This window comes from Pinus tabuliformis, chromosome J, assembly GCF_031772625.1.
Source record: "Pinus tabuliformis cultivar Carrire ecotype Pingquan chromosome J, CPIR1, whole genome shotgun sequence".
NCBI lineage: Eukaryota > Viridiplantae > Streptophyta > Pinopsida > Pinales > Pinaceae > Pinus > Pinus tabuliformis.
The window spans coordinates 1072801064-1072873152 of record NC_142295.1 but is presented as its reverse complement, the minus strand read 5'-3'; the positions used below and the strand labels follow the sequence as shown (position 1 = coordinate 1072873152).

At 35.4% G+C, this 72089-nt stretch overlaps 1 protein-coding gene across 3 annotated transcripts; it reads left to right on the top strand.

Annotated features, from left to right (window-relative positions):
- Window positions 1-31004: 31004 nt before the first annotated feature.
- On the top strand, window positions 31005-38425 carry LOC149230663 (oligopeptide transporter 7-like). 3 transcript variants are annotated; one of them, XR_016248017.1, is made up of 5 exons: window positions 31005-31228; window positions 36586-37360; window positions 37615-37770; window positions 37860-38016; window positions 38146-38425. XR_016248017.1 is itself a non-coding variant. In XM_089379037.1 (4 exons), exons 2-4 carry the CDS (start codon window positions 37335-37337, stop codon window positions 38149-38151), a joined length of 387 nt encoding a protein of 128 aa, XP_089235163.1. In that variant the 5' UTR covers window positions 31005-31228; window positions 36586-37334; the 3' UTR covers window positions 38152-38425. The 3 variants fall into 3 exon arrangements, 2 of the variants coding, with proteins under 2 accessions (XP_089235163.1, XP_089235162.1); XM_089379037.1 differs by having other exon boundaries at window positions 37615-37969; XM_089379036.1 differs by having other exon boundaries at window positions 37615-38016.
- Window positions 38426-72089: the final 33664 nt, after the last annotated feature.

Here is a 72089-nt window from a genome sequence, read left to right as displayed (position 1 = left end):
AGATCCTTAGAATCATTCTCCCCCTTTGTCATCAAGGGCAAAGGGCTGTGCTCCCCCTGAGAATATGCTGATATCTCTGCTCTGCTGTGCTGAACATGCTCCCCCTGACTGTAGGCAAGATCTGCAAAAGATGATCTTCAAAAAGAACCAAGACTTATACATCATAAAGGACCTTCCTATCACCAAAAGACTCAATAGATACATCCATACCCCCAACCAAGAGGGGATACATCAGAAATTTACATATAACAACCAATTACATTACATCATTCATCCCAGGCATAGTGGGGAAACCAACAAAGGCCGTTACATGACCTTGACATCATAGAAGAGATATCACAAAAGAGATACATGACATAGAGACGAAAACTCTAGACCAAGACTTATGAAAGTCACCAGCAGCATCTGATAATCATCTTTTAGATCAGCAACCAAGATTTCCTTCTCCTGAAACTAGCAACAGTTGTGAACTAGAACCAAAAGCATCTAAATGCCAACAATGCTTTAAGCTGCTCCCCCTGAAACTGTGCCTGCTGCTCCCCCTGAAACTGTGCCTGAAGGACTCTGGCATACCCATCTCCGACCTTCTCCAACCAGAATCTGCCCTTGCTGTTCAGAACTCCATATACGCGACTTCACCTGCATAAATCGGCGTATGTACGCGGATATCCCTTACACAACCCGCGTATACCAACTTTTCCTTAGAACAGACAGGCTTCAACAGCAGGATGAAGCATCAACTACTCCCAGCTTTTGTCTGAGATATTCAAAAGTCTCCCTGGGCAGTGGTTTTGTGAAAATATCAGCAACTTGTTCTTTAGAAGAAACATACTCCAACTTGACCTTTTGTTCAAGCACTTGTTCCCGGAGGAAGTGATACTTGATTGGTATGTGCTTGGTCTTTGAATGCATGACTGGATTCTTTGAAATGCTGATTGCACTTGTATTATCACATAAGATAGAGACTGGTGGAGTGCAAGTGATTTGAAAATCCTGCAAGGTCTGCATCATCCAAAGAAGTTGTGTGCAACAAGATGCCGCAGCCACATATTCTGCTTCAGCTGTAGATAAGGCAATCGAACTCTGTTTCTTGCTGAACCAAGATACCAATCTGGAACCCATGAAGAAAGCACCACCACTTGTGCTTTTCCTGTCATCCACACTTCCGGCCCAATCTGCATCTGTGTAAGCATGAAGAGTGAGATCTGTATCTCTAGGATACCATAAGCCATAGTTTTGAGTCCCTTGAAGATACTTGAAGATTCTTTTGACTGCCTGAAGATGAGTTTCCTTTGGGTTGGCTTGAAATCTTCCAACAATTCCTACTGCATGCATAATATCTGGTCGGGTACCTGTCAAATAAAGCAAACTCCCAATCATGGATCTATAAGTTGGTTGGTGAACTGCTGCTGATTCATCATTTGCACTGAGGCTGCATCCTGTAACCATGGGGGTACAAACTGGCTTTGAATCTTCCATGCCATACTTCTTCAAGATCTGCTTGAGGTACTTGGTTTGAGACAAGAAAATACCTCCTTCATTTTGTTGGATTTGCAATCCAAGAAAGTATGTCAATTCTCCAAGTAATGACATTTCAAATTCTTTCTGCATAACCAAGGCAAAGTTTTGACTCATAGCCTCTTCATTGCTGCCAAAGATAATATCATCTACATACACAACAAGTATTAGCAATTTGTTATTTTCAACTTTCATATAGAGATTGCTATCTGCTGATCCTTTTGAAAAACCTTGTTGGTGAAGATATTTGTCCAAACGATAGTACCAAGCCCTTGGAGCTTGTTTGAGACCATAGAGAGCCTTTTTCAATCTGCATACAAGGTTTGGATCATTCCCAAGAATGAAACCATCTGGCTGCTCAATATATACTTCTTCTTCTAAGTCTCCATTCAGAAAGGCTGATTTCACGTCCATTTGAAATACCTTGAAGTTTTGAAAGCTTGAGAGAGCAAGGAACATTCGGATGGCCTCAAGTCTTGCAACAGGAGCAAAGGTCTCTTCAAAATCTATTCCTTCTTGTTGCGCATACCCTTTACAAACAAGTCTGGCCTTGTTTCTAATTACTTCTCCATTTTCATTCAATTTATTTTTGAAGACCCATTTTGTCCCTATGACATTCTTATCTTTTGGTCTAGGAACCAATTCCCAAGTGTTGTTCTTTTCGATCTGCTCAAGTTCTTCATCCATTGCTTTGACCCAACATTCATCTTTGCATGCCTCTTTCACATTTTGTGGTTCAGTGGAAGAGAGTAATGCCAAATAGCTTGAAGCTTCTGCAATTGTTCTTCTTGTTTGTACTCCTGCTTCTTTCTGCCCCACAATCTGAGATTCTGGATGATTCTTCTGAACATATATGGATGGAGTCTTTTCTTCTATTCTTGTCTGCTCCTCTGGTTCTTCTTGAGGTTCTTCTTCATCATTCTGTCTTTGAGGGTAGCCTTCATCTTCTTCGATGTCTTCATGATGAACTTGCCTAGGAATGTATCCCTTCTCATCAACCACAACATCAATGCTGTCAACAATTCTGCCAAGTCTTTTATTGTAGCACTTGTATGCTTTGCTATGTGGAGAATAACCAAGAAGAATGCCTTCATCTGCTCTTGGTTCAAGTTTGCCAAGTTGCTCATCAGTATTCTTAATATAACATTTGCTCCCAAAGATTTTGAAGTGCTTCACCGAAGGAGTCTTACCACACCAGAGCTCATGAGGAGTTTGAGTGCTGTTTACTCGGACATTTGTTTTGTTGAGAATAATAACCGCAGCATGTGCAGCTTCACCCCAGAAAGTTGCGGGAGTACCTGATTCATCAAGCATAGCACGAGCCATTTGTTGGACTGTTCTGTTCATTCTTTCCACAACTCCATTTTGCTGAGGAGTTCTAGCTGTAGAGAATTCTCTTCTTATCCCATGTTCTTCACAGAAATCGAAAAATTCATTCGAGGTAAACTCCCCACCTCTGTCAGATCTGAGGCACTTAATTTTGTGTCCTGATTCATTTTCAGCCAAGGCTTTGAAGGATTTGAATTTTTCGAATGCTTCATCTTTGTGCTTCATAAGTCCTAACCAGACAAACCTGGAGAAATCGTCAATGAATAATATCAAATATTCTTCTCCTCGAGGTGTTCTTTTTCTGAATGGACCACATGTATCTGTATGTACTAGCTCAAGAGGCATGCTTGCTGATCCTTCCTTCTCAGGAAAATTAGTTCTGGTTTGCTTTCCAAACTGACATGATTTGCATATGGTGTTGTCTGGAATTTTGATATCTGGAAGGTCACGAACTGCCTGATATTTGCATGCTTTCCTTATTTGTGGAAAGCTTAGATGCCCCAATCTTCGATGCCATAGCCAGTGTTCATCATTCTTGCTCAAATAGCATTGTTGTTGTCTTTCTTCAAATATGTATAGATTATTTGGAGTCCTCTTTCCTTTGATCACTGTTTCACCTGTATCAAGATCACGAACACAACATCCATTTGATCTAAATATTACCTCTGTTCCTTGATCGCACATCTGACTGACACTCAGAAGATTATGCTTCAATCCATCAACATACAAAACATTTCCAGCTTTGACCTTCTCTTTCAACGGAGCGACGCCTTTTCCTTTTATGGCTGCAGAGATATCGTTTCCAAAGGAAACTTTCTTTCCCTTTTCTAATGCGGTATATGATTCAAGTTTTTCTTTGTCCCCTGTCATATGCTTCGAACATCCGCTGTCAATGTACCATAGACTTTCTTGACCTTCTGCATAAAAGGCTATCCCACATCTTTCTGGTTGTGGTTCCTTTATTCTCCATGTTCTGACATTTGAGGTTTGTTCCTTCTGAGTTGTCTTCCAAAACCTGCTCCTGCATTCAGAGTTTTCATGACCAAAGTTATTACAAATAGAGCATTCAACTTCATTTTCAAGAACCGAAAAGTTGTTATAAGTCCTTTTCATGGTTCCAGTCATACTTCTTTGCTTTTGAGCTTCTCTAGTCATGATTGTCTTGTAGGCAACACATTGAGCTGCTTTGTGACCGAAGTTATGGCAAGAAAAACATTGGCCATTAAAGAAATTTCTGCGATAATCAGATCTATCATCCAACCGATTGTAGCTTCTATTGACATCCATTCTTGGGGCAAATTGGGTAGATTTTACCTGTGGCTGATTGTAGCTTCTGTTTGTCCTTAAGGCAGCTTGTCCCCGAATTTCTTGATAGTCTTTATTTGTTCTTGAGGTAAAATGTCCCTGATTCACCTGATGACTTTTATTTGGTCTTTGCTCGCTCCTCCTTGCTGCATCAAGATAACTTTTAGAGGTAGAAGCTTGAGATGTTTCTCCATTATATCCCAGACCTGTCTTGATCAGAGGAGAACGCTGCACATTGATAATCTCATCCAAGGTTTCAGATCCTTTAACAAATTTAAGATTAATCGCTTTTGTTTTCTCAATCTCCTTTCTAAGACAAACAATCTCACATTCCAATTTTTCAAGATGTTTTTCCTTTTCTGCCAGTTGACATTGTAGAGAATCAATAATAACACTTTTCTCTTCTAAGCAAACTTTGAGATTATTCATTTCTTCATAAAAGCCTTCTACATCTATAGCATCCATGTAGTCATCATCTTCAAAAGCCATTAAAAGTTTATATCTATAACCCTGTTCATCTTCGTCACTATTTGAAAGACCATCACTATCTTCATGAGTGTAATAGATTTTCTTCTTTTCGTTTTGTTTCTTGTTCCATTTAACAGGTTCCTTTCCCTTGTCATTCTTATCTTTGTGAGGAAATTTGGCAGCATAATGACCTACTCTTCCACAAGCAAAGCATTTAAAAGGTAACTTACCTCTGAACCTTCCAGAACCCCTTTGAAGATTTCTGACAAAATTTGATTCTTCTTCTTCTTCTTCTGGCACGTGACTTGCTTCATAATAATCTTCTTTGCCTGAAGCCTTGAAAGCAACTTCTCTTCTGTCTGATGGACCTCCTTTTCTCATTTCATAAGCAGTTAGAATTCCGTGAAGCTGAGACATAGTAAGAATTCGTAGATTTTCTTTTTCTTCTATTGCAGACACTTTAGATTCAAATTTGGGAGACAATGATCTTAGAACCTTTTCAACCACAATAGCCTCTTTTATTTCTTCACCCAAGTTTTTCATGCAATTAACAATCTCATCTACCCTAAGGAAATAGTTAGCCACACTTTCATCATTATACATTCTGAGAGTCTCATACTTAATCCTGAGAGTTTGAAGTTTAGCACGCTTTACTTGTTTGTCTCCTTCATAGCTCGTGACAATTTTGTCCCATATTTCTTTTGCAGATTTATAGTGCATTACCTTCATGAATTCCAATTGGGATATACATCCTAATAGAGTACTGACTGCTTTCGCATTTGTTTCATACTTCTTTTTCTCGGCTGGATCTGTAGGAGTAGCTGAAGGAAAAGTGTAGCCTGTCTCTACGATGTCCCAAACTTCTGTACCAAGAGATTGAAGATAGGCAGTAACTCTTACCTTCCAATAATTGAAGTTTGTCCCATCAAAAACCGGTGGCCTGATTGATGCTTCTCTCTCGTAGTTGCTCATGATGAACGATCTACCTTCAAGCGATCAAGCTTCTCTGAAGGACCTGCTCTGATACCAATTGTTGGAAATAATACTGAGAGGGGGGGTGAATCAGTATTATCAGATCAATAAAACTTTTTCAATACTCAGAAACATATACGCTACTTTAGTTAAGTGAACCAGCGTGTACACGCTACTGTGTCTAAAGCAACCAGCGTATAACCAGAAATCTTATGATTCATTAGTTTATCTTCAGTAAATGCATCAGGACATTATTAACCATATTAAAGGTAAACAGATGCAGTATAACAGAATAGATCATCACACAAAAGCCACACACATGAACACCATGATATAAGGTGGAAACCCAATGTGGGTGAAAACCACCTGCTGCAAGTCGTCTCTATCTTTCTTTAATAAGAAACTTCAGTTTACAATCTTTTGTACTGGTGCAGCCTTATACCAGTACGCAGGCTACAACCTGCAGAAGGCTACAACCTTCTCTCGTTTTCCAAACTCTCTTGGAAGGGAGCTCCAACCCCCTTTGCTCTTGTACTAGCTAAGATACTAGTACGTAGGTGCAGTCCTACAATCTTCTTTCCTTCAGGTACCACTTTTCATCAATTTTCAGACTGGATACTCCTGAAGCACAACATTACAATCTGAAGACCACGATTCATTCACAAATCATTGAAGCACAAAACAACCAATACTAGCATCATCAATCTTTGAATCACTGAAACACTGAAACCCTGTCAACACCCAGTCACAGAACACAGAGCAGACTACAGAACCTCTGCAATAACAGTCAGACCCAACTGCAGCCCCAAAATTAAGCTTCAAAAGATATACGCTACTTCAATGAAACCAACCCGCGTATACACGCGCTTTTACCAAAGACAACATGCGTACAGATCTAAAAATAATTTCTCATAACTTGCAGCTGTACCAGACATCAGTCATACTTCAGAACATAACATTGCGTCAGTATGCAGATCTAAAAAATGCGTAATCAACCATATACCGATAGTTAATTTCAAACCATTTGATCCCGATCTATCCTTAGATCTAGTCTTCCATCAACTGATGTGATCTCTCCTTAGCTTAGATCAAGCAACCCAGAACCTGCATACGAGATCTCTTTCTTTATCAGATATTCAAGACTTTTTCAATTGCACTCTCCTAATGATCTTTCTTCTCCTTATATAGCCTTAGGCCCTTCACAATACCACGGTCCAAAACCATAGTAACACAATACCATCAACTTCAAAACTCGGGATCAACACGACTGTCGAGATACCTTGGTCCAAAAACATAGGCTCAAGTACCAAGGACTAACTACCACGGACCAAAGGGAAGCTTCTCGACATGTACGCTCTTTTCTGTTCATGAAACTGCGTGTATACGCGACTTCGTATATAGCGAGCCTGCGTATCCGCGACTTAGTATATACCGTGCCTGCGTGTATACGCAACTTGGGCTTAATGAACCTGCGTATATGAAATTTCTCTTCATTCTTGTAGTCTGGACTGATATCTGTCATAAAAGAGAGTTGCCATCAAGGACAACACCTGTACCGTAGCGCCACACCTGTGCCAAAATGCCAACACTTATGGTTGGGACTACGAGTGAAAAAGCTAGTGAAATTATTGCATATGCACATGACACAACATGAGAATATTATCAGGTATTAATTGTTTTTTGTGTAACAAAGAACTCTACTTTCAAATAAGTCTTTTACTTGAAGCTATTAAAATTTCCTATTTTGCCTCAGTCTACCTGGAAGATATGATTCTAATTTAGAAATGACATGCAGGGGTTCTGCACATGGAATAGCCCTTACTCTCTATGGAAGAGAAGAGGAGGCAAATACACTTATTGAACAAAAAACATGGGATCAAGATCCTATTTTGCAATATGTTGGAATGTATTCAATCATCTTGGCATATTGTGGAACAACCAATAACAAGGCTATCTAACACCTTCTCCACTTTGTTGTCTCAGATGTTAGTGATGATGTGATAAAAACTGCAGTGTTGGCCCTTGGGTTTGTTTTATGCTCAAAACACGAGCAGGTTAATTTTTTCTATGCATTTCGATAGAATTATCTTTTTCTAGACAAAATCATAAGTGGAATGTTTTGCATAAATATGTCGGCAACATTACTATTGTTTCTATTTTCTTGTGTTGATTTGACAATTTTCCTTTCATTTTCACAGACACCACAGGTTAGATTGTTACTTTCCGAGTCTTACAATCCACATGTTAGATATGGAGCACCTATAACAGTGGGTTTTTCTTGCGATGGTACAGGATTGAGTGAAGCCATTTCACTGCTAGAGCCTTTGACATTAGATGTAGTTGATTTTGTTGAAGGAGCTTTACTAGCAATGGTTATGGTTCTTGTTCAGACCAATGAATCGTGTGAATGACGTGTAGGTAACTTCAGGTATGTTATCCCCTGGACTTTAAAATGGCCTAGCATTACTTCATGGAAGTTCAAATTTTAAAAGCAAATATTTCCATCGCTTACCAAGTTGTTTTCAAAATGTTGGTATATATGTTTATTTCAATTTTCACAAAGCTGAAATGATTTCTTGATATTGTTTCAGGTGTCAACTGGAGAAAATAATTCTCGATAAGCATGAGGATACCATGAGTAAGATGGGTGCAATTTTGGCTTCTGGTATTTTAGTTATAGGTTGTAGGAATGTAACTATTAAAGTACTTTTAGTTATATGTATGATAGAATGACTATAGTTATTGGAATGGAATTCTTCACACAGTTTTGGTATTGGTATCGGCTCATATACTTTTCGAGCTTGTCTTTCGTACCAACTTCTTTTATTGGGGTTAACTATGACTTGAATACCCCAATGTTTGAATTTATATTTGATGCAAAACCTTCATTGTTCGCGTATCCTCATCCAATGGCACCTCCAACAACCACCTCAACTACAAAGTTGCCAACCATTATTTTTTCAACATCAGCAAGGGCTAAAACGAGAGGAAGAAAAGAAATAGATAAGAAAGTATAGTTGAAACAATATCTGGTGATGATGGTAATACATTTGTATCTGATAATGGTGTTGTGTTCTTTGGAAAGGGCCCAAACTCTAATGATAAGGACAGTGAACCAATGCAGGTAATTATTGTTATTATTGAGGTGCCTTTTGTCAAGATAAGCTTCTATTAAAAATGAATTATAAAAGTACTGATGAACATATTGGTGGAATTTATTAATTGGAGAATGGTGCTCTGTGTTTATTTGTTTCTTTGTTCACTAGTTTTCTTGTGTTTTTTGTAAATAGTAATATCCTTCTTGGGGTGGATCCAAATTTTGAGATTATTATTGATAGATAAAGGTAAAAAATGTGATTCATATTATGTAGAACAAGGGTATTCATCTTAAGAAGAACCCTGTTACACCTTTATCCACAATCTACCCTAATTTCTGTGGGAAGTTACGGTTGTTACTATCCAATGATAATGATAATTCTGATCCCTGATTCTGTCAAAAGAGTATCGTGCCTCACCATCAATTGGTGACTTATATAGGACTTCAAAATTGACCTCACCTAATCTGAATTGTTGCAAAACAAGAGCGATGTTGTCTCAATGAATGTATTTTTTCTAAATGAAGTTCTAGAATCATGATTTATAGGTCGATTACTTGGACAACTCACAAGAAACACATACAACGTATCTGATGCCAAATTTCAAGAGATGAAAGCAACATCATAGATATGAATTTTGTGGTTGTTTGAGAGAAGTGTGAAATTGTACTGATAGTCTCAAGACAACACCTTAAATGCAATAGTTTCAAGAGGTCGAATGGCACTGTCTTCAGGATCCCCATAATGTTTAGACATTAATGGAAAAATAGACACCATAAAAATCATATACTATCTAATTGCATACCACCAAGGAAACATATGACATATAATGTCCTTAAGGTTATACTCAATGTGTATGATTGTAATGTTATAAGGACTCACCTACAACATGGTTCACTTGGTCTAATAGACTTTGAAAAGGATAGATAGAGCCACACTATCAAAGTAAAGTTTTTTCCTTCTTCAACCATGGGCATATAAAGTTGATGCAACGTTTACGTGAGCTCACCCTTTCGAATCACCAACATTTTTTTTCCCATTTCTTATATTCTACAAGGAAACGATTCAAAATTTAGGACTTATGTTGAATATATCTCACAAAAGGTGACCTTCTTGACATTATTAAGTGTATTTGGAATTTGATGCCTTGACCTAGAGAAAACGAAAGTTGTATACACTTAGGATAGATGTTAAGACATGAGTCATTGTTTGAGTGCAAGGCTAAGTGAGGTTTGATATTAACTTTTAAAATAAAAAAGCGCAAGGCTATAATGAAGCAGTTGTAACAAGGGTTTACACAATTGCAAGGAAACTCTTTTATTAGACTCAAGTTAGGGAAACAAAGCTGAAATACTCTCTTAAAATTGAAAAAAGTCTATAGGTTAAGAGGCTTAAATTCAAGCTTTCTTGCACTAGATAAAGATGGGCCTACCAAAGCTTTCTTTAGATACTTTGTATCAAAGGAAGCAATGAAATAGATCAAAGCTATTAACAACATTGAAGGGAGGGTTAATGAAGTATATATCAAAAAAGTGTTTGAAATAATTATAATATTACTTTTCAAAAACAAGTTGATATAAAAAAAAGTGGCCATGCAAATGTCTATTGGTGTAGTTCCTTGATGGTTTTCTAATGAACAACAAAGGCTATGTGATCATGGTTTAATTTTAAATGAGTTAATCACTGCATTGGAAAAATGGCCAATGATAAGTCTCAAGGGATTAATGATTACTCGTGTGACTTTTAGAAGGATACATGAGATTTTTTCAAACCTGAACCGTGACAGGGGTATAACGAAGCACTTTAGTGACAATCATTTAGGAGTTCCTTCAACAAAGGTTTTGTCATGTTCATTCCAACACTTGAAAATTTTGGATTAATCACGAATGGGCACTTGATAATGTTATTCGATGTCACATTTAAAATCATAAACGAAGCATTGGCACAAAGTTTGAGACATATTTTCCTAAGACCATTAGACATGGTCAAACAAGTTTCACTAATGGGTATTATATTATACTCAATGTCATTGTAATTTAACATGGAATTAAAAGGCCAATACAATGGGTTAGAATCTATGTTCATTAATACTAACTTTGAAAAGGCACATGATATCATGTGATGGCCATTCGTTCTTTCTATGTTGAAGGCCCTGTGTTTTTTCCCCTTCTCAATTTAAAGTGACAATAACCTTTTTTATTGATGTTATTTCCTTGTCCACTACCTTGGTTAGGTTAGAGGAAATTAGCTTGTTCAGGGAAATTTGGCAAGGTTTTCACCTTTTTTTTTCCCTTTTTGTGATGCTAACAAAAGTGCTAGATAACCTTCTTTAGAGCAAGAGTTCTCAAGGAATTATCAAAGGCATACCCCTTTAACCTGGAGATTCTTAACTTATAAAAGGATTTGTTATAATACCTTGGGCCGATACCATGGATCTCAATCCTTTATTTATAACTAATACTAAAAATGTTTTGTAAAGATTAAATACTTACCATCCACCTGTTAATTATTGATAATTAAATTAAAATTATGAAATACCCATTCCAAAATATACACCTCTAAAAAGAGTGTATAAATGTAATTATTAATATTATTGAAAAATAATTATTATGAAACTCACTTGAACAACTTTAATGATTACCAAGGTTAGGAATACATTGAAGATAAAATTACATGATCCATTAATATTTAACATCGTAGTCTAACGAAGAATCATTGTTTCTCGAAAAATAATGGAAACTCCCACACGATTTTGATAAAATTCGGTGGAATTTTGGAAATCCGAGTTACAATTTTCAATATTTTGGGTTCCCTAGGGGTTTTTGATGGTGTTGAATCCATTTCCATCATTAAAAAAGGATTCAAGCAACATTGTCATATTTTTTGAAAAAAATTTAATCAGATTTCGAAGATTTTTTGCTCTCCAGGCAAAATTGACGCTCAATAGATAATGCCCTATTTAACACCTACATTATGTAACCAATTATTTGTTATAGGTGGTCTAAGGAACCTCCATAAGAAGGAATTGATTTAAGGTGGATCCGATGCAAGATGACCAATGCTCCAACATGTTTTGCATGGTATAACTTTCAATAAATTACTTATTGGCAATAACCATCCCTTCTCGTCCATTTTAGCTGATATAATATTGCTAGTGGATTGTGTATTTTTGTATTGTCTCTTGATCCTATTTTATTCTGTTCTTGACTTCTTAAGGCACCACAACGTGGTCGGTCTTTGGAACATTCTTTCTGCGTATTGTGAATTTATTTAATTTATTTTAAATATTGTATTCAAAATGAACAATTGATTTCTCTTTTCAAAGTGGTTTTTTTTTGGGAGTTGTTTTTTGAAATTATTGTCTCTCTATTTAATATTTCTTAATCAAAATTCAACATTTTTATTTGTAAATAATGTAGTAGTCCAACCTCTAGTCTTGCAAACATATTCTATTATATAATATTTTTATTTTTGCAAGTTGTTCATTTTCATTCATGCCTTCTTATTTTGCTTTCACAAATTTTAAATAAAAAATAAATTGGAATGCTCAGCTGCCAGTTTAATATTCTAGAATCTAAACATACTCTAGCTCGAAGTGTTTTGGTCTTTTTCCTTCTTCCACTTCCACCTAAAGACAAGCACCTAATTTTGTCTTTAGTTTTTTTATTCTTAGTTCCTTGATATATTAGGTTTTCATAATGATGACTGGTGTTAATGTTAACTGATGTCAATCTTCATTCTGTAATTCAGGCTCATAATTTTTTCTAGGCATTTAGTGGTAAGGTGTGACCTTATATGGTTGTCTCTCCCATATATCCATAATCCCACATCTACATTTATATTTTTACACTTGTGCAAGAAATGAAATTCATGTGGCACTCCCAGATTTAATGTGGGGTACTCATAGTTATGATAAAGCAAATGATAAGGTACAAAATATGTAGTAGCAACTTTGTAAAAGATGTATTTCTTAGGATCATTTTGGTGGTATAATTTATACTATTAGTTAAAGAAGACACCTTTAGACATCATGAATGAACATTGCATCCCATAAACCCATAGGAATACCATCATCTACAACACTAAGATTGACAAACTGAGTAGCTTCAAGAAGTTAAGACAACAAGTGAAAGCAACATTTCAGTATTTTTGTGAGTAAGATGATATGAAAGTTCTAGATTCAAATTGATGACATTCTGGAGATGCAAAAGGAATTTGTATTCAAGAAGATATTGGAGTGTGCTGGTAGTAAGGAAAAATGATATAAAGGCTATAAGATTTACTATGGTCCCTCCATCCATATTCTATGGCCTGACCACCACTGGGACACGCTATATATACCAGGAGGTTGCTGCTCTGTTCAGGAAAATAGGGAAAGTTCAACTATAGCATTAAATCATCAACATATTTCTTTGTCTCTATTATAAACAGATTTGGATCAGAACATCCTCATTATTGGTGCATACATTGTGCATTTATTGATTGAATTTTTTAGATCTGTATTGACAACATCAAGGCAACGTTTTTCTTTGCATTTTTTGCTTAATTATTAATCAACATACTGCAGATTATTTGCAACATTATCAGACTTGTTAAGGGGTGTATGGAAAGGGTGATTTATGCAATCCCTGTGGCTGTTGGTTTCCAAGAATTCTAGACTAATAATTGAGCATATTTAGGGAAATGTGTTTAAGGAAGCTGCAGAGAAGTCTTAGAATTATTTTGAGTTAGGAAAGGTATATTATATCCCAAATGGAGCCTTTAAAGTAGCAAACAAACAAATGAAAACAATACCAAATGATTACAAGATGGACTTGCATGCAAATTCAGAATTTGAAGCAGTATGACACAGATGGAAAGAGTTATTTCCATATCCTTATATTCTGAGCATGCATTTGTTTCTGAAATCATTAAGGCTTCTGTAGGTGAAGGAGAGCCATCATACTTCAATGTTAGAGTGCGTACGAGTAGAATGGCTCAATCCATTGAGGGTTGTATGGGAGTTTCTAAAAACCATGTGCATCACTTATATTTAACCTAGAATGGAGGTTTTCACACTCTTAAATGTGTTATTTCGAAGGAGGAATTTGATCAAGGGCCAATTTATTCCAAGAATTTCTAGGGTGGATTTATTCCTAGACCCATGTTAGGTTGACCCCTATTCATCTTCCAATTAGAAAGCATTTATATGCTTTTTTGGGCACATTTGATACCTCCTCAGTTCAACAATGCACCACATTGATGATTCGTGGCATTAATCAATTCCTGAAGTGTAGTTGGAGCTCACAGTTTGCAGAGTTCTTTGAAGAACATGACTAGAATGGAGAAAATATAAAATTATTATTGGTTTTATGCCTATTTATTGTAGCACAAGTTTGAAAGTACAGTTATAGCAACAACAAAAAAACATTGCATTGTCACTTATTCCATGAGTGAGGAAAATTGATGAATGAAAAAGATGAAACAATAATGAGATCAAACTCTGTCAAAATAATGAAATGTGCTCTATGATAGTAGGGTGAGATTAACATAAGAAAGACACTCAACAACAATATTATTCCTAGACCTTGTGAAGTAGATCAACCCTCCACCTTTTCGTACTTTCAGATCCAAAATTAATTTGATAGAGGCTTTCCATTTCCTGTGTTTTGTTTTTAGCTAATTGGTTGACATTTCTAGCCTACATTTAAAGGCATGAGCACCTTCTTTAAGAGGTGACCTAGTCAACATATTTTGGATTGAATTTTTGGAAAAGAGAAGATTACACCCCATGCTTTTAGACATTTCTTTGAGGAGGTTTGCTTTCTTTTTTTGGACTCACAAAGAAGAGGAAAGGCAAAGATGTAGCCAATCAATCATTATGTTAGTAGGAGGTTTACTTCCTCTAGACCCTAAGGATCATGGAATATTTGGGCATGTTACCCACACACATGTGTGGGCAACCATAGGAGGAATTTCTTCTTCAATGATACAAATTGGCAACCAACTGTCATACATTATTTATTATATGTTGTATCTTTTGTTTTCCATTTGTTTTCACAAGTTATCTACAACCTAATATTTTTAGCATGTAACTTAGTTGACATGATTATGGATATGTTTTTCTTGAAGGTTGAATAATAAGTTCCCAAGTTTTTCTTTTTTATGGTGACATTTTATTTACTTTGTTTATACAAGTCATTTGGCCACATAGTGGACACTAGCGCCCAACTAAAGAAAACTTGTTCGAGTTTCTTGTTTTTCTGGGGGACAATGGCATTGATGTTGTTGATGTTGAGGTATATGCTATATAAATCCTTTATAATATACTTTATTTTATATTCCAGTGTTCATTTTCTTTAATGTCTTATACTTTTCACTGTATCTTGTTTCATTTTCAGAAGAGTAACTCGATATTGATGGAAAGAAGCATGAATTGAAAAAAGAGGAGAATAATAACACTGGAGTGACAAATGCAGAAAGGGAGAGAGATCTGACAGTGGGCTTGGCCATGGTAATGTTCATTTTTCAGTATTTGGTTTCTTTAAAGTGTGTAGAGATATTAGTGAGTTCAAGATGTGTCAAATGTGAAACCTTAGTGTGTGTGGAGTTAAGTGTTTAATCCTTGTTTTGTTATATGCTTGAGGATTGCATGTCTCCAATTATCATGAAGCAATTAAGGTATAAATTCACTTTTGATCTATAAGGGTTGTGTGTATGCATGATCAGGGCCAAATCAAGACAGGTGCCCCTTGTAGGTCTGAGGGAATTAGGTCCTTTCATAATTTGGTCTTTTGATTTTTGTGGAATAAGTTATTTGTTCTACCTTTTATTTGCAGTATTTATTGTCACCTCTACAACTCTTACGAATTGAGGAGGAACTAGGGTCAGCAACAGTGTATGTAAATGCAATTTTCGACAAGCTTGTAGAGCCATACTAAATAAAAATGTTTTGGCATGTTCAAGAATGTTTTTGATGTTTATGATGTGGGGAAATCAATAAGATGTTCTTCCATTCTCGAGAATTCTTCTCTGTTTTTTTTGGAGAGAACCTCGATTGCAGTGGAGCTAGAAGTAATAAAGGATATGTGTACGTATCAACAATAAAGTCGAAATACCTTTTTCTTCTTAGATTCCTCGATTATTCAAATTATATTTTTAAGATGTTGAAGACTACCATTCGAACCTGGACAAGGTAGCACTTGGAACTTACTTTCAACCAAATCATAAGCATGTTTTGAATTTAACTCATATTTTCTTTAGATCCAACAATGAATCCTATGGCACTAGAGACAACTAATTTATAGGGAACAAGATCAAGACTTGAGATGCAACGTGTATCACTCCTGCACTTAATTTAAATGTTTTTTTCTTTTTTCTTTTGATAAATTCATTTATTCAATTTGTTCCTAACATTGTGCTACATGAAAAAAACCTAAAAGTTCACACATGAGCTTATGTTATTCTTGCACAATAAAAAAAACCACCTCGTGAAAATGTGAAAAAAAAATAAGAGCAGTGACATTACCACAATGTGGCTCTTGTTTCTTTTATGATGCAATTCGACAACCAACTGTCATACATTATTTATTATATTTCCATTTGTTTTCACAAGTTATCTACAACCTACGATTTTTAGCATGTAACCTAGTTAGCATGATAGTTCTTAAGTTTTTCTTGAAGGTTGAATGCTAAGTTTTTAAGGTGTTATTTTCTATGGTGACATTTTATTTTTTTTGTTTATATAGGTCATCTAGGCACATGGTGGCCACTATCACCCCACTCAAGAAAAAATTGTTTGAGTTTCTCAATTCCCTGGAGAAAAATGGTAGACATTGATGATGTTGAGGTATATGTTGTATAAATATTTTATAGTTTAATTTAGTTTATATTCTAGTGTTTATTGTCTTTCATGCCTTATACTCTGCATTGTGTTTTCCTTCATTTTCAAAAGAGGGTATCAGTATTGTTGGTAAGAAGAAAAAATTGAAGAAAGATGAGAACAATAATACTGGGGCAAAAAATGTAGAAAGAGAGAGAGAAGAGAACCGGTCTAATGATACCATTAAAGCCAATAACTTGTATGAGACACACACATACAAACTGATGGTCAAATCTTTAGAGTTTGTGAATTCACCTAAAATGCCTTGAAACGTTTTGAAGTGATGAAACAATAATATTTCATGTGTAAATTGTAGTCCTTAAGTTGGAAACTCATATTGTAATACTTGACATTTTATATAATATAATTTATATGGTTGAAATTATTTATAGTTGCACTTTATATTATTTAGTGTTGTAATTAACATATGTAACTTTGTATTTTCATATTAGATGAACATACACATTGTATGAATTTTTTTTTAAATTTAGTTGCAAAATCTTACTAATTAATTTATGTTCATAAATAACGAACACGCAAAATAAACCTAAAGCTACTAAATTAGTAGTTTATATTGATTAATGATGAACACAAATAAAATGAATATACGACTAAATTAGCCATTTATAATGATTATTAATGAAGTAAATGAAATGAATATAAACTACTAAATCAGTCATTTACATAATGAAAATGAAACTAGAAAAAATAAATAAATGACTATTGCAAATGATAAATTTGTGATTACAAATAACGACTAAATTTATATACAACTATTACTAGGTAATTTGAAGTGCCTTATAACACGACTGAAATTTAGTCATATTTCTTTGGACATTAATTGGTTTCAAACAATGGTTAAATTTGCATATATATGACTATTAGTAGCTAATTTATAGTGCATTATAACACGACCAACATTTTGGTCATATTTCTTTGGTTATTAGTTGGTTTTTTCAGGTGATCATATAGTAATATAATTAGTTTTATATTTGGTTATTAATTATGGCAATTAATCACTAAATCAATGATTAAATTAATGACCAAATTTATGACTAAATCTAATACTAGACGATAAAATTGAGACAACCAATTAATGACTAAGCTAAAAACGACTAAAAGTTGGTCACATTATAAGATACTATAAATTAGCTACTATTGGTCACCAACTAAAAAATGGTCGTTTATATGCAAATTTTAGTCATTTTTTTAGTAACTAATTAGCCATTTTGTACTAGTGTCCCCATCACGTTGAGTGCCTCCATGAGATAGGGAAACTTCTGTTGAACTTGGTCCCTAGTGAGCCACTTGCCTTGGTGTAGGAGTTGGCCAGCTTTGACAACCCGATATAGTTGGATCTTCTGTTAGCAAGTGTTCTTGACTTGTGTGTCCATAATCCAATTAGTTGTGGCCTGTTCCATGCATTTTGGGTTTAAATTTGTTGTTGTGAGTTGTTCTGCAATGTTTGATGTGTCCAGTAATGGTGGGAAGTATCGTCTAAGGCAGTCCACATTGAACACTGGGTGCATGTCAACGAATGGGGGAATGCTGAGATCAAAAGTATTTTCTTCCACAACCTTGGTAATGGTGTAAGGACCATATAATCAGAGTCGTATGAGCTTCTGATGGGCTCTTGTAAGGCGTTCTTTCTGAAAATACCACCAAAAGCTTTCGCCCACCTTAAACTTGTGTGGAACCCGATGTTTCTCATGTCACTACTTGTACTTGGCATTTGACTTCTCCAAGATGTTGTGAACCTATTGGTGGATGTGTTGGATGTGTTCAATAAATGTGGTCTTTTATAAGCCTCAAAAAATACATGTATGGATTATTTCTATGTTTCTCATGTCACTACTTGTACTTGGCATTTGACTTCTCCAAGATGTCGTGAACCTATTGGTGGATGTGTTGGATGTGTTCAATAAATTTGGTCTCTTTATAAGCCTCAGAAAATACATGTATGGATTATTTCTATGTAGTTGGATGGAGCATGGCAACATCAACCAGACACAATGGTTGAAATATGAGACCCACTTGAAAGGGATTATGACTAGTCGAGCTATGGAGAACTCTATTATAACTATGTTTCACATAGGGAAGACTCTCATCCTAGGTTCGTGGATGCTTGGAGTTGTACATGCAGAGTATGTGCACTATCATCCTATTGATGACCTCCATCTGGCCATCACTCTAGGGATGGAAGGAAATTGACTTGGTGACCTTGGTGTCTAATAGTTTCCAAAGGCTTGACCAAAATGTGCTCAAGAACCTACTATCCTGATATGATATAATGGTCTACGGGATCCCAAAATGTACCCATACTCATTCAAAGAAGATTTTGGCAGTTTTCTCTATTGTGATATTCTTCTTGTAGGCCGCCAATATAGCCATCTTAGAAAATCTATCCACGACCACAAATAGACGACCATTACCCTGCTTGGTAGATTCCCACGACTAGCTAGGAGTAGGTAGAGGAGTGTATAGGCCTCTCTTCTTGATGGTTGGCTTGGTGATGGCACAGGCATTGCATGATTCTATATATTAAGCAACATCTAGTTAGAGTTTGGGCCAATAAAAGAACTTTTGTAGTACAACCACAATTTTCTCCACACGAAAGTGTCCTGCGACCCAACTGTAGTGCGCTTCCCAAATTAGCTTAGCACGCTCGCTTGAAGGAACACAAAGGTGGTCTAAGTTGCATAATAATGAGTTGTGGAGGTGGAAATAAAAAAATTTCTTTCATCTACTAGCATCTACGATGTGGAGGTGAAATTTGGATCATTTTTGTATAGTTGGGGCCATCCAGAGGTCTCTTGGCCACAAGAGTTGAGAATAGTAGTCAGTGCTGCAACTGTGGGTCGGTTGAGGCAGTCTACAACATTTTTGGTGCTATCCTTTTTTAATTTAATGTTCAAGTGGAATTGTTGAAGATATGTAGACCACTTCTAATGGCAATCATTTTACAAATTCCCTTGTGTCTGTATAGAATTAAGAGGTTGGTGATCAATGTGGATGACCGTCTCCTTCCCCATTATGTAATGCTTCCATTATCGGAAAGCTTGCACGATGGAATACATCTATTTATCATAGGTGGGGTACTTCCCAATTGTATCAGAAAGTGTCTCACTATGATAGGCCACTGGATGCCCGTGTTGGATGAGGACTGCACCAATAACATAGTCTAAGGTGTCTATCTTGATTTCAAATGGTTGTTGTAGGTCTAGCAGTGTGAGTACTGGTGTAGAGTAGAGTCAGTGCTTCAACTCAATGAACACCTTGTTTTGGGAATTAAACCAGGAAAACTTTTCTTTCGCCCCTCCCTTAGTAATTTCAAGGCCCAAAAGGATGCGAATCTCCATTAGAGTGGTCAGGGTTGGCCAATCTTGAATGACTTAGATGTTAGTCGAATCGACATGCACACCACGCTCATCTATGATGCACCCCAAATTTTGGACCTGGTTCATGCCAAAGGTGCATTTTGCCAAGTTGGCACACAATTTGTGTTGCCGAACAGTTTGCAAGACCTGCCGAATGTGTTGCAAGTGTTCTTCCCAACTATTGCTAAATATGAGGATGTCATCAAGATAAAAACCACGAATGAGTTGGTGAAGGGCCGCAAGATGTCATCCATTAGCCTCATAAAAGTAGTAGGGGATTTTTTCAACCCGAAGGGCATAACGAACCACTCAAAAAGACCTTCCTTGGATTTGAAGATGGTCTTCCATACATTTATGGGGTCTATTAGAACCTAGTGATAGCCAAACTTCAGATTAATCTTGCTGAAATACTTGGCCCCCTTGAGTTGGTCTAGAAGGTCATCAATCATGGAATTGGATACCTGTTCCTAATAGTTATTTTTTTTGGTGGCTGATAATCAATGTAGAGCCTCCAAGTCCCATCCTTATTCTGTACAAGTAGAATTAGGCTTCCACAAGATGAGGAACTTGATCAGATGTGGCCTTTTCAAAAAAACTTATGGATTTTCCACTTGATCTCTTCATTTTCCAGAATGGAGCGACATTATATCATCCCATTGGGTAGAGGTGATCCAAGTGTTAGATCGATTGAATGCTTGACCTGAAAATGCAAGGGTACCCCTGTGGGTGAGGAGAAGATGTCCTTGTATTCTTCCACGATCATATCCACCTGCTTCTGTTGTGGGGAGGAACCCTTCCTAGGGGCCATGGATGTGGCTATGATCTTCTCTTTGCTTTGAGAGTGAATCAGAAAGAAAACAAATTTCCCAGTCTAGGAGATGATATTGCTGCATTGCTTAGCATAGATCAAAGAGATGGCAGTAGGCAGGGCTACCTCTGGTATTTTGTATAACTTACTACTGAAAGAAATAATAACAGACCAGGGTCTAGACTCAAATAAAGCATGTCGCTTCCACAAGTATGGTTGTCCTAATAATACATCACAAACTTCAAGAGGATAAACATCACAAATTACCTCATCCGTGAAGGGCTTGATACTATAGGGAAGGTGACACTGCTGGCTAATGTGAAGATCTCATCGTTGGTGAAGCCACCCGATGGTGTACGACTACAGATGTGTTGTAGTTAGTAGGCCTATCTACTTCATGACCTCTGCTAAAATGAAGTTATTTTGGCTCCTACTATCGATAATGAACTGTAGCGAAGAGCCCTTCACCCACATCTATGAGTGGAATAGGCATTCCCCCTCCTTTGGACCTTCAGGCTCAATCTTTGGTGGTTTCCTTAGTGGCACTGGGCTCTGCATTAATGATTTGCTTCCCTTTGTCATTCCCCTTGTCGGGTTCTGACTTAGAGTCAAAACATGTGTCTGACGCATAAGCCTTCATCTTGGCCACCAGTGACTGCTTGGCCTAACACTCACTTGTGTTGTGAGTGGAGCTCTTATGGAACCCACACCACTTTCATGTGTCCTTCTTTGTCTTCCTGGTGTTTGTATTTTCCTGCGACATTGATGGTTTATCTTGGGTCACCCCGCCTTGGCTTTGCCCTTTACTCAATGGTTTGGGGGTGCCTTTCCCTTACTTTGGATTCACAAATCCAAAATCTCACTTTTTTTAACTTCTTCTCAATATTAACAGTGTATCAGTACACCATGTCGAGTGAGGAGATGTCCAGGAACTCCATCTCATCCTGGATGTACCGTGTAGGAAGTCGTGGTACTTGAGTACCAAATATTTCTTAGAATCCTTGATACCCAACTTTGTGCGAAGGGTATGAAAAACATTGGTAAACTCTAACATGTTTTGGTCCCTTCCTTGCCGCAGTGTGGTCCACTTTATGTATTTATTCTCATAGCTCCCAACAGGGTAGTATTTCTCCTTGATGGCGTCTCAGAATGAATTCCAAGTGGTTGCAGTTGTAAATAGTGAGGGTGTAATTTCATCCTTCTTCTTACAGTATGTTTCCCACCATTGCTTGACATGGGGGGTGGCTTTGAGAAGTGAAAAAGTAATCTTTCCCCGGCTAGAAATATCATGAATAGAAAAATATCCTTCTAGAAAATTTAACCATTTATCTACGATGTTTGCATCTATATAACCCTCAAATATGGGGATATCAAAGTTAAATTGTACCTTAAAGGGTGGGGCACTTCTAGAGTAGCTGCTAGAAGGAGATGCATTGCCCTTGGGTAGCCGCTGAAGGATCTGGGCAAAGTTTTCCATCATCGCATTCCTCTGTCACTCGAGGGCTTCTTCGAGAAATATTTTGAAAGGATCTCTTGTCCCCTCATCTTTCTTCTCTTCTGACATGGGAGGCTATGAGGATTTGTGATGTTGTTCTTGCAAAGGTTCGACTAGTTCGAGCCCTAACTCCTTATATCCCTACCTCGTTGGGGACACACAAAGAAAAATAAAGAAAGAGAAGACCACTCTGATACCAATGATCCAAAATTAAAAAAGAATGCAAAAAATTACATATATAACCATAAATATAGAGATGTAATAGAAATAACATTTCTTTCATTTCATTAATATCAAACGCTAAAATATGCGTACAAAGAAAATGGAAATAAGACTAGCTTGGGCGATGGTAGCTTATCTCTGAGAAGAGATGTGGCAACTACATGCCTCTGAACTGTGTTACAATGAGGCTCAGAGGCCTATTTATTATTGAGAAACAATAGAAAACCCTAAACACCCAAAATCCAAAACCTAGGAGATGAAGCACCAAAACTATAGGCCCTGTTTGGATAAATTGGCACATCAACTTCCCGTGGTTGTAACTTTGGCATACGATCTCCGTTTGATGCATACACTACCTCATTAGAAATATATATCTGAGGACTACAACTTTTCAAGGGCTTCGTTTTTCCCAAAACACATCGTTTAGGGCCTCAAAACGACTCTGAAGTTCAGGACCCGAAAAACTACCAAAAATAGTAAACTGTGCTACAATTAAGGAAACAAAAAAATTGAAAGAGACAATGGTGGGGGTCCAAGTGGAATAGGAGGGTGGCCACCAACATCCACCTAGATCACCATGATAGTTCTTCTTGTAAAATTCCTGGAAAGTGTCATAATGAAGTTCAGTGATCCTAACAAGGCTTTTGCATAAACGTGGAGAGGATTCCAACAACAAATGAAATGTTTGGTCTGGTAGTAGTCAAGTACTTGAGACTTCCTATGAGCTGTCTATACTTTGTTGCATCCTCAAATTATTTTCCTTCAGTGGATGTGAGCTTTAAGTTATGTTCCATTAAAGTAGTTAAAGGATTGCACTCAACCGTGCAAAACCTGTTCAATAGATCTCTAATGTACTTCTTCTAAGAGAGGAATATAAACTTCAGATGTTGAGTTACTTCAATACCAGGTAGTAGTGAACATAGCCCAAATATGTCATTTCAAAACCTTTCCTCAATTCTTTCTTTATGGATGCAATGTAGCCCTCCTTGTTCCCTGTCATCAAGAGATCATCTACATACACCACAAGATATACAACTGTTTTTCTAAATTTCTTGACAAACAAACTTGCATCATCAAGATCATAATGTTTGAAATTTTGTTTCAAAAGATTCTTAGTTAACTTCTCTTACTGTGCTCACAGTGCTTGCTTGAGTCCATACAAGGATTTTACAAGCTTGCATACTTTATGTCCCTGACCCTTCACAAAAAATCCTTATGGTTGGGAAATAAAAGCATTCCCTTTCAAATCTCCATTCAAGAAAGCATTTTTTACATCCATTTGATGGACTTTCTATCTGTTACGAGCTGCCAAGGAAAAGAGTGTCCAGATGGTAGCCCATTTTTCTGTGGGGGCAAAATTCTCCTCATAGTCGACCCCTTCCTTCTATGAAAAATATTTTTCCACAAGCCTAGCTTTGTGCTTATCAAGTGAGCCATCTGCTTTATACTTGTTCTTGGAGACCCACTTGCAACCTATTGGTTTGGTTTCCAATGGAGGATCAACGAGCTTCCAAGTGCCATTCTTTATCAAACTATCATATTCTTTCTGCAACGCTTCTTTCCATTCATCATGAGAAGTGACTTCTTTGAAGGAAGTTGGTTCGAAATCTGTAGACATATTTAGTTCACAATCATAAGAAACATCCATATCAACTAATGAATAGGATTGTATGCATTGTCTCCGTTATGTCTAGGTGACCTTCTTGTTCCTGTCTTTCCAACCTCATCAGGACGAACACTTTCAAGTGTAATTGTTAGCCATTTTGGAGGAACTTTCTGAGATGGCCTAGGCTACTCAATTGACTGAGATGGGGCTGAATCAAGATTTAGTCTCCCCAATTCTTTCAATTACGTCACTCAACGTGTCATCAGTGGCTGGAGCTTTATATGGGGGAGAGAGTGCTTCAGAGGAATATTCCACAGATTTATCCAATATAGGAATCCCCCCTTCAAGATATGGAATATCATTATTAAACTCTTGAAAATACTTTTCATGTCTGAATCTATCTAGACGATCAAGCTACCGCTCAACAAGATTATCAGTCTTGGAAGATTCAAGAAAGATGACATATCTAGATATTATAAACTTCTTATTCACTTCATCATAAAGACAGTATGCTTTGGAGGTATTTGAGTACCCCAAGAAGATACATTTGTGACTCCTTGCACTAAGTTTGTTTCTCTTTTCCTTAGGTATCAAGGAATAACAGGTGGAACCAAAAACCCTGATATGCCTCATCGAAGGAATGTGGCCATACAACATTTCATAGGGAGTCTTATTCTTTATAACATGAGATGGACACATTTTCTTTATATACATAACACATAGAATTGCAACAACCCAAAACATCATCTTAACATTCTTGAAAAACATAATGGAATGTACCATATTTAATTTTTTCCTCTTCATTCTTTCATCTACTTCATTCTGTTGGGGATTGTAAGGTACAATTGTTTGATGTTTAATCCCACGTTGGAGAAGATAGATTTCAAATTCATTTGAAGTATATTCTTTTCCATTATCAGTATGAATAGAGATAATATGATATTGTGTATAATTTTCAATCCATGTATGAAAGTTCTTGAATGTTTCAAAAGCTTTAGATTTGTTCGTCAATAAATAAACCCAACACATTCTGGTGTAGTCATCAATAAATGTCATCATATATTTACTACCATTTGTAGAAGGAAAAGGCATTGGGCCACATAAATCAACAATAATGAGTTCAAGATTTCTATGTGCTCTGGAATGAGAATCATGAAAATACTATTTGTTGTGCTTTCCTAAGATACAAGCATCACATTTCTTAAGTTTCCTAGGAATTGTAAGCAAACTACTAACACCATTTTGTTCAACAAATGAAGGTTTTCATAGTTCAAATTCCTAAATCTAGCATGTCATAAAAGACTTGATGGAAATGTACCTTCATCATAGTGAGAACTATATGAAAAGTTTTGTGCACGAGCATAGGTTCCTTGCAACTTCAGAAGTCTTTCATCCTCTATCCGTGTCATGAAAAGTGAGTGATATGATGCTTTTATGACCTCAACCTTGCCATCAAATATGTGAATGGAGTGTCCTTGCTAGCAGATGTGGACCAAAGAAAACAAGTTTCTCCTCAACTCTGGGAATTATAAAACATCATGCAAAAAAAAGTCTAGAAGACCAGGAAGTTTGAGCTTGATGGTGCGAAGCCCTAATGGCTTGAGTTTTGACTTGTCTGAAAAGTATACTCCTCCATCAACATTGTCAGTGAATTCTTAAAATAAATCTCTCCTAAAATTCATGTGGCAAGTTTCTCCTGAGTTAAGCAACCAAGCATCTTTCCATGAATAAAGTGAAGCATTGAATAAGTCTTCAGTTACTCCAATGTTGCAATGTTCCACAACATAATGAGCAGATTCAGGTGCTTTTCCTTTCCCTTTGTCAGGTGTTTTACCTTTTCCTTCATTGCTTTCCTGCTTGATTCTATCCCAAGGCAACTTACATGTGGAAGCATCATTTCCATCTCTATTTCATCATATACAATGAAGACCAGACCTTTCTCCTTCGAAATGTCTGCCCCCCTGCCTCTAAAATTCTTCCTTCCTCTTCTTCTTCAACCACCTCTTCCTCTAGAAGAATCTTGTGCATGATTCTTCTCTTTTTGTGCAAGGCACACAACTTCTTTAGAAGAATGAAGAGCTATCTTCTTCCCAAAATCCTTCTCTCTTTCAGCAAACTTCTTCTCAAGGGAGTCAAAGGAAATCTACTTAAGTTTTCCACTTGCTTTCAATGACTCAATATAATGTGAGTAAGTGTGATATAGTGCCTGGACATAAGTAGTGAGAGGAGCATCTATTTCAACACCAATGGTTTTTATGTGATGCATAATGGATCTTATTTCTGATGCTAAGGAAAGAGGGTTATCATTTTTCAACTCAAGATTGAACAACTTGATCATTTATTGAACAACTTCAAGTTCAAAGTGTGAGTCATACAATTCCTTCAACTTCTTTAAGGATTCAAAGGCATTTGAAAATGGATAAATATGATGATTCACCTCTCCATTTACTGATGTTGAAATCAAGGCATAGGCTTTGATGTTCTTGTTTCACCAGATGGAAAGCTCCTTATATGAAGTAGGCTTTTCAGGTGCATTGTCTCCTTCTTCTTCACAAACTCATTTCGACAACTCATTAAAAATGAGGATGTGTTTTATCTTCCTTGACCACTCATATTAGTTCTCTTTCCAGTGAGAACTACTCCCACTATAGAGATAAGTGAATGCATCATAAAATTTTAACTGAGCCCAAAATACTTGCAATAAAATTGATGTCTCTGCAACTAATTAATTTTCATATAATTATGTCTTCAAATGGAAGCTCTCAATATTCAAATAATATATATTTTCCCCCATATATCATCCATAAAATATACTATCATATACCATATGGCATATAATACCATACCACTCACACCTCCTTTAATATACCACTCACACCTTTTAAAAATAATTCATACACTTTTATCATTTTTATTTAAGAAGGGACACAAAGAATATTATATAAGTTCACTCATGAAATATAAAATATGACACCACTTTTAATATGACCATACAACCTTCAAAACTGGATTTCAACGTATTTCACCAACATATAATAAACAACGACCATGCCGACACGATGCATATAATAAAGAACCCACAGTCTTCACATAATTTCAATGCAGAGCCAATATACCATCCTCCATACCATTAACACGACATTCACCATAAATAATCTTCAAAAATCTATACACCACACAAGAGAGATACTCAATGGTATTCACAGTATGGAAATTACCATAGAGAACTTAGTAATCGCACACATATTTCAAAAAGAGGCACATTGTCTTCGCAAAGCATGCAATAGACCATCCATCAACACAGACATGGTCTTCACTGTCTCATGATCAACTTCAACATATTGTATGTAGAGAAACGTCTAACACAGTCAAGGTATTCCACTGCGTCTTCCACTATGCATTCCTCCAACAATATTCCATTCAACGCATAAAGAGCAAGGGAGCCGAGTATGGAGCGATGAAAGGAGAGAGTTTGTAGAGATTCATCACACATGAAGTTATTTCAAGGAGACACCAATGTTCAAAACAGAGGCAAAGTTTGTAATTGATAAAGCAATCAGGGGGATAAAGGATAATGATAGATATTGGACAAATATTTGACGGAGAATAATGGCATAGTTCTGCAGAAGTTACAACACAAAGGGCTAATTTGGGAGTTGGCTCTGATACCATGTCAGCCCAGGAGTAGCTCCATGAATGTGTTGATTTATTTGCATTAAGATATAATATGACTATATACAAGGAGAGGGAAACTATTGGGTTCCATCTCCCAATGTATCTTCATCTTCCAACTTCTCTTATTTTTGTATTTATAGTATTTACATAGGATTCCTAATCCAAAATATTATGTGTTCAACCGGATAAAATTAATAACATTTTTATTAAAATTCTAATTGAATACACAAAATAAGTTCTAAAGAGATGGTTGGGGAAACTATTTTCTTTTGTAAGCTAGTGAGATTCTTTATATTACTTCATATCAAAATAATACGTAGATAGGTCTGGTTATGCTCACTAGTCTATAACTAAGAAAATTATTCCAATGACACAACATTAGAACTTTAGTCCAAGTAAAGAATGTAAAAAGTATGGTGTGTTAGTTATATATATATATATATATAAAGTTTTCATATGTTTATTAAGTACATATTTTGAAATATGAATCATTATTATTTAAATTTATTCTGATGTGATAAATATATTTAAATTACAATTTTATTAATAAAATCAAAATTACAATATAATAAATTGAATTAAATTAATGTATTATTTTTATATTTTTATATTTTTTAATTGAGTTAACATAATATTTTATTATTATTACTTTTGGTCTAATGTTTCATTTTATTAAAGCTACATCTTTCCCATATTGAGATGAATGTTTACAATCATTTACAAATACTACAACATTTCTCCCATATTGAATTGTATAGTGCCTCTCCGATAATCATTTTTAAAAACTTGTCATTTCTTAATTATGATAAATGTTTTGTATATATATATACCAAAGTGAACAATGTTATATTTTACTTGTTAGTAAACTAAATATTAACAAATTTGAATAGCAGAGAGGGTGTGTTGGAGCATCCTTGGAGTGTCCTTGCACTTGCAAGGCTTTACATAGCATGCTAGGACTCTAATTTCCAAAAAAATTGTACTGACACTACACAACCATATTATTGAACAATTTAATGCATGAGGAGGTTACTCGTCCTAGAGATAAGTGTTTGGCTATGTTATCTAATAAACATCTAGAAAAATAAATTACATATATTTATATATAATATTTTTTTTTTAACTTTGATTATAACAAATAAACGAGATTGGTCAAGTCAGAACTAATAGATGGTCAGATCTAGAATGATCTCATTGCAATTAACTATGCCATCAACCCATATAATAATAACAATTATATTTTTTTCAAAAATGCTTTAATATAATAATTAAAAAAATAAAATAATAATACATTTGTTTACATTTATTTCGAAAATATTTGAATATAATTATTATAAATTTATGTTAATTTTATATTTAATTAAATTAAATGGAAACAATTAATTATTTCTTTTTATTATGTTATGACATCTAATTTCAAATTTGGCAATGTAATATTCCAATTGCATTTTGCAGACACGTGTTTACGTAAGATTTTTTCAACTAATTAAATAAATTCGAAAACCAAGATTATTTTTTTGAAGAGAGCTTGTAAACGAAGATAGTGGTCTTTTTTTATTTTGTTTTTTTTATGTGTATATTTTATGTTATTTTTTTTATTCCGGCCCTTTGAAATTGTCCAAAAAGAAATCAAGCATTATGTTTAAAATAAATAAGATGAAAAATATTATATGAATTCGAAATATTAAAATTATATGCTATTGGATAGAAGATTCCTTCACGAATCCAATATGATCAACTCTCCCACCTAAGGACAAATTATGCTTTAAGCTTGTCATGGTACAAAATGGTGTCGCAAAAAAGTCTGCAGAAGGGGAGCTAAAACTCTGTTTTTTAGGCCCTTAGTAGCTCGATCAAGTGCTCAAAAATCTCAATCATCTCAATCAAATGCTTGAGATAAAATTTCAAATAGCTCAATCGAGAGTTTAAGAAACCCTCAATTGAACCCTTAATGTGGTTAAATAAAGGCTCAATCTAGCTTTAAGTCTCATTTGAGGGACCATTTTTAATTCCGCACCTAGGTTGTATTGGCGGGAAATTTCGAAAAAATGGCTTGATCGAGCTCGTAGATAACCTCAAGTTACAAAGGAGCTTGATCGAGGGTTTGTTTTAATGTTCAATCAAGTTATCTTTAAGTTCTCAAACAACTCATTCAAGGGCTTAAAGATTGCTCAATCAAGTGCTTAAAATGGCTTGATCGAGTGCTTGAAATGGCTTGATCGAGCGCTTAAAATGGCTTGAACGAGCTGTTGTTTTTCATCCAAAATGCGCCCTCACTTGCCAAAAAGTGTAACCAAGCTTTGTGCATAAAGCCTTATTTGCTTTACGTTTTGAAGAGTTTTTTGGATTTTTTTCCGATTTAATTTGCCTAATAGGGATTTCTTGGAATCACAAGTTTGAATTGTAAACTCTCCACAATCTAGAGTGCCCAAAAAAATTCAGAGCCTTAAATTCATATACACAATCAAAAACCCATTTTAAACAACAAAAATTTTAAAATTGATCACGTAGACTATAACTATAAAAACACACACAATAACTATAAAAACACACACAATAACTATAAAAAAACATTATTTATTATAATTTTAATATTTTAATAACAAACAAAATAATTAAAAATTTGAATATTGACAAAACATAATGATAAAAATTTCCCACAACGATTAAACACTAACGGCAAAATAAAGATTAATCATCAATTTATTTAAATTCCACCTCAAATCTTATACTTATTCATTAGTATTAAATATTCCAACTTCACTTTCTTATTAGTCCCTGCCATCTGGCAATGGCCAGGGACTATAGCAATCGAAATGTTGTTTTTAGCATTAAATTCAGCTGCTTATCATCCCGAATAAGTAGCTACTATGACGAATAACCAAACTTTTTGAACAACAATCCAGTTGATCGTCTTATTTAGCCTCTTCCCGAGGTGGGAGGCTAAAAACATACGTTTATATCATATTTGCGCTTTACATTTAGAAATTTAGAAATTCAGCTTCCAACTAATGCTAGCATTAAATCAAATGTCAATCATATGTTAATCATAGTATATTTGTTCATAGTATATTTGTTTAGTATAATAGAGAACAAGGATCTTATAATAGATAACCATCATCGCTGATAAGATAACTATCCGTGCTGTCTCTGCATGTACAGCTGCCACAGCTTCATCGACAACTGTTATGGCTTCGACAACCGCTATGGCTTTTTCCAAGTGTCTTGATGCATTGAAGTTCTGATATTCAGAAAACTTGATAAATTCATTCTCGGAGCCCTTTTTTCGCTAACCTATCGCGCCCATGATTGTATGGTAAGAGAAGGGTACGAAATAATAGTAAACAGAGCACATCGCTGAAAGATTCTGGCTCGTACCATAATCACCTAACTTCGGTGGAAGCAGGAGATCCTTCGGCTGAACTTGCCCCCTGAGCAACCGCTAGATACTCTGGTAATGGAGTATATTTAGTATGGGTTGATTTTTTTAAAACCAGGTAAATGAAAAGAGCTGTCAATTCTAGATTGATTCAACCAATTTTGCATTTTTTTCCAAATACGTACCGCTAGACATTGTAGTAATGCAATATACCGCTAGATACTGTAGTAATGCAATATATTTAGTATGGATTTCTTTAAAACCAGGTAAACTGAAATTTCTTCATTCGTAACGTAGGAGCCAAATATAAACACGATTGAAACTTCTTTTCACGTCTGCCTTGAGTGTTCCTCCTTTTTTTCAGATTTTTAGCTGCCTATGCAATCAAATCATTTATTGTTAACCTTTACTTCACCTTAATCAAGTTTTTTTATACCAACATACCCCAAGATGGTAAGAAAACGTGTGGATACATCATAGAAAGGGATAAAGTGGGGAGCAATAAAAAAAATTGGAAAATTGGGCTAGGTTGATTCAACCAATTTTGCATTTTTTTACAGATACATACCGCTAGATACTGTAGTAATGCAATATACCGCTAGATACTGTAGTAATGCAATATATTTAGTATGAATTTCTTTAAAACCAGGTAAACTGAAATCTCTTCATTCGTAACGTAGGAGCCAAATATAAACACGATTGAAACTTCTTTTCACGTCCACCTTGTGTGTTCCTCCTTTGTTTCAGATTTTTAGCTGCCTATGCAATCAAATAATTTATTGTTAACCTTTACTTCACCTTAATCAAGTTTTTGTATACTAGCATACCCCAAGATGGTAAGAAAACGTGTGGATACATCATAGAAAGGGATAAAGTGGGGAGCAATAAAAAAAATTGGAAAATTGGGCCATACTTTATGGTGGGAGACAAAGAAATCCGGTTGTATTGTTCTTCTTTTTAATATGTATATTGTGATTTTTAACGCTTTTTTATTTAAATGTGAGTTGCATTTCCATAGTTCTAACAAACTAAAATCGTGCATAAATTTTTCTGCAAAAATAACTTTCCCTGATTCTTGCACTTTAGGGATAAAATGCAGATAAAGGCTAAAATACTTAGAATAAGATTAGGAGAATTGCATTTCAGAACCAAACCTGGTTTTTCGCTGTTGAGAAGCAATTGGCAGCAAGATCATCCACTGCAGCTGGCTTAGGAGCTCTTTCCCTAGATTTCTTCTCTCCGCGCACGTAATTTTCCTGTCCCCTGACATCTTTAATCTCCCCACAAAAAACAGGATCCGCTACCAGACAACGCATAATCTGAAGATTTTGTCATTCACTGGAACAAAAGACTGCAAAAAAATTGTGAAATATTAAAATGAGAACGTGTAAAAACTGCAAAAAAATTGTGAAATATTAAAATGAGAACGTGTAAAAACTAAGAAATCATTGGGAAAATTAGCCTCCCAGAGTAAAAGAAGTTTGCAGTGAAACTCTTGCAAATATTATAAGGGTTCGAAGGCAAGAAATTCAGTTGGTGAAATTCCAGGCACAATTTGCAGTTCGTCCGAGAAGGGGCAGCGAATGGGGATGCTCCAGGGAATGAAAAAGCCAGTTTAACTGGTGCTCCAACTGCTTATTTCAATGGTTCAACGAGTGCAGCTGATTCCTCGCTGCCACAGAGAATGAGTCCCTCACCTCCCTGTTGCCTCAGAGCATTGATCTGCTGTCTCAGGTTTCGCTATGACGCCTGAGTAAAAGAAGTTTGCAGTGAAACTCTTGCAAATATTATAAGGGTTCGAAGGCAAGAAATTCAGTTGGTGAAATTCCAGGCACAATTTGCAGTTCGTCCGAGAAGGGGCAGCGAATGGGGATGCTCCAAGGATTGAAAAAGCCAGTTTAACTGGTGCTCCAACTGCTTATTTCAATGCTTCAACGAGTGCAGCTGATTCCTCGGTGCGACAGAGAATGAGTCCCTCACCTCCCTGCTGCCTCAGAGCATTGATCTGCTGTCTCAGGTTTCGCTATGACGCCTGCGTTACCCAACATATGTTTTACACAGGCCAACACATGTAATGTATGTGGTTGCATGCAATGCACGTGGTAAAGGCTTATTTTGATGGCTCATGACACAAATGTCATGAGGTAAACAATATCCACCCCGTCTTAAATCAGTATATTGCATACTATGTTACCAGAAACGGGAAACGGGAAACGGAACGAGAAACGAGAACGGTACGAGAAACAGAGTTTGCAGGTTTCTTGTATAAGAAACGAGGAGAGAGAAAAAACAAGATTAAATGTTAACAATATAAAACACAACATTAATCATAAAAATCTAATGTTTCCACATGTGAAGTTTTAAAGAAACATCTATAAAGAGTGATTTAATTTTAATCATAAAAATCTAATGTTTCGACATGTGAAGTAGGTGGGTCATCCTTATTTGGATGGTAAATATTTTAAAGTCTTCCAAAATATTCCCAGATTAATAATTGTTATGGTTTTAATAGATTATAGATTATCAGAATATCATTATTTTTAATTTTTTTGGCCTGGATTTTACAATACTAACTTTGAGCTGAAAAATATGTAAAATAGAAACAGCGGAATCAAAGATTATTTATCAAATGAAACAGATATGGAATGTAGTCAACTTATATATATAAGTGATGTTGGTATATGATCAATGTAATTACCATTTTTTTCCTTTGAAAAAAAATGATAATTGTTTTTATTCGTAAATATATATAGCCTTGGGAAGATCTGTGAAATTTAGAATTACATGGGCATTGGGGATTCCAAGATAATCTGCAAATCTAGTGGTCCAGATTGAAAAATCCTGATAAGCTAAAACTTTTGGAATCTAAAAAACCTATGGTTGAACTGACTAAAGCAGTCCTTCATGAATTCTATGGTAAGTTCAACGTAGAATTGAAGGGGTTTATATCTAAGGTCATGACAGCTTCAATTCAGTAAGTGCTAGAATATATACACCTGCATAGAATACGCAATTAAACAGCTGCCCAAAGTGGGAACAACAGCCAAAAAAAAAAGGGAGGTTGTAAGATGAAGGCACAGAGTCAAAGGGTCCTTCAACGTAGAATTGAAGGAGTCTATATCTGAGGTCATGACAGCTAATAACCACAGTAAAATGGAAATCAACAACTGATCCAGAAATTAATGATGGAAAAACATATTTGTGGAGTAATTGAAACTTCCTAGAATATGATGTATCATGTATGTGTCAATTTGGTGTATCTCAGTTGGTACAGTAAAATGGAAATCAACAACTGATCCAGAAATTAATGATGGAAAAACATAGTTGTGGAGTAATTGAAACTTCCTAGAATATAATGTAAGTGTCAATTTGGTGTATCTCAGTTGGTTGTGAGGAAAAATTGTCATCCTAATTACCCAGGTTTAAATGTCACAACCGCAGTAAAATGGAAATCAACAACTGATCCATAAGTTAACTTGGTGTATCTCAGTTGGTTGTGAGGAAAAATTGTCATCCTAATTACCCAGGTTTAAATCTCGCAACCGCAGTAAAATGGAAATCAACAACTGATTAAGGAATTAATGACGGAAAAACATAGTTGTGGAGTAATTGAAACTTCCTAGAATATGATGATTGGTCATTGGTGAATTGGATTTCATGAATTCTATGGTGAATTGGCTGTAGACGATAAAAATTACTCATATTTGTTTATGAACCAAAGATTGTGTGATTTAATTGGGAAACTATCTTCTTTAAGAAATATATTCTTAACCTATAAACGTTAAACCTAATTAAATCATACTAGGCTATTCAAAATTTTAATCTATGTTAAGGCCATTTTCTTGCTTGGCCATTGTACGGCCGGGAAAAAGGCAATACTGACGCAGCGAGGTCATTTTCTTGCCAGCCAAAAAGCAAGCACTTAACTGTCCATCTTAAAAGCGTCTGTCAATCAACAAGTGCAATATCTTGGTTTCTTTTCGCTAATCTCCTTTTAAAACTAAATCTGTCCATTTGCTGGACCCTTGGCGGTAGAGTGAGAGCAAATTATTATCAGTATAGTGCTCATTTCAGTCACACTGTGCTGGATCTATTAAATCTTCATGAGCATCATTGTTTGATTTCTAATACTTAATTTGAGTAAATATGTGACCACAGAGACCAGAAATCAGTGGACTTACCAACAGTTGCAATCATTTAAATACATTGAAATTTTGAATGAATTATTTTGTACTATGCAAGACCTGTTATATAAAGGCTCTCAGCAGCAGGGGCATTTTGTCTCTGTTTGAAAATAGATGTTACGGTTACGGTTTACCTATTACAGTTTATTTTGTCAAGATATTTTTTAAATTCAACAAAAATTCGAAACCACAGCTAAAATAAGAACACCGTTTACAGTTAAAGATCAATTGCTAGCCTAGGTTCATTGAAACATACCAGTGAATTGGGAATTCTCACAAATCCAAAATGCTATGGACTCTGTTCGATGCGCTCCTCTCTGATTAAACTGCTCTTGACCGGTGTCTGTTGAAAACTTGAATGACGAACCTACGCTCCTCTCAGCTTAAATCGTGCTCACACCTCGCGTTACGGGCAGGCACTACGCTCCTCTCAGCGTAAATCGTGCTCACACAGCCGCTGACTCACAGAACTCAAGTTGGAAACCACTATTTTTGAAATGGACCAACTCGGCAACTTTTGTTTTTTAAATGGGATTTAACGAAAAAACGGAGACGGAACCAAAACGTTGCAGGGAAAACGGATAAACGTTTTTGCATAAAACGTTGGGGGAAACGATCAGTTTCGCCAAAAACCAGTTTCCTGTCAATAAAAACGAGAACGCCCGTATAAAACGTGGTTTCCCGTCCCGTATGGTTTCTGGAGCTGTTTTTCGCAGAAATGCTGCCAATCGTTACGTTTCTGGTAACATAGATTGCATATTTTAAAAATATAATTCCTTTTTATATTTTAAATTTTTTTAACCTTAGATTGAAATTTTAAATTCGTTACATAATTCCAAAAATTCTAATTACATCCCACGAAAAAATTGGGACAAGATTGAAACCTATATAACATTTAAAAAATATACTATTCTGAATTCAATGGCAGATACATATTGTCGTTATTAAAGAATATAAATCTTTCTTTATTCCTGGAGTGCATGGAAGGTGAGAAAAACTTATTATTAAATGTACACAACCGTCTTTTCTTGGCAAATAAATTTGCATACTTAATTCCAGAAATGCACAGCGTGTAAAATCGAGTTGACCAAATGTATGGGCTATTCTGAAGTTATGTGTCCTATACTTAGCTTTTGAAATCAGCTCTGGACATGCATATATTGCGTGAAAATTGTGAATACTTCAGAAGTTTGCTCTTGAAAAATAAGTCATAGCCATCATTATAACAGTGCCTGTTTTAGCAACAATATGGGATCAAACTAACTTTCCCTGATTCATTCTTCCACTTTAGGGATAAAATGCAGATAAAGGCTAAGATCAGGAGAATTGCATTTCAGAACCAAACCTGGTTTTTCACTGTTGAGAAGCAATTGGCAGCAAGATCATCCACTGCAGCTGGCTTAGGAGCTCTTTCCCTAGATTTCTTCTCTCCACGCACGCAATTTTCCTGTCCCCTGACATCTTTAATCTCCCCACCAAAAACAGGATCCGCTACCAGACAACGCATAATCTGAAGATTTTGTCATTCACTGGAACAACATTCTGCAAAAAAATTGTGAAATATTAAAATGAGAACGTGTAAAAACTAAGAAATCATTGGGAAAATTAGCCAAGTTTGCAGTGAAACTCTTGCAAATATTATAAAGGTTCGAAGGCAAGAAATTCAGTTGGTGAAATTCCAGGCACAATTTGCAGTTCGTCCGAGAAGGGGCAGCGAATGGGGATGCTCCAGGGAATGAAAAAGCCAGTTTAACTGGTGCTCCAACTGCTTCTTTCAATGCTTCAACGAGTGCAGCTGATTCCTCGCTGCCACAGAGAATGAGTCCCTCACCTCCCTGCTGCCTCAGAGAATTGATCTGTTGTCTCAGGTTTCGCTATGACGCCTGCATTAGCCAACATATGTTTTATCTGCTGTCTCAGGTTTCGCTATGACGCCTGCCTTAGCCAACATATGTTTTACACAGGCCAACATATGTAATGTATGTGGTTGCATGTAATGTATGTGGTTGCATGCAATGCACGTGGTAAAGGCTTATTTTGATGGCTCATGACACAAATATCATGAGGTAAGCAATATCCACCGCGTCCTAAATCAGTATATTGCATATTTTAAAAATATAACTCCTTTTTATATTTTAAATTTTTTTAACCTTAGATTGAAATTTTAAATTCGTTGCATAATTCCAAAAATTCTAATTACATCCCACGAAAAAATTGGGACAAGATTGAAACCTATATAACATTTAAAAAATATACTATTCTGAATTCAATGTCAGATACATCTTACCGATGATCGTTCTCTTCCAATGTTTACATTCAGGGTGTGGGTGCTCGGATTGCTTTCATGCATTACTCTGTCGTTTCTCAACCAGTTCTTCTCATACAGAAGAGAACCTCTTACTGTCACTGCGGTCTCAGAGCAAATCGTTGTTCTGCCAATTGGGCATTTTATGGCAGCAGCACTGTCCAAGAGAAAGTATGGGCTATCCTGTACCAGATATGAATTTTGCCTGAATCCGGGACCCTTCAATCTGAAAGAGCATGTGCTCATTACTATCTTTGCAGGTGTTGGAACCACATCGGTGACAGCGATTCACATTGTAAACATTGTGAAGATCTACTACAGAAGAAATCTTGATCTCCCAGTGGGCCTCTTGGTAGTCATCACATCTCAGGTGATAATTCTTGATTGAACTTCTTCAATCCACATTCAAAAATTCAGGTAAAGTAGGTTCATCAGATGTTTATTTTTCATTTTAATTGGCAGCACAAATTGTTATCTACATGAAGAACATTGGCGAAAAGACATCCCTAACCCCAGTGTATTTGCCATGAATTAACTTTATTTCAGAGTTAAACATCTGAAAAAAACAAGTATCGAATGAAAGCATCAGTAGCAGATTCGGTTGAAGCGGTTGAACCACCACTAGCAACAGAGATGGAAGCGAAGGTAGGAGCACCACGCCCATCGGCATCATAGCTACCAGCGGACCTGCACTATAATCAGTAGTTGGTAAAGGCTTTCATTTCCAGTTCAAGTTTGGGATCGAGAGTCTGTAGTTCCATTCCAAGGTGCATATCAAGGTGCATATCCATACTCTACGCAAGTAGATCCCGTTCCACCCACAGCATAAATATAGGCCGTCCATGCAACCTTTACCTTAAGCTGGCTGGCTTTACCTTTGCTTCTGCCGGATCAACTTCAATTGGTGAAGCCCTTGCGTGCTTCTATGCAGCCTTAACCTCTGTTACTAGCTCTCGATATAGAAGGTATGCATGCCGCGGACCAGGAACTGCGTATGCATCTGCAAGTGATCGGTAAACTGAATCTTTCACTAGAGCATTGGCCTTGGTGGGTCACCTCGTGTCTGGCAACGGTATCCATCAATGACCGGTGACTAGACGGTTTCTCCCATGTTCGACTTAAACTCATGTATGAACATGGTGTATATTCGTACACATTTCAGGTTTGGTTTGAAGACCTTGGGCTCATGGATGGAATTACTCCTTGCTTATCAAACACGAGTAACAAAAATTACATGAAGAGCTCAGCCTGTTTGAGTTCCTCCAGATTAGGGCAGGGACTAGCTGCCCCGCAGCTCATCTTGTTCACTCTAATTTTGTTCGAACATTCACTTTAAACTTGGAAGTGATAATAAGTTTAGAATACTTTGCATTAAGCCCTCGTATATATGAGAGGGCATGGAAATATAACTCCATTATATAGGGAACGAGTGACCTTTATCATCGTGGTGGACAATTGAATTCTTGTACGTTAAGGCGTGTTGTTGAATTTACGATTCAATGATACACATCTTAATTTGTAAGGTGTTAAATGTTTTGGGATTTAATGGAAATTGTTTATTTACACATTATAGTTGGAAAAAAATGTTTTTCCTAGCATGATTTTGACGAATTTTGGTGGAAATTTTTTGAAATCTAGGTTATACTTGTTAAGTTTCAGAATTTTAAGTGTTTTAGGGGTTCTTGAGGATGCTGAATCTATTTCCACTATTAAAAAAATCATTTAAACACTCCCGGTTTCATATATTTTGAAAATAAAAATCGTCAAATTCTAATAAGAGATTTGTTATTCGGGCAAAATTGTCGCCTGTTTAGACAAGTCCCATTATAATTATGTAATTGTGTAAGATCTTGTGCTTTGTTATTGGCGATAGATGCACACTAATGTTGGATTTTCACTTCACCTCATTGGGAATCGATTAGGTGGATGAACCGCCACTCTGGAATCCACCCTGAGACCACTCAAAAAGGTAATGATAATGGTTTGGAAGTATACTAATGCCTGTGGGTTTTGGTGTAATGGAAAACCTAACATGGTATTAGAGCCTTGGCCTAGGTTCGATTCCTCGATTTGCGTTTGAGTGGGGCTGTTGGATTTTCACACTCACCTCATTGGGAATCGATCACGTGGACTAACAATCACTCTCGGATCCACCCTAGGACCAATAAAAGAAATGATGATAATGGTTTGGAAGTTTACTAATTCCTGCGGGTTTTAGTATAATGGAAAACCTAACAAATAAGTGATGAAGATATGGCTTTAACCTTAGAAATCCTTCATATATTTTAAATAGTGCTATTTGGATTTGGATTTATATAGTTTGTCCACTAGTATTATACATTAATCTACTTATTATAGAAATTACTAAGTCACTAATATGATGTTTCAATCTTGGAATCCCTAAATATTTGTTTGATTAGTAATAAAGTTTGGTTCGGGTGATATTCTAAGTAATCTAAGTATTATATTATTTGGATTCATATAGATGAAAATAATGAATTGTCTTTTTCCCTTTGATTGATAAATAGTTGACATGGAGGATTGGCGATGGGGGACAAGCGAGGAGAGGGATCGATGCTACCATGGGACACGACTATGAGGTCTTTTTAGATGAAAATATCATCTTAAAATTGTAGAAATTAGAGAGGTGCACAATAAATTTGGGCATCAACCCAACTAAAATGTCCTGTCACTACAAAGATACATCTTTGTAATGGAGGTGTTTTTGGAACTTCCCAAAAAAATTTATCCTCTTTATTTATACCAAAATTTACTAATAAAAGTGGATGACTATAGATTCTTGTGGATGTTTTCTTATTAGTACACCTTATTCACATCCCTATCTTAATGTTCTTGAGATAAGAATGTTCCAATTACATACCCAACATAATGGACTAATGACCCATTATTGTTATAAAATACTGGGATATCATTTTTTTAAATGTAAAAAAAACCATCACAATTCTCCCTTTAATAAAAGAGCACAGTGGTGCATACTAGATGAATACATAAAATCCAGGGTAAGAAAGAAATTAACCATTCAGAAATAAGTTTAATTTTAAAAACCATTAAACATTAATAATTTTCTTAACTTAATGAACTCCCCAATGCATCCATACTATTAGCACCCGACTATCATATACGTTTACTTGCAAAACATATAAGTTTATATTCATATAAAAGATGGCTCACTAATGTGTTTAGGAAACATAAATACACTACGGAAATATGTGCCTTGCACTCCAGGGCTTCTCAACACCTTGAGCATTGGATGGGGAAATTTTAAAAATACAATTGATTATTCCATTAAAGTCAATTCCTTGGTGCCTCTATACTATAGATGCACTATAGTAGGGTAGAATAAAAAAAATTACCACACTAAATTTCATTATCATAATTATTTCCTTCCATGCTTCCAATCTTTCCCAGAAGCATCGATGTTCACTCTATTTAGACAATTTCCCATTTACAATGTTTTTTTCATGATACAATAGTTTCTAAGATTTTGGAAATGGTGTCTATTTTCATTTTTATTCTATAGGAAAACCATGACTCCTCACACGAAAGGACACCGGTTTTTTCTAATTTTTTTGCAAGCTAATGAGATTCTTTATATTATTTCATATCAAAGGAAACTTCACCAGCACCACAACATTAGAACTTTAGTACAAATAAAAATCTAAAAATATGGTCTATTATATATATATATTTTTTTTAAAATATGAAGTAATATTATTTTAATGGAATAATTACATTATTATTTTTTATTAAAAAAATTTTTTATAACTTTATTAATAAAACTAAATTTACAATATAATAAATTTAATTGAGTTAATGTATTATTTTTTAATTGAGTTGACATAATATTTTATTATTATTCTCACGATCGGGATGAGGGTAGGTGTCAAAGGCGCTATGCTTGAGTTGACATGGTCAGTACAATTGAATTCATTACAGTCGCACCCCACATGCTCAAGGCAGGGAGTGCGGTGTCCTTTGCCTTGAATGCATGGGAGGTGGGTTGGCAAGGTGGCAGAGGGGGACATAAGGGAAGGTGGCAGAGTGGGAAGAGGTATTCGATGTGCAGGTAAGGTGAATTGTATAGCGGAGAAGGAAGGAATTTCATAACAGAAGGGAGGTGAAGAAACCAAGTCTGCGGGCAAGCGATGACTCTCTGGTATGTAGTCTGGTCTTTCCCTCGTTCAATTCATAAGTTCTGGTCAGGTTCAAGGGGAAATTCCATGAGTTGGTGGGGGATTTTCGGGGAGGAGGGAGAGGTGTGAGTCTAGCCCAAAGGGGCTTAGCCAAGCCAGGGAGGAACCAGGGAAGGCAAGGGGGGGCTATGGCTCAGCTCTGTGTTATTTTTATTTTGCTTTCAAGCAAAAGCTGTGGCTATGGCATGATTGATACTGAGTGGAGCTTAGAAACAAGATCCCACCTGAACAACTAGCCCGAGGGTATGGGGACTAAAGGGCAAGCCACGCTTGGCCAACTGTGTGTAGTTGAGTGAGGCAAGGGAGAGTTGCAGGCAAGGGGCTCGGACGCTAGCAGGGTGGGCAATTGGCTGAGCGAACCTGGGCAAATGGCAATGCAGAGTCATACGGGAGCAGTTAGGGACCCTGGGTGGCCTAAGAGGCAGAAAGGCGAGCAAAACTTGGACAGGAAATTGCCAGAAGAGGGAAGGGCTTGCAGGTATGATATCACTTGTAATGCCTGGCTCCAGATGGGTCTGAGAGCCAGGACATGGCCGCAAGGGAATGACCAACCTCCGCACCTTGGCAAGGGAGAGAGGCATGGTAATAAACCAGGGGAATCCTGCTCGAAACCCACTTCCACTGGCCACCTGTGGGCACAGGGATACCTTAGCATGTCGCAGGCCACGCAGGGCAGTGGAGTAAGGTTAGTGCAGTTGTGTCGCGTTGAGGTCAATGAAATAGTGAAGCTAACATTGTTGGAATGTATACAAGGCCTAAATCAATAGTACATGGCTCCAACAAAACGTGGATGTGGCAATGGCAACAAGGGCCCGGACCCCTGGCCAACCAAACGACCAAGCAGGACGGAAGGCCGCAGGGGTCGCAAGCCCATCGACCAATTCATAGCTGAGGTAGCTATGACATACAAGGAGGAAACATATGAGGGTATCTGAAAGTTGATCGACGATTAGGAAGACCAGGTAAAACATGAAATGGAACCGAATGATGAAATAGAAGTCTGGAGAACAATGGTGCCTAACCTGGGGACCACAAGAGGGCGAATTACACAATTCAAGCACACCCTATACTTGTATTTTCTGATGAAAAGTCTGCTTGGCAAATAAATGGAGCAAATTTTTGTGGGGATGGAAGTTACAATGCAAGGCCTTCCCAATTACAAAAAAGACATGGAGAAGATCTTATTTCAGCTGCACAAACAGGACATTAGGATGGACCATATTGACCGACACATCCCTTGCATTGTGGAGCTCTTCAGAATGCCAGAAGCAACTGCTGATGATCCTGCCCCAGTAACCTCAGTCTCTGAGGAGTAGAATGTCAAGAAAGATTAGTCTTCCTATGCTTAGTTTTTGTTTATGCGGATAGCATTTATATTTCCAGTTGTTTATGTCAGTTGTCATGGTTATACAGTATGTGGTCATGAGACTGAAACTTACCTAGCCATGCTAGAAGGACTGAAGAAGTTTTGTTTTTGGATGGCATATAATGCTGACTGATGGCCAACAGACTCGGTTTCCCCTCGGGGCAATTTGAGGCCACCGGGTAAAACTGTGTGGTGTAAATTTTCCCTATATATATAATAGAAAATGGATGGTCCTGCCAAGCAATACAAAAAAAATAAAAATTATTATTATTATTTTCTGATCTAATATTTTATTTTACTAAAACTACATCTCTCCCATGTTAAAACGACATTTAAATATTTACACTTATTTACAACTTCTACAACATCTCCCTTATATTTTATAAACTTTTTCTTTCTTAATTACAAACAATGTTATATTTTACTTATTAGTGAAGTGAATATTAACAAATTTTAATATTTATGTTTTAACCTTATTTTGTTTTAAAATTGTTTTTAATGACATGAACTATAAGAAAAAAAAATTTAATTTTATTTTGAGATAGAATTAATAATTATTGTTTAAATATTTAAAATTATTATTAATTGATTTTCAAATATTGTTCTAAAAAAGAAAAACTTTATATTCATATAAATATGGATATACATGTTGTGATTGATCAAAATTGAGTCACTCCAAAACACAATTAAAAAACCATTCTAATTATGACATTATGTTTTCCATTTTCATTAACAAAACAAAAACATTCCCACCATTCATAAGCAATATCTCCTTCTTAAGAAGTTTTCTTCAGAAACATTTTATAAGAATTTGCACATTAAAGAGACACTGAAAATGATGAGTTGCAAATAATCATAATTAGAAATAGAATTTCATAGTTTCCATCTTATATCCATTCCAATATCCACCAACATAGATTCATTTTAAGTACGGATCTAACGTGAGTCGAAAGGGATCAAATTTCCTCACTTGCAAACTTTTTTAGAGAGCAAAATACAATGTGTAATTTTTCATTGTTTAAATTGTATTCTTGAATGCTATATAGAGTTTATATAGGACCAAATAAATGTTTTAACCATAAAAACATAGTTTTTTCATCATATATACCTAATTTTTTAACAATGATATATAATATATACATAAGTAACATTAAAATATTTTACATAACATGTACATCTAAACATTTTATTACCCCAAATTAAAATGGTTTTTTTATTATTAATATATTTTTAAGTATATGTCAATATTAATTCATATTAAAATATTTTATTGATAACCCACATTGAATATTTTTTTATATACAACATTAAAATATCTTATTTTAACTATTTTTTAAGTTTATATCTACATAAAGGGGCACCTTTCAACTCATGGACGGATGAATGGACAAACTTACACATCCCCTCATACTTGGTTGTAGAATGAGCCTCTCGGCTCAATAAAAGCTAAAATAATTGCAATTCCAACATTTCGTTTAATAATTAATGTATTGTTTGGTTGAGCTCTTTATAGACATGCTTGAAAGAGTAGCATTAAAAAAAACAATATTTTGAATTTCATGAAAGAGGAGTAACACAAATACTATCCACCACAAAATTTTGCATACCTGATTTATCCTCAATTTAGAGTCACCTATGAATTGTAATTTGGATACCCACTAACTAGCAAAATGAAAATGGAACTCAAACTTTGTATCTAAACCTCTTTCTATAACATTTGAAATATAAAAATAATGACTAATCATCAAAAATACACTTACACTATATTTGAATGGAACACCTTAACTAGCCCCACAAAATATCAAGCTTAACTAAAACATAATCCAAATTCAAGTATCTTATTTTTTTTCCCTTACATAATTTCACTATGAAACTAGGTAATACCTCTAGTAAAATAATTTTATCAAAAAAATATATGAATAATGAACCTACCAAATGTTAAAAATTTAAATACCATAAAATATCCCTATATCCTTCAAGAAAAAAAAACCTGAGCCACAAATGACCAAACCATTAATTTCAAAATCTATATTAGTTATAAATTATATATATAATTTTTGTTTACCCATGTCATTAAATTGTTGATTATTTTTTTATAAATGTTAATTAAATTGTTGATTATTTCTTTGTAAATATTAATTAATATTTTAAACTTATTGTGAATATTGATAAGTTGTGTGATTTGTTAAAGATTTTCTCACTAGCACCTTACTCACCGTATTAGTTACTGAAAAGATAAAAAAAAATTGCATCATCTAAACTTTAGCTTATTTGTATTAGGGGAGAGATGTCTAATGTTGTGCAAGGACCAATAATTGATATAGTACTGGTCCCACCAAACCACCAAAAATTGAGAGATATGCAACCAATTTTTAAACAAAAATACATAACATTAAGTGCAAATATGTTTTAAATTATGTCCAAAATTTCCCAAAACATTGACTAGGCCCACAACTATCCTTAAATAGTATCTTAATACTTAAGAGTACAAATCATATTGACCCAACTAGAAAATAGATAAAACCATAAATCCTTCCAAAATGGTGTATTCTAGAAATACAAAGTAGCAATCACTTGAACCCCCACTCATCAGAACTGGAGCTATGTAGTCCAAAATAAATATCCATACCCGCACATAATAAAAGTGAATGTATGTCAGCCATAACTGCTATGTTGTTCAACATTTAAACCCACTGTGTTCAATAAATGACACCCAACCTAATAACATTTAAACCCACTGTGTTCAATAAATGACACCCAACCCAATAACTTCGATAAATGACACCCAACCCATTCTATTTTTCATTAAAACAAATCAAAGCACATGGATCAACAAATAACAAATTCTCAGCCATTGGATGACATCCAGTTAAATCCAGATCACACATTCAAAATGAAGCCATTGCAATCCATGTCCATCCTTACCACCAATTAAATTCAAGTGCAAAAAACTGTAAAAGAAGGTCAACGACTGCTAAAGTTGCATGTTATGCATTCAAACTATTCACCAACCTTGGAGACAAACCATCACAAAACATTTGACATTATATTCAAGTTAGTTATTTCAATTACAACACATCTTTCTTACAGTTCTATTTTCATTTCTCATAGTTTTTATTTCAATTCTTACAGTTACATTTTCATGAATATATATATATATATATATATATATATATATATATATATATATATATATATATATATATATATATATATATATATTTTCTATATTCTGAATCATTTTAAAGTTGATTGGAAAATATGAAACAACCATAATGAAGAGTATTGGCTAGTATGGCTAGCTACAGATGAAAAAGAACAGAACAACTCTGCCTGAGCAACAATAATCTTAGTGGAAAATATGACACAACCTAAATCTTGCTTAAAATAACTTTACTGATAGCATACCTCAAGTCATAACAAAATTGAGACAGTTGGCCACCTTAACTAAATTAATTCAAAAAACAGTAACTACCAGTAATTCAAATGTTCCATCTAATTCAATCTAGCAGTGGACACTGGCCCATGCCACAAGTTGTTGAATCAAAAGATCAGAGAAAAGACTATCTTTAAGTAATATAATTAATAAAATGGGTTAGATTGTATTTCACACTGGATGTTTTTATAATAAATTGAGACATTAATCTTGTGTTGAATATTTGAATGAAATGTTATGTCTTCCTCATAAAATTCTAAAATATTACAATTAGATTGAACTTGGTCAATTAATGTGCTCATCATTCCCTTCAATATCTTCTCAGGTTGGTTATGGTAACTCAGACCATTACTGTTGGCAGAGGCTAGAATATATGAAAACACCAAGACAAGCCTACAATATTGACACTAGCAATCCTGGATCAAATCTTGCAAGAGAAACTTCTACTACAATGGAAGTTTCTTCAATACTCTTTAGAAAATCTAATCTTGATTACTCTAATGAACTTTTGAGCCATGCAAAATAGGTAATTTTCTCTTATCCATAGAATTTAGTATTGATGGCATTATTCCCATATTCAATAACTATACTATGTATTGCTTTAATCTAATCTGATATCTTGATATTCGAATGGCTAGGACAATTTTGCATCTTTTTTAGTTTCTTGACAAATAATAAGGAAAGTATGACAAAAGTATTACAATAGTGAGAGAATATTATGGGTCAATTATTGGATATGATGTAAGCTCTTTTCAACTTGAAAACAACATAATGAAAACATCATTCCCTTCAATATGTTCTCGGGTTGGTTATGGTAACTCAGACCATTACTGTTGGCAGAGGCTAGAATATATGAAAACACCAAGACAAGCCTACAATATTGACACTAGCAATCTTGAATCAAATCTTGCAGGAGAAAATTCTACGCTAAGGCAGTTATCCATCCCTCACACAAAAGATTTTATATAGATAGGAAGACTCGAAAGTCACTCCCTTGACTCTAAGCAACTAAGGTATCTAACGAATGTCTTTTCCTCATGTATCTCCGCACTCCTTCAATCTTTGTCTTTGAACAACCAAGCTTTGCAAGCCATTTCTTAGTCAATTGAAAATGATATATCCCCATCACATATTTGCAATAATCCACAATACCCATAGGATCTCTATCATCCACTTATGCACTAAAATCATCCTCATTAGAAGAAGCACTCCGACCTCTCACTCTGACATCACACTGTTGGTGAAGGCACTTGGTTGAAGTCTCTCGATGTTGCTCAATATTGGGAGAAGATCCAACTTCTCCTACCCAACCTACAAATTGACTCATACTGTCAATTTAAGATGCTCATGTAGGCATGTCCACTAGCTCCCTTTCTTTTTGATCATGATATAGGGTTGTCCCCTTCTCAAACTTATGTAACTGAGGATCTATCTCATACAACACAATTGTGAGTACCATTGAATGGTATCCCACACTACTCTTCTTCACCATTGACACTATCTGAGCTCCATGGTCTCTAATGATAAAAATTTTATCCTTCTCCAACAAAGGAAATGTTTGTGTTGTCCTCATAAAATCCAAGCCCAAAATCATCGCATAATCCTCCAATAGTATAACTCTCAAATACATCCTACCAAACCATGAGCCCACTCTCATCATTGCATCCTTGAGAATACCAAACATTAACCCCATCTTAGAGTTCATTACTTTGTAGGAAAACATCGTTCCCTTCAATATGTTCTCAGGTTGGTTATGGTAACTTAGACCATTACTGTTGGCAGAGGCTAGAATATATGAAAACACCAATACAAGCCTATAATATTGATAGTAGAAATCCTGGATCAAATCTTGCAAGAGACACTTCTACTACAATGGAAGTTTCTTATTACTCTAATGAACTTTTGAGCCATGCAAAATAGGTAATTTTCTCTTATCCATAGAATTTAATATTGATGGCATTATTCCCATATCCAATAACTATACTCGGTATTGCTCTAATCTAATATGATATCTTGATATTCGAATGGCTGGGAGAATTTTGCAACTTTTTGAGTTTGTTGACAAGTACTAAGGAAAGTACGATGAAAGTAGTAAAATAGTGAGATAATATTATGGGCCAATTATTGGATATGATGTAAGTTCTTCTCAACTTGAAAGCAACATAAGGCAAACACTACTTGAACTACATGATTGACAATGTAGGTCCACTTGGTGAGACAGTGCGGACCATGAATGAATTCAATTGCGATAACAGACATGAGTCTAAACAAATTAATTCAAACAATAGTAACTACCAGATCTTCTCATAGTACCAGAAGCAGGTGGAAACCGACAATAGTTTTCCAAGTACAAATACAGTCATGGTATTTTAAGTTTAAAAACAAGTTATCAAAACAATAATCACTGATAATTTTGAAGACATACAATAAAATGATTCCGTAGATTTGATTTTTCAAGGATACTAACATACATGTTGATAATTGCCTGTAATAAAGCAGAAGTATTTTTTCCTTGTATGAAAGCATAATTTTCAAATATTCTTAACTAAATGCATGCAATAATTTTGTAGGTTGTTGCATCTATGGAAAGAGTTAGTTATGTTGCTCATACAAGGAGAAGTGGCAGGAGAGTGACAAGGGGTGCCCAGTTGTGATGCCCATCGTCAAATGAGGACATGACAGGTGATGTGAATGTCAACAATGCCCCAAGGAACGTTGTTGAGGATGACCATGCGACTGAAGCTAATGTTGTCACACCATCACCCATAGAGCCACCATCAACAACAGTCCAAGGGGCAAGTTCAACTAAAAATATCATCGCTATAAGAGGATGGAAAAAAGAAGAAATGTTAGTTGTAATTGATGACATAGAGTTTAATGGATACTCAGTTCAAGCATCTGCAAAAAAACATGGTATTCCTCCATCATTAATACATTATTGGATAAATGGACTGACTCATACAAAACGTAGAGGGCCTCTTACAGTTATGACTGACGAGGAGGAGGCTGAGGTGGTTGAGTGGTGTAAAGAGATGGCCCAATTGGGACATGGGCTAGAGTTGATACAACTCAAATCCACAGTTGCTCAAATCTGTTAAGCGAGGCCAAAACCTTTCAAAGATGGGCTTCCTGGTAAATCATGGTGGTTTGGGTTTCAAAAAAGGCATCTAGACCTTGTACTGCGTACAACTGACGGCCTTGACAGAGACAGAGCATTAAATTTGTGCCCTGCAATTTTGCAGAATTTCTATGACACTCTTTCTAGTGCTTACAATAAACATTCTTATGGAGTAGACCATATATGGAACTGTGATGAAGTAGGTTTACAGGCAGGGAGGAATTGTCGCATGCGCGTAATTGCCAAGAGAGGGAGCCAAAATGTTCCAAAGATTTTGCCTAAGAGCAGGGAGTGGATAACTATTTTATGTTGTCTCAATGCAATTGGTACTTAAATCCCAGGATTTTATCTATTCAAAGGTAAAAATCAATTGAAAAACTATATACAGAACTGTGAACCAGGTGCATGCATGGCTATACATCCCCATGCATGGATGATTAAAGAACTGTTTTTAAGTTGGTTTTTTCACTTTGTTGCATCAGTACCAGGTGGCGTCTCACCTAATAACAAACACCTCTTGATATTAGATGGCCATGGGAGCCACATGGTTGTACAAACAATTGAGGAAGCAAGCAATTTAGGCATCAACCTATTGACATTGCCCGCTTATACCACTCACAGATTGCAACCCCTTGATGTTAGTGTGTTTGGCCCTTTCAAGAACTATTTCAGGTCAGAGTATGTTGCATGGATGACAAAGAAGCCAAGGGTTGAGGTGAAAAGGTTCGAGCTAGAAGAGATTGCAAGTAAAGCTTTTAAAAGGGCTCTGACACCATCAAATATGAAGGTTGGCTTTAGGAGGACAGGAATCTGGCCATTGAATTATGATGCTCTTATGCGTGATATTGGTTGTAGCCAGGCGTTTCATGTGGATGGTCAGGAAGAAGGGCATGTCCAAACATGTGTTGAAGTGAAAGAAGTAGATGAACAAGATGATGTGGTTGTAGATGGTAATATGATTTCCTCTCTCAAGGACACTTATATGATGAAGATGATGAAATTGTATGTGAAACACAGTATAATCATGAACAAATTCGCAGTATGGAGATCGTTCTACCAACTCAAGAACATGAAACTTTTGTTGTTGATATTGTTAATGACATTGTTTAACATGCACTTGACAATGACCAATTGACATTTCCAAGCCAAGTAACCCCACCGTCAAGGCTGGCAGAAGCCATTATTAATATGAATGAACATAGTGTCTCAACAACCAATGAACAAAGAATGAACATGCCCTCACAACCAGCAGAATTGAACAATGAAATTGTTCATTTTTTTGTGGACAATAGATCAATGGAAGAAGATGAAGCACATAATGAGGCATCAAATGAAGATAACAATAAAGTTCAATCAGTTGTCTCAGACACAGAAAGGGAAGTACCAAGAAATGACATGCAGGTGGGAGGAGTGGAGAATATACTTGGTCGGTTCCTAAAGCTACCAGTAGAGAGAGTATCAATGAAAAAAACAAGGTACACCGGGTAGTCTTCGTTTGGGCCGAAGTTCATAGTTACTCACCTCAGAAGACTATATAAACTTTTTAGTTGAGTCTGAAAAAAAAAGAAATTTGAAATGCAGGAATTCAAACAAAAAAAGAAGGATCTAGCCAAGGAGAAGAAGGCAACAAGGATTGTTGTAGCAAAACGTCAAGCAGATGAGAGGCTTGAGAGAGATAAAGTAAGGAAAGATAAGGAACAACAAAAACAAATGGCAAGATAGGAAAAGGAATCAAGAAAGGCATAACAAATGCTTGAAAATGAACAAGGGATGATCAATATGGTTTACAATGATGCAAGCATAGCTGATGAAACCAGGATTATTTCAAACACATTGGACAATATTGCAGATAATACACCATTATTCCAAGACCTCATAAACATTCAAGTGCCTCACTATCAAATTGAGGGTTTACCCACTTGGCTTATTCCTACCAGAGGAGGTGTCAATTCTATGTATGCTCATCACACACCTCCACTTAATGCAGGGGTTAGCAGTGCAAATGTGAGGTATGGGTACTCAATTCCTCCATGGTTGGAAGGTGCAAATTGGACTCAATCATATGGAAGCAATCAACCATTTCCTAATCAACCCTTGTTAGGTAGGACAACCTACCTGGCTCAAGCAGGTAACTCAAGGAGTTTTGGCACTCAAGATTCTCAAGGCCATAAAGAATAGGGGTGTCATATGTTTTTGGTTGTAACCACATTATGATGTGGATTCTGGATGGATTGTATCTTTTTCTTTTCATAGAAATATTTTGGCTTACAACCTAGGTTTTTTTATTTCATACTGTTTGTGCTATTGTAACCAAAATCCATTTTAGAAGGAACATCTATAGTCTATTATAATGTAGAAATCTTACCTTAGAATGCAAATGGGATTTTCTGCTATGCCTCTACACACCAAATGATTTACAATACATTTATAACTAAGTTGTAAATATGATGACAAACGAGTGAATAATGAAATCTTGAACAAATTTCTTATTTTAATATGAAAATTCCATAAAACAATGAACAACAAAAGCACATAGCTATTAGTTTCATATTCACAAGGAGCCTAACATTCCATACATCAACAAATATGGAGACAGAGAAATAAAGAAGCTCCTCAAGATGGCAAGTTACAAAAGGACAACTTACTTCCAATTAAAACATAATACAAATGGGTAATGCACTTTACTTAAATCCAAACACAATGTAAAGTTGCTCTTATAAATCAATTTACCTCCAATTGAAACACAACCAATTGGGTTGTCAACTATGGACATTGAATTACTCCTATAAATGAATATAATATACATCAAATGCAATGCAAAGCACTTGACTTGATGGCAAACGAATTCCCATATTCATAACTTTACTTTTACACAAATGTAGAGAAGAAATATTTGTCGAAGTTGACAATGGTTTTTCCATATTCATTGCTTTAACATAATGCAATAACACATAAATTGCAGTCCTTCTAGTGGCGACTGTGTATGTTACCAAATTTTGGGACAAATTAAAATCCCTTAGAGTTAATGACTACAATAATCATGGAGAATTTTTTTTTTTTACAAAGGCGAATCCGCTCTAACAAGCTCAAAAAACTTGTAATGTAATTAAAAGAAGCATTGAAATGGCATAAGTTCTATAATATGAGAGAAATGGTTATACTAACTTGTGGATTTTTCTCTTTTTATAAACTATAGCACTTGAAATTCCTTAATATATAAAAGTTTCATATTCACAAAGAACCTAGCATTCCATACATCAACAAATATGTCAAAGAACCTAACATTCCATACATCAACAAATATGTCAAAGAACCTAACATTCCATACATCAACAAATATAGAGACAGAGTAATAAATAAGCTCCTCAAGATGGCAAGTTACAAATGGACAACTTAGATCCATCTGATATAAACTCAATAAGACAACAGACTAAATATGACGAGAACCAAAACCATTTTCAAAATGAAATAAAATCCATATTTCTCCACAAACGAGATGCCATAAAGGAATGAAACAACAATACACAAGTACGTTCGTTCCAACCCAAACATCTTTTAACTGTACATTCGTTCCAACCCAAACATTAAGTGCAATTACATCTTTTAATTGTAAGTGTTATAGAAGAATGAATCGAAAAATGAATTTCACAGATTAATGCAGTCACTGCATTTAAAGTATCTGTCTAAGAAGTTCGAATGTGAAATCTCTGCATATTATCACAAACTCTATTCCAAACAATACATAAATGAATTAAAACACAATGCAAATGGGCTAGTCTGCCCACTATGAGCATCAAAATACCTTTATAAATCAATGTACTTACAATTTAAACATAATACAAATGGGTAATGCACTCTTGGCATTGAATTTCCCTTATAACCCTATTTACTTCGAATCCAAACACAATTCAAAGTTGCTCTTACAAATCAATTTACCTCCAATTCTACCAACTATGGACATTGAATGACTCTTATAAATGAATATACAATGCAAAAGGGCTGGTAGACCTTCCCACTATGAGCATCAGATTACCTTTATAAATCAAGTCACTTCCAATTAAAACACAATACGAATGGGCAATGCACTTTGGGCATTGAATTTCCCTTATAAACCAATTTACTTGAATCCAAACACAATGAAAAGTTGCTCTTATAAATCAATTTACCTCCAATTGAAACACAATCAATTGGGTTGTCAACTATGGACATTGAATTACTTCTATAAATGAATATACTACACATCAAATGCAATCAAACACTTGACTTGATGGCAAAAGAATTCCCATATTCATAACTTTACTTTTACACAAATGTAGAGCAGAAAGAGTTTTCCAAGTTGACAATGATTTTCCTATATTCATTGCTTTAACATAATGCAATAATACATAAATTGCATTCCTTCCACTGGCCACTACGTATGTTACCAAATTTTGGGACAAATTAAAATCTCTTAAAGAGTTAATGACTACAATGATCATGGAGAAAAAAAAATGGCAAAGAGGAATCCACTCCAACAAGCTCAAAAAACTTGTAATGTAATTAAAAGAAGCATTGAACATTTTAGGAATAAGTTCAATAATATGAAAGAAATAGTTATACCAACTTATGGATTTTTCTCTTTTTATAAACTGTAGCACTTGAAATTCATTAATATATAGAAGTTTCATATTCACAAAGAACCTAGCATTCCATACATCAACAAATATGTCAAAGAACCTAACATTCCATACATCAACTAATTTGGGGACAGAGCAATAAAGAAGCTCCTCAAGATGGCAAGTTACAAAAGGACAACTTAGATCCATCTGATATAAACTCAATAAGACAACAGACTAAATCTGACCAGAACCAAAACCATTTCCAAAATGACATAAAATCTTGATTTCTTCACAAAACAGATGCACAAAGGAATGAAACAACAATACACAAGTACATTCGTTCCAACCCAAACATTAAGTGCAATTACATCTTTTAACTGTAAGTGTTCTGGAAGAATGAATCAGAAAATGAATTTCAAAGATTAATGCAGTCACTGTATTTAAAGTATTTGTCTACGAAGTTCGAATGTGAAATCTCTGCATATCACTGCGGCCTCTATTCCAAACAATACATAAATGAATTAAAACACAATGCAAATGGGCTAGACTGCCCACTATGAGCATCAAAATACCTTTATAAATCAATGTAATTCCAATTGAAACATAATACAAATGGGTAATGCACTCTCGACATTGAATTTCCCTTATAACCCAATTTACTTTGAATCTAGACACAATGCAAAGTTTCTCTTACAAATCAATTTATCTCCAAAAAAACATTTGGCAATAAAAATAGTCTTCCATCTCACACTGATAAGGTTGGGTAATTAGTTGCGTGATTTTTTAGGACCTCCATTGGATACTATAGAAAGTAAACTCCACCATATAAAAATCAAATTACCCTTATAACAATTCAATCCAAATATCCAAAAAGCACCGCAGAGATGATTTCTGTGTCAAAACTCATTACATAGCTAATTAGACTACAAAAAAAAACAATTGTTCACATCAGATTTGAAGGCAAAGAAGGTATAAACAACACAAATCAGATGAACCATAGAGAATTTCAATCCCATAACATACCATAGGGTCGAGGCTACCCCTTGGATACCATAGAAAGTAAACGCCACCATATACAAATCAAATAACCCTTGTAACATTTCAATCCAAATATCCAAAAAACACGTCAGAGATAAATTATGCATCAAAATTCATTACAGAGCTAATCAGACCACAGAAAAAACAATTGATCGCATAGATTTGAACGCAAAGAAGGTCTAAACAACACAAATCAGATGAACCACAAATCATTTCAATCCCAAAACAGACCATAGGGTTGAGGCTACCCCTTGGATACCATAGAAAGTAAACTCCACCATATACAAATTGGATAACCCTTATAACAGTTCAATACAAATATCCAAAAAACAACACAGAGATGATTTTCATGTCAAAATTCATTACAGAGCTAATCAAACCACATAAAAAGCAATTGCCCACATAAGATTTGAAGGCAAAGAAGTTCTAAACAACAAAAATCAGATGAACCACAAAGCATTTTAATCCCAAAACAGACCATAGGGTCAAGGCTACCCCTTCACACCCTACTTAAATCGCATCACCTTCGAGTGGAGCTTCCAGCTATAGGTTCCTGCCCTGGACGGGGGTTTATAGCCCCAACTTATTAAATTGTAGCCTACCGGAGGAGCTTCCTAAGCGTATCAAACACTTTAGACTCAAAAAATAACCTGAGATTTAGTGGGTGCATGGGCTAAACCTAGGGTCAAATTAAATCAAACACAACGCCCAAAAAATTAAGAAAACAACTCACCTTCAGGGGAGGGTAAGGGGAGGGTAACAGAGCAAGCAAAATTGACAGAAATCATAACAGGAATCAAAAGAAAATGCAAAAAACATGCAATAAGAGCTAATTTCCTAGAAAATTCAAGTGTTCAAAAACACAATAGTGCAACAAGAGCAAAAAGAACAAAAATCCTAACAACAGGTTTAGGTGTTGAAAAACACAGTGGCTGGTACGATTTAGAATCCTACTAGATAGACACAGAAGCCACCACCGTGTCCAAACGTCCCCCATACCTCGCCATACATTTTCTGCAACAACCACACAAATTACCTGCAACTAAAACTTGTAAAACATGAAAAAATTAGCAGTTGGCAAAAACATACAAACAAATTACAGGCAATTCGAAAAAAAACCCATGTATTTAGAAATTTACCTTCATGCACCTCGAACTGGTTAGAATTTCACACTAGCTCCTTCTTGAACAACACTGGCTCCTTCCCAAACAATAGGCCACAAGAATGAAACAATGACCAAGGTATTTGTAAATCCTCGACGGTGCAGAACGAACAACAACAACGACATTTGTAAACCCCCAACGATGCACAGTGTTTAACAATAGTAGCAAAGTTAAAGCCCCCTCGAAACAGGTAAAGAAATAAAACCATAAACCCTGAACGAGAAATGAACGTGTGCATACAGTAATGCCAAGCGCAATTAAACAACCACACCATAAACCTTAAACTGCTAACGAACCACTGCAAGCAACCTCGCACGGTGAACAACTCAAGAATGGCAGACAAGGCAAACCAGTATTGGAGCCGTCCCAAGCCATCGTCAGCAGAGCGCGTCGCCCACACATCGGACCCGAACAAAACAACATAGGGTAGAGAAGACATCACACAAAACAGACAGAATGAAACCCTAAACATCGAGGTAGCTGCAAACTTAAATGCCCCCACCCACCACAACACATGGCAAGAGCTACTTGGCAGGTGTCGTACAAGGTTGGCAGGTGTCTCCACATCGGCAGCTGAGGTGGATAGGAGGGCACACAACTAATGGTATCCCTCCCCTAAAACTTTTTAATGTGGAAGGGAAACTATCTAGCTTATTTGTACTGAAAAACTCATTGTTCCAACATTACTCATGATCCACTTGTTGATGGAAATGGCACGTTATTTCATCTGCATGATAAAAAGGTTCAGTTTTATTTGTACAACAAGGCTAGTAGTATGTCATGCACACATTTAACTAGTGGAGATGGGATTTCTACAATGGGATGATGCACATTAAATGGTAGAGATAGAAACGTTGTGGTTTACCTTGAAAATGTGGTTCATATTTATACAATCAAATTTATTTAATGCAGAAATCGCTTTCCCAAAAGTTGAATGCAAATTTGTGTTATCAGTGTAAATTTGTGCAATCTAGTTATGAGTGTTTATGTAAATTGAAGTGATGGAGTAGATTTCTCTAATAAAAAGATTAGTATTAAATGGTAAAAATAAATTTATTATTATTATTATACTACTTTGTAGCAAGTAGATATTGTAAGATATATGGCTTCATTGATTAAATATTTTTAAAATTAAATTAAACATTGTGAATAAAGTTCTATTATGAATTAAAAATAATTATTTTTAAATAATATGTAACGTTACGATGTAATAATGACCCAAAAAAAAAAAAAATCATTTAATGTAACTGATAAAGAATACTGTACAACCCCTTTACTGTTTATTTTAAAATTAAATTAGCGATCTATTTATATGAAAACCTAAAGAGAAACATGAAGCCATATACAAAGGGATTTCATGACCTTGACTTAAGCCATGAACAAAACACTAGTTAGTCTTACCAACAGCAGTCAGTTTAACAACGTGCCATTCAGATTGATGACATCATTTTTATTTCATTTATTAATATTTAGCCATGCAAGATGGCCTCCGTACCGCTCCCATTCCCAACGCAACCAATATATTTAAGGCTATTGAGTCATAAATATAAAAATGTGGGATAATATATGCTTACTATTGCATCGAAATACGTACAAATACATTATTTTAGCCGTGAGCATATACTGCATAAAAAACCTCAAAATAAGTACAAATACATTATTCAGCCGTGAGTATATATTGCATAAAAAGGGAGTTGTTTAATGAGGTGGAGGAATTGCCCGAACACCCAAAAGTGGCCAGAATCTGGGTAAAAAAATTTCAAAAAATCTTGTAGAGACAGTGTTTGAATCGTGTTTTTGATGGTGGAAATGGATTCAACACCATCAAAAATGTCTAGAACACTTAAAATTTTGAAGTTTAACAACTATAACTTGGATTTACAAAAATCCTTGCCAGATTTTCTCTAAATATAACTAGAATTTCTATAACTTTCCGAGCAACTCCTCTGCCTCGTTAGACTACGTGCATAAAAAAACCTCGCTGGACAACTGCAGTCAGTTTAACAACATGCCATTCAGATTGATGAAATCATTTTTATTCTATTTATTAACATTGGGCCATGCAAGTTGCCCCATCATTCTTTGCACCAATCCCATCACAAAAAGAGTAGAAGCGCACCAATATTTGCGGAATTGAATAATGGCACTAAGGATCTAATTCATTACACTTTTTAGGCATAATTTGTTTTAACTATTTTAACTAGGTATATATTAAAAAATGAATTGTTCCCATATAGTGATGTGTGGTGAGGTATCTGAGTTTGTTGGGTGAAATTCACGAGTTCAAGGTTCAAATCATATTGAGTATATTTTCGTGCTATGGTGTGCAGTTCCTCACTAGCTGGAGTCTCGGTTCTGGCCAAAATCATAAGAAATTATACTACTCCCCACTAGGTGGAGTCTTCACTCTCACAGAAATCATAAGAAATTATACTACTCCCTCCCCACTAGTTGGAGTCTCCCAAAATCATAAGGAATTAGTATATCTGCTTATAGGTTGTTGAAAAAAACAAAAAAAAAATGTTCTCTCTAAAACCAACTTTTCCATGTAATAAGACAAATAGCATTAAAACGAAAGTTGCAAAGTACCCACCACTTTGTGAACAATTAAAATTTAATAAATATAAAATTTAAATATAAAGTTAAATGATTGGAATGAAAAAAAAGGGCAACTAAATGACCTTGGTAAGGTCTCTAGAGTTAGACTAACCCTAGGTTCTGACTTGGCATTTAATTTTAGACCATGTCTATTTATAACATTGCATCTTTGCCTACAGTGGTTAAGATTATGTTACTTTGGGTTTAGTGACACATATGGCATGTTGGCTAACCCTACCTCCGAAGAATTTGTAACCACATATGTGTTGGACACTCTCACATCATTTGGGTGGGACCTCCTACTTTCATGCCGATGAAAGAGACATCACCAAGACCATTTGACATACTAGAAAAAGATAGATGTAGAAATGAGCATCAAGGTGCTTTTGAATAATTATAAAGGATGTATATGTACAGAAGACGCAGGTATATATAGGTCAGACATTTATGGCCCATACGCAGGCGGATTATTTGTTGCTTTCACTCCATGGTGTTCTTTTTTCCTCAGTTGGATCACTAGCCTACCAAAATCCAAACTATCAGTCATCATCTTGTCAACAGTTGCTATTGGTTCATGGCTCCACTGGCTCATCAAACCTTTCGGTCGGGGAGCTCCCATTCCTCACCATTCTTATCCTTATATATGAATGATAGCATAGAAGGCCATTTCAATTACAATTCTACACATACAGTGAGAAGGAGCATTGGAAGGGATATAGCAAACGCTGAGATGGTGGTCTGAGTGCAAGCCATTGTAGATGGAGGATTAAAAGTATCCCTCCTCAATTTGTTAGGCTTGAGCACGAGAGGCCAGTTGCCTTCACTGATAAAAATGGCAATGTTTGTATTAAATGAAATAAAACCCACTGGTCAGCGCTATGAAAGAGAGTCTGAACTAGGAGATTTTGGCTCTACAGAACACTCTACATTGTTTATGCACATTACACATTAAATAGAAAACATGGTTTTAGGGAAGTTAGAACAACATCCTAAGAAATAGAAACTAATTTCTATCCTGAGGTTACATGAACCAACTCAACCTATTCTAATATATTCTCCATTATCTTTAACACTCCCCCTTAATGGAGAACGGGTTCACAAATATGCCTAACATCTCCCTAAACATTTGAAACTTAACTTTTCCAAGAGGCTTAGTGAAAATGTCTGCAACATTATCACATGTATTACAATATTCCAAATGGATTTCTTTTGATTGCACTTTCTCCCTGACAAAGTGGAATTGTGTATCAATATGTTTAGTGTTTTTGTGAAACACCAGATTATTAGCAAGTTTGATTGAACTCTAATTGTCGCATCTGATTGTTGTTGCATCTATCTGTTCTTTCCCAACATCCTGGAGAAGTCTCCACAACCAAACTGCCTCACACGTTGCTACACACATGGCTTGATACTCTGCTTTCATTGAGGATAAGGAGACTGTGTTCTGCTTCTTACTACTCCATGTGATCACCCTAGATCTAATGCTGAATGCATAACCTGTTATAGATATGCGATCATCTAAATTTCTAACCCAATCTGAATCTGCATATCCTACCAATCTAACATCATAGGAGTCAGTGTAAATAATACCGTAATCTACAGTACCTTGTAGATACCTCAAAACACTTTTCACTGCATTCCAATGGCTTTCAAGTGGCCTAGATATAAATTAACTTAGCACACTGACTGCATAAGCCAAATTAGGTTTGGTGGTGGTTAGGGAGATTAGACTCCCAACCAGCTATCTATAAAGTGTTGAATCGCTGCTTTTGAGCCATCCTCACACTACAATTTGATGTTCTGCTGCAATGGTATCGTTGCAGGCTTACACTCATCCATCCTAAACTTTTCTAACAGGCCTTTGACATACTTTTCTTGGGAAAGAAATGTTTGACCTGAATCTCTCCAGATATCAAGACCTAAACAATATCTGAGTTCACCGAGGTGTTTCATTTCAGACACCTGTGACATCTGTTGCTTGATTTCATTGATTAGATATGTAGCATTACCTGTAATGATCAAATCATCTACATACAACGAAATCAACACTACGCGCCCTTGTTCATCTTTCATGGTGTAAATATTAGAGTCATTTTTACTTCTATTATATCTAGCTTGCATAAAAAATGAATCAATCTTTTCATACCAAGACCTAGGAGCTTGTTTTAGTCCATAAAGTCCTTTATTCAATCTACAGACTAAATGTTCTTTTCCTTTCTGGACAAACCCTTCCGGTTGCTCTAGATAAACCTCTTCTTTTAGTTCTCCATTCAAAAATGCAGACTTTACATCTAGTTGGTGCATCATCCAATGTTTCTTAGTAGCTAAAGCGATTAACATTCTGATACTGTTCAATTTAGCTACAGGGGTGAAGGTTTCTTCATAGTCTGTCCCTTCTTTTTGTGAGTACCCCTTTGCTACCAACCTAGCTTTTAGTTTTTCTATATTTCCATTTGCATTAATATTCAGTTTATATAACCATTTACAACCTATGGTTTGTTTTCCTCTAGGAAGTTCAACCAATTCCCAAGTGTTATTTCTGATTATTGAATCATATTCGTGTTCCATGGCTGTTTTCCATTCACTACATTCATTTGCTTCTTTATAACTAGAGGGTTCAACCACATTCATCATACTAGTTATAAAAGCATTTTCCCTATATCTTTCAGGCATTTGAGCTTTCCTACCTGATCTCCTGAGTGGTGGGGTGGCTTTGACCCTATTTGATCATCATTTTCTTTTTCTTCCTGTTGTTGTTGCTTTTGTTGTTGTTGCTATTACTGTTGTTGTTCATCCTCTACCTTTGTCTGCTGCTGGCCCTGATTTTTCTCTGCTTCTTCTTCCACCAAGTACGGAATGTCCCATTCCTCATTGTGCTTATCAGATTCTTCATGATCCTACTCATGGAATTTGACATCTCTACTAACAAAAATCTTGTGAGTAGAGGGATTAAATACTATGTAAGCTTTATATTGTGAACAATACCCTATAAAGGTATATCTAATGGCTTTTGAATCTAATTTTCTTCTATCTTCCTTTGGAATGTGGGAAAATGCTTTAGATCCAAATATTCTTAAGTGTTTTACTGCAGGCTTAAATCCATATAATGCTTCATAAGGAGTTTTAGACTCAAGACTCTTTGTAGGACTCCTATTTTTCAAATAAACTGCAGTATTAACTGCTTCAGCCCAAAAACCATTTGAAAGATTCTTACCTTTCAACATACTTCTAGCACATTCCACCAGTGTTCTGTTCTTTCTTTCTGTTACTCCATTCTGCTGTGGAGTATGGGGTATTGTGAACTGCTGCAAAATTCCATGATCTTTACAATACCTGATAAGCTTATCCTTCCTGTATTCTCCCCCTTGATCAGAACGGAGAATTTTTATCTGTTTCCATGTTTGTCTTTTAATCATATTTTTAAACTGCTTAAAGTATTCGAATGTATGGCTCTTCTTACTTAAGAAATACACCCAATAAAACTTCATACAGTCATCAATAAACAGTAGAAAAAATAGTGCACCTCCTAATGATTTTGTCTGCATGGGTCCACAAAGGTCTATGTGCACTAATTTAAGTATATCCCTCTGTTTCTTTTCTACTTGAATAGGGAATTCTTCTCTATGCATTTTTCCTAATGTACAGGGATCAAAATCATTATGTACTTGCTTTAGCATAGGAAGATCTCTTACCATTTCCTTCTTTTGTAGTAATAGAAAATCATTGTAGTTGATGTGGCCAAATCTCTGATACCATATCTCTTCTGTAGTCAGGCTCGTTGTTGTCAATGCTCGAACTGGTGCAGGTCTTACATCCAACTTGTACAGTCCTCCTGTTCGGATTCCTGTAGCAATTGTCTTCATGCCATCTAGCAGATCTTTAATATAACAGTTAGATTTAAAGAATTCGACTTTCAGATCTTGATCTATAATCATGGATACAGAAATCAAGTTCTTTGTTACACCAGATACATACATAACATTATGAATTTGTTTGATATTACCATTAGGTAGAATGACATAAACTTTCCCACACCCTTTGATTTGATGACTTCTATCATCACCTAGGTAAATCTGTGATCCTTTGTTGATTTCTTTAAAATCTTCGAACCAATGCTTGTTCCCTGTCATGTGTGTTGACGGTCTTGATTCTACATACCAGATGTCCGCATCAACATTCTCATCACGATATGCCATGAACAATTTGAAATTCTGCACATGATTGTCATTCGCGTGATGAACTACATGTCTTTTCTGCTTCTGTTGTTCTTTATGATATTTCTTCTTCTTGCACTCCCTAGCAATATGACCTAGTTTTCTGCAATAAAAACATTTAGTTTCAGAGTAGTTTCTATTCGGATGCATACCTTGGGTCTAATTCGATCTTTTGTGTGAGTTTGCTCCATTTTGCTGTTGTGGACTTCCTTTCCCTTTGAAGAAGTTTTTCTTTGCCATCAATGCAAGATCGACACTCTGGGGCTTTAGAGTCGATCTTCTTTCTTCTTCCTGCATCAGTATTCCTGTCAGCTCTTCAAATTTTGATATCTTCTTGTTGGCATTTATCCTAGTGATGAACATTTGGTAATCATCAGTGACACCATTCATTGTAATGGTTACAAGATCTGTATCGTCAACTGTATGACCAATGTCTGCCAATTTGTTCTTCAGATCCTTGATCCTTGCTATGAATGAAGCAATTGTTTCATTCTCCTCCATCTTCAGGGATAGGATCTTACTCTTGAGGAACAAAAGACGATTTGAATTCCTGATCTCATACAAATCCTTCAGAATTCCCCAGATCTTGTTAGTTGTCTTACATTCTCTAATGTGTGGTATGATGTAGTCTTTCATTAACATCTTCAACGACGTCCTTGCTTTACCTTCTCGCTTCTCCCAATCTAGGATCGATGCTGATCCAACCGTGGGCTTCGGCTCATCCCCATTTGCAATCGTCCAAACACTCTGCACGTTTAGCAGAGTTTGCATCTTAAATTTCCAATTTGCATAATTGGAACTGTCGAGCTTGTTATGCTCATTCAAGCATGCTTCAAACATATTTTTATTCATCTTGGCGATTTAGAAGAAAAAAGAATTCGACAAGTAAAAGAAGATGTTATATTTACCCCAGATCTGTGACAGAGACAGATCAATGATCTTCAATGTTGTCTGATCTCACAGCACACCCGCTAATCACCGTGGCTTCCTTCACAGCCTCCAGACAACCTTCTGTTGTCAGCCTTTGCAGCCTTCTCCAAGATGCAACCTTCTCTCAGAGCCTTTTTGTTGTTTACATGATCATCACAGATGTACACCTAATATCTGAGACTGTCGCAGATATACACCTAATATCTGAGATGTCGTCGCATATGTATGCCTAATATCTAAGATTGTCGCAGATATACGCCTAATATCTGAAATTGTTGCAGATGTACACTGAAAATTTGTGACGGTCGAAAAATAAAATCCGCGGGAAGTGCTATTGTCGCACTTATCCACTCAAAACCTGCGACAATTTCGGTTTAGTCACACCCACCAGACAGCGTACAGGTTCCTCAAGCCTGACGCTCTAATGCCATGATAAAAATGGCAATGTTTGTATTAAATGAAATAAAACCCACTGGTCAGCTCTACGAAAGAGAGTCTGAACCAGGAGAGTCTAGCTCTGTAGAACGCTCTACGTTGTTCATGCACATTACACATTAAATAGAAAAAATGGTTTTAGGGAAGTTAGAACAACATCCTAAGAAATAGAAACTAATTCCTATCCTGAGGTTACGTGAACCAACTCAACCTATTCTAGGATATTCTCCATTATCTTCAACATTCACTACATTTTCCATTAATACTAACAACTGTGGGCAGCCCGCCTGTGAAATCCCAGTTATAGATTTATCCAATCTACACCATTCTGGCCATCTCTGTGAGAAAACGGTAAAAGAAATTGCAAGTGCGTTGAGGGAATGGGGTCCTTTTCGGATTGCCAATCACGTAATTTCGGAAGAGTTGATACAATGACTGTAGAGTGTTGGGGAAGAGTTCTTTCGTCTTCCACAAGAGGAAAAGGAGGCATACACCAACAACCCTACAACTGATAATCTAGAAGGCTACAACACCAAGCTAGCTGCTAACCTTGATGGCAAGCTCAAGTGGTTAGATTACTATTTCCACATGCTCTGGCCTCCTTCTCGCAGGGATTTCAACACATGGCCCAAGCACCCATCATCTTACATGTAATACTTTTATTTAATCTCATCATTCATCTATGGTATATGAAGAATCGTAATGTGCTTAGTACAGTCTGCATGTAAATTTAAATATTATCTAAAGATCTAATGTGTGGGATTTGCAGAGAAGTAAATGATGAATATGGTCAAAATGTGCTTAGTAAAGAACTAATACGTGGGATTTGCAGAGAAGTGAATGATGGATATTTATTTGATTAGTAATAAATTTTGGTTCGGGTGATATTCTAAGTAATCTAAGTATTATATTATTTGGATTCATATAGATGAAAATAATGAATTGTCTTTTTCCCTTTGATTGATAAGTAGTTGACATGGAGGGTTGGCAATGGGGGACAAACGAGGAGAGGGATTGATGTTACCATGGGATGTGACTATGAAGTCTTTTTAGATGAAAATATCGTCTTAAAATTGTAGAAATTAGAGAGATGCACAATAAATTTGGGCATCAACCGAACTAAAATACCATGTCACTATAAGAATACATCCTTGTAATGGAGGTATTTTTGGAACTTCCCAATTTTTTTTATCCTCTTTATTTATACCAAAAGTTACTAATACAAGTGAGTGGCTATAAATTCTTGTGGATGTTTTTTTATTAGTGTACCTTATTCACATCCATATCTCAATGTTCTTGAGATAAAAATTGCTCCAATACATGCCCAACATAGTGGACTAATAACCCATTATTATTATAAAATACTAAAATATCATTTTTTAAATGTAAAAAAAAGCATCATAATGCTCCCTGATGCATACTGTGTTCCTGCTGTGAGAGCCTAAGGATCCGTGCTGGTATGCACAAAATGCTTCTATACTGCATGTATTCAGACTATAGAACTTGTGGGATACATGATAGTGGGACGGTTGATAGTACCCTGATTGGGGGTTTAATTTTAAAAACCATTAAACATTAATAATTTTCTTAATTCAATGAACTCCCCAATGCGTCCATACTATTAGCACCCGACTATTATATACGTTTACTTGCAAAACATATAAGTTTATATTCACATAAAAGATGGCTCATTAATGTGTTTAGGAAACACAAATACACTACGGAAATATGTGTCTTCCATTCGAGGGCTTCTCAACACCTTGAGCATTGGATGGGAAAATTTAAAAATACACTTGATTATTCCATTGAAGTCAATTTAGTGGTGCCTTTATATATTAGATGCACTATGGTAGGGTAGAATACAATAAGTTACCATACTAAATTTCATTATCATAATTATTTCCTTCCATGCTTCTAATCTTTCCAGAAGCATCGATGTTCACTCTATTTAGACAATTGCCCATTTACAATGTTCGCTTTTCATGATACAATAGATGTCTATTTTCATTTTTACTCAATAGGAAAACCATGACTCCTCACATGAAAGGACACCAAGTATTTTTGTTTTGCAAGTTAATGAAATTCTTTCTATTATTTCATATCAAAGGAAACTACACCAACGACATAACATTATAATTTTAGTCCAAATAAAATCTAAAAATATAGTATCTATATATATATATATATTATGTTTTAAAATATGAAATATTATTATTTAAATTTATTTTAATGTGATAATTATATTATTATTTTTTATTAAAAAATTTATTTATAACTTTATTAATAAAACTAAATTTACAATATAATAAATTGAATTGAATTAATGTATTATTTTTTAATTGAGTTAACATAATATTTTATTATTATTATTTTTTGATCTAATATTTTATTTTATTAAAACTACAATATCTCTCTCATGTTAAGATGACATTTAAATATTTACATTTATTTACAACCTCTACACCACCTCCCCATATTTTATAACTTTCTCTTTCTTAATTAGGAACAATGTTATATTTTACTTATTAGTGAAGTGAATATTAACAAATTCTAATATTTATGTTTTAACATTATTTTTAATTACATGAAATATAAGAAAACAAATATTAATGTAAATAAAATTTATTAATTTTATTTTAAGATAGAATTAATAATTATTATTTAAATATTTAAAATTATTATTAATTGATTTTCAAATATTGTTCCCAAAAAAACCTTTATATTCATATAAATATGGATATACATGTTATTATATGGATATACATGTTGTTGTGCTCGATGAAAATTGAGTCACTCAAAAAAACAATTAAAAAACCATTTTAATTATCACATTACATTTTTCATTTTCATTATCAAAACAAAAACATTCCCACCATTCATAAGCAATATCTCTTTCTTAAGAAGCTTTTTTCAGAAACATTTTATAAGCATTTGCACATTAAAGAGGTACTGAAAATGATGAGTTGCAAATAATCATAATTAGAATTAGAATTCCATAGTTCCTGTCTTCTATCCATCTCAATATCCACCAACATATATTTATTTTAAGTATGGATCTAACATGAACAGAAAGGGATCAAATTTCCTCACTTGCAAACTTTTATAGAGAGCAAAATACAATGTGTTATTTTTCATTGTTTAAATTGTATTCTTGAATGCTATATAGAGTTTATATAGGACCAAATAAATGTTTTAACCATAAAAGCTTAATTTTTTCATCATATATACCTAATTTTTTAACAATGATATATAATATATACATAATTAACATTAAAATATTTTACATAACATGTACATCTAAACATTTTATCACCCCAAATTAAAATGGATTTTTATTACTAATATATTTTTAAGTATATGTCAATATTAATTTATATTAAAATATTTTATTAATAATCCACATTGAATATTTTTTTATATACAACATTAAAATATTTTATTTAAACTATTTTTTAAGTTGATTTCTACATAAAAGGGAACCTTTTAACTCATGGATAGATGAACGAACAAACTTACACATCCCCTCATACTTGGTTGTAGAATGAGCCTCTGGGCTTAATAAAAGCTAAAAGAATTGTAATTATTGTCTGGTTGAGCTCTTTATAGATATTCTTGAAAGAGAAGCATTAAAAACACAACAATATTTTGAATTTCATGAAGGAGGAGTAAGACATACATTATCCACCACAACATTTTGCATTCCTGATTTATCCTCAATTTAGAATCACCTATAAATTGTAATTTGGATGTCCCCACTTACTAGCAAAATGAAGATGGAACTCAACCTTTGTATCTAAACCTCTTTCCGTAACATTTGAAATATAAAAATAATAATTAATCATCAAAAATACACTTACACTACATTTGAGTGAAACATCTTCACTAGCCCACAAAATATCAAGTTTAACTAAAACATAATTGAAATTCATGTATCGTATTTTTTCCCTTACATAATTTCACTATAAAACTAGGTAATACCTCTCGTGAGAAAATTTTATCTAAAAAAATATATGAATGATGAACCCACCAAATGTTAAAAATCTAAATACCATAAAATATCCCTATATCTTTTGTTGACACCTAATCATAGGGATTAGGTGAACAGTTGTAATCAGTGTAAATAAATAATAGAAGAAATGGAGAGTCATTGGGAGATGAACTAAATAGTCACTCCCTCTTGTATATAATAATGAACAACCTGAATGAATAAATCAATTACATTTGAGGAGTTACCTCCTGGTCTGACATGGTATCAGAGCTCAGGACTCTAGGTTTAGGCATTATGCATGCACCTTTGTAACTCCTCTTTGTTCCGGCTCTTCTACTTGTTAGATCTGCCATTCTGGCTAGCCTGGCAGCTCTGACGCTTACGCTTCCACTGGTCTGACAGTTTCATCAACAAAAATTCCTTCCTATGACATGTTATTCATTGACTTGAACGTTTTTGTAGTGTTGCCTTCTCTACCACACTGCCAATCTGTTCTGGTCCCTGTTACTCTAATGTAACAATCGTTGAAACACCTCTGGGCCGCATTTGGCCTTTTCACCGGAGGTTTTCCTTTGCTACTTCAATTTTCTTGTGTGTTATATGATTTAAACGCCATTTAAGGGTTGTATAAACTAACCACGATACATGGTGATTGTCTTCAATTAGAGATTGGATTTGTTCATGCAAGTCAGGGGATCGTAACATGTCTCCATAGTTGTCCTGCAAATCCGTAACTGAAACATTCGTCGGGAATTAAAGCTACCAGGCTCCAAAATTCTGGGAACTCTATTCAGATTAGCCCAGTTTCCTTTCTCTCTCATTGAAATCGCACCTCATGGTATATGGTGGTCAATAGTGTGGTATTAACGCTATCAACTTAATGGACCAGCGATAATGGAGTATGGTAAGAGTGTTGTATAGTGGGGAGTCCGGCGTTGTATGGACAATAATATATAAGCGTTGTTTTCATATATAATGATGTCTCCCATTTTTTAATATATGAGAGTGCAACTTTTAAACACCAGAAGTGCATTTTTATATATTGGCAGCAGGATAATTTTTTTTAAAAATGCATTCATTGATATCTATTGTGCGAGTGGTTCTCACCGGGAAGGAAAACTATCCAGAATGGTCGAGGAAAATAAAACACACTCTCATTTTTAATGAGCTGTGGAAAGGAGTGTGTGTTGGAAACAGAGACAAAGAGTCAGAACAACCTACCTTAGACAAGGAATTTACGATTTGGGAAAATAAGAACAGCAAGGCTTATGCATTGATTGCAGCATTAGTAAATGAAGAGATGAGTCGCCATATTTCACTATTTTCAAATGCTTTCAAAGCCTTACAAAAACTTAAGGAACTCTATGACTCACACTCTACACTTGAAGTTGTTCAACTCATGATTAAATCGTTCACCCTTGAATTACAAAATGATGATCCTCTTTCTCTTGCATCAGAAGTAAAATCTATTATGCATGATATCAAAGTCACTAATGTTGAACTGGATATTCCTCTGATAGATTTTCTCAAGGCACTTTATCCCACTTACTCAAATTATCTTGAGTCATTGCAAGCAAATGGAAACCTCAAAGATATTACCTTTGCAAAAATTTGCTGAAAGAGAGAAAGATTTTGGGAAGAAGACAACTCCTCAATCTTCTGAAGAGGTTGTGTGCCTTGCACATAGAGAAAAGAATATTGCTCAAGATTCTTCCAGAAGAAGAGGTGGTTGAAGAGGAAGAGGAAGTAATTTCAGAGGCAGGGGGGGCAGACACTCTCAAGGAGAAAAGTCAGATTTGCACTGCAAACGCTGCAAAAGAGATGGATCACATGATGCATCCACATGCAAGTTTCCTTGGGACAGAATTGAGCAAGAAAGAAACCAACCCAAAGGTAAAACTAATGACAAAGAGAAAGGCAAAGCACCTGAATCCGCTCACTATGTTGTGGCACACTATAATATTGGAGTAAATGAAGACTTATTTAATGCTTCACTTGCTTCTTGGAAAAATGATTGGTTGCTTGATTCAGGAGAAACTTGCCACATGAATTTTAGAAGAGATTATTTTGAAGAATTTACTGACAATGTTGATGGAGCAATATACTTTGCAGACAAATCAAAATTCAAGCCATCAGGGCTTGGCACAATCAAGCTTAAATTGCCTGGTCTTCCAGACTTTCTTCTGCATCATGTTCTATATCTCCCATAGCTGAGGAGAAACTTGTTGTCCTTGGTCCACATCCACCAGCAAGGACACTCCATTCATATGTTTGATGGCAAGCTTGAGGTGAGAAAAGCATCAGACCACTCACTTGTCATGACAAGGATATAAGAAGAAAGGCTTCTCAAGCTACAGGGTACCTCTGCTCGTGCACAAAATTTCTCATACAATTCTCATTATGAAGAAGGTACATTTCCATCAAGTTTATTATGGCATGCTAGATTTGGACACTTGAACTATGACAGCCTCCGCTTGTTGAAGAAAAATGGTGTTACTAGTTTGCCTACAATTCCTAGGAAACTTAAGCAATGTGATGCTTGCATTCTAGGAAAGCATAGCAAACAATCTTTTCATGATTCACATTCCAGAGCACATAGAAAACTTGAACTCATTCATTCAGATTTATGTGGTCCAATGCCTATTCCTTCTACAAATGGAAATAAATATATGATGAAATTTATTGATGACTACACCAGAATGTGTTGGGTTTATTTATTGAAGAACAAATCTGATGCTTTTCAAACATTCAAGAACTTTCATACATGGATTGAAAATGATGCACAATCTCATATTGGCTCTATTCACACTGATAATGGAAAAGAATACACTTCAAATGAATTTGAAAACTATCTTCGCCAACATGGGATCAAACATCAAACAATTGTGCCTTATAATCCCCAACAGAACGGAGTAGCTGAAAGAATGAATAGGACAATATTAAATATGGTGCGCTCCATGATGTTTTTCAAAAATGTAAAATTGATGTTTTGGGCTGATGCAGTTCTATGTGCTATATATGTAAAGAATAGATGTCCGTCTAATGCTATTAGAAACAAGACTCCTTATGAAATGTGGTATGGATACATTCCTTCAGTAAAGCATCTCAGGGTCTTTGGTTCCACATGTTATGCCTTGATACCAAAGGTACATAGAAACAAATTTGGTGCAAGAATTTGTAAGTGTATCTTCCTGGGGTGTTCAAACACCTCCAAAGCATACCGTCTCTATGATGAAGTCAATAAAAAGTTTTTTGTATCTAGAGATGTAATATTTCTTGAATCATCCAAAACTGACAATGTTGTTGAGTGGCAACTTGATCACTTGGATAGATTTCCAAATGGAAAATCATTTCAAGAATTTGATAATCAAATTCCACATCTTGAAGGGGGG

Bases quoted from the DNA above. Each gene is read 5' to 3' on its own strand.
- LOC149230663 (XM_089379036.1), top strand. From the start codon at position 37,335: ATGGCTCATGACACAAATATCATGAG. The intron at 37,361-37,614 runs GTAAGCAATATC...GTTTACATTCAG, and splicing joins CATGACACAAATATCATGAG to GGTGTGGGTGCTCGGATTGC.